This window comes from Bufo gargarizans, chromosome 6 (genome assembly GCF_014858855.1).
Source record: "Bufo gargarizans isolate SCDJY-AF-19 chromosome 6, ASM1485885v1, whole genome shotgun sequence".
NCBI lineage: Eukaryota > Metazoa > Chordata > Amphibia > Anura > Bufonidae > Bufo > Bufo gargarizans.
Window position 1 is genome coordinate 110,322,746 of NC_058085.1, and position 59,429 is coordinate 110,382,174.

General features: G+C 45.4%; 2 protein-coding genes across 2 annotated transcripts; one reads left to right on the plus strand and one right to left on the minus strand.

Moving 5' to 3' along the window:
- The first annotated feature begins 13,510 nt into the window (after positions 1–13,510).
- On the plus strand, positions 13,511–48,396 carry RAB5C (RAB5C, member RAS oncogene family). Its single transcript, XM_044297359.1, has 6 exons — positions 13,511–13,620; positions 28,108–28,369; positions 36,763–36,914; positions 41,493–41,615; positions 41,717–41,810; positions 48,121–48,396. The coding sequence occupies exons 2-6, from the start codon at positions 28,204–28,206 to the stop codon at positions 48,234–48,236; spliced, it is 651 nt and encodes a 216-aa protein (XP_044153294.1). The 5' UTR covers positions 13,511–13,620; positions 28,108–28,203; the 3' UTR covers positions 48,237–48,396.
- A 7,009-nt stretch (positions 48,397–55,405) lies between these two features.
- On the minus strand, positions 55,406–56,221 carry LOC122942158 (heat shock protein beta-11-like). Its single transcript, XM_044299659.1, has one exon. It carries the CDS (start codon positions 56,164–56,166, stop codon positions 55,561–55,563), a length of 606 nt encoding a protein of 201 aa, XP_044155594.1. The 5' UTR covers positions 56,167–56,221; the 3' UTR covers positions 55,406–55,560.
- Between the last annotated feature and the right edge of the window lie 3,208 nt (positions 56,222–59,429).

Consider the following 59,429-nt stretch of genomic DNA (forward strand, 5'->3'; position numbering starts at 1 on the left):
AAGGATAGCCTTATGCCTATCCCATGCATGCTTAAACTCCTTCACTGTATTTGCAGCTACCACTTCTGCAGGAAGGCTATTTCATGCATCCACTACTCTCTCAGTAAAGTAATACTTCCTTATATTACTTTTAAACCTTTGCCCCTCTAATTTAAAACTGTGTCCTCTTGTACTATAGCGTTTACAAACTATGGTACAAAAATGTGAATTTCTGCTTTTTGAAGCAACTCTGACTTTCTGAGCACCTGTCATGTTTCCTGAGGTTCTACAATGGCCAGACAGTACAAACACCCCACAAATGACCACATTTCTGAAAGTAGACACCCTAAGGTATTCACCGATGGGCATAGTGAGTTCATAGAACTTTTTATTTTTTGTCACAAGTTAGCGGAAAATTATGATTTTTTTTTTTTTCTTACAAAGTCTCATATTCCACTAACTTGTGACAAAAAATAAAAACTTCCATGAACTCACTATGCCCATCACGAAATACCTTGGGGTGTCTTCTTTCCAAAATGGGGTCACTTGTGGGGTAGTTATACTGCCCTGGCATTTTAGGGGCCCAAATGCGTGAGAAGTAGTTTGAAATCAAAATCTGTAAAAAATGACCGGTGATCTTTGGAATGTGTGCCCCTTTGCCCACCTAGGCTGCAAAAAAGTGTCACACATCTGGTATTGCCGTACTCAGGAGAAGTTGGGGAATGTGTTTTGGGGTGTCATTTTACATATACCCATGCTGGGTGAGAGAAATATCTTGGCAAAAGACAACTTTTCCAATTTTTTTATACAAAGTTGGCATTTGACCAAGATATTTATCTCACCCAGCATGGGTATATGTAAAATGACACCCCAAAACACATTCCCCAAATTCTCCTGAGTACGGCGATACCAGATGTGTGACACTTTTCTGCAGCCTAGGTGGGCAAAGGGGCACACATTCCAAAAAACACCTTTAGGATTTCACCAGCCATTTTTTACAGATTTTGATTTCAAACTACTTCGCACACATTAGGGCCCCTAAATTGCCAGGGCAGTATAACTACCCCACAAGTGACCCCATTTTGGAAAGAAGACACCCCAAGGTATTCCGTGAGGGGCATGGAGAGTTCCTAGAATTTTTTATTTTTTGTCACAAGTTAGTGGAATATGAGACTTTGTTAGAAAAAAAAAAAAAAATAAATCATCATTTTCCGCTAACTTGTGACAAAAAAAAAAAATTCTAGGAACTCGCCATGCCCCTCACGGAATACCTTGGGGTGTCTTCTTTCCAAAATGGGGTCACTTGTGGGGTAGTTATACTGCCCTGGCATTCTAGGGGCCCTAATGTGTGCAAAGTAGTTTGAAATCAAAATGTGTAAAAAATGACCTGTGAAATCCTAAAGGTGCTCTTTGGAATGTGTGCCCCTTTGCCCACCTAGGCGGCAAAAAAGTCTCACACATGTGGTATCGCCGTACTCAGGAGAACTTGGGGAATGTATTTTAGGGTGTCATTTTACATATACCCATGCTGGGTGAGAGAAATATCTTGGCAAAAGACAACTTTTCCCATTTTTTTTATACAAAGTTGGCATTTGACTGAGATATTTATCTAACCCAGCATGGGTATATGTAAAATGACACCCCAAAACACATTCCCCAACTTCTCCTGAGTACGGCAATACCACATGTGTGACACTTTTTTGCAGCCAAGGTGGGCAAAGGGGCACACATTCCAAAGAGCAACTTTCGGATTTCACAGGCCATTTTTTACAGATTTTGATTGCAAACTACTTCTCACGCATATGGGCCCCTAAAATTCCAGGGCAGTATAACTACCCCACAAGTGACCCCACTTTGGAAAGAAGACACCCCAAGGTATTCCGTGAGGGGCATGGCGAGTTCCTAGAATTTTTTATTTTTTGTCACAAGTTAGCGGAAAATGATGATTTTTATTTATTTTTATATTTTTTTTTTCCTTACAAAGTCTCATATTCCACTAACTTGCGACAAAAAATAAAAAATTCTAGGAACTCACCATGCCCCTCACAGAATACCTTGGGGTGTCTTCTTTCCAAACTGGGGTCACTTGTGGGGTAGTTATACTGCCCTGGCATTTTAGGGGCCCAGATGCGTGAGAAGTAGTTTGCAATCGAAATGTGTAAAAAATGGCCTGTGAAATCCGAAAGGTGCTCTTTGGAATGTGTGCCCCTTTGCCCACCTTGGCTGCAAAAAAGTGTCACACATCTGGTATCGCCGTACTCAGGAGAAGTTGGGGAATGTGTTTTGGGGTGTCATTTTACATATACCCATGCTGGGTGAGATAAATATCTTGGTCAAATGCCAACTTTGTATAAATAAATTGGAAAAGTTGTCTTTTGCCAAGATATTTCTCTCACCCAGCATGGGTATATGTAAAATGACACCCCAAAACACATTCCCCAACTTCTCCTGAGTATGGCGATACCAGATGTGTCACACTTTTTTGCAGCCTAGGTGGGCAAAGGGGCACATATTCCAAAGTGCACATTTCGGATTTCACCGGTCATTTTTTTTTACAGATTTTGATTGCAAACTACTTCTCACACATATGGGCCCCTAAATTGCCAGGGCAGTATAACTACGCCACAAGTGACCCCATTTTGGAAAGAAGACACCCCAAGGTATTCCGTGAGGGGCATGGCGAGTTCCTAGAATTTTTTATCGCAAGTTAGTGGAATATGAGACTTTGTAAGGAAAAAATAAAAATAAAAAAAAATCATCATTTTCCGCTAACTTGTGACAAAAAATAAAAAATTCTAGGAACTCGCCGTGCCCCTCACGGAATACCTTGGGGTGTCTTCTTTCCAAAATGGGGTCACTTGTGGGGTAGTTATACTGCCCTGGCAATTTAGGGGCCCATATGTGTGAGAAGTAGTTTGCAATCAAAATGTGTAAAAAATGGCCTGCGAAATCCGAAAGGTGCACTTTGGAATATGTGCCCCTTTGCCCACCTTGGCAGCAAAAAAGTGTGACACATCTGGTATCGCCGTACTCAGGAGAAGTTGGGGAATGTGTTTTGGGGTGTCATTTTACATATTCCCATGCTGGGTGAGAAAAATATCTTGGTCAAATGCCAACTTTGTATAACAAAAATTGAAAAGTTGTCTTTTGCCAAGATATTTCTCTCACCCAGCATGGTTATATGTAAAATGACACCCCAAAACACATTCCCCAACTTCTCCTGAGTACGGCGATACCAGATGTGTGACACTTTTTTGCAGCCTAGGTGGGCAAAGGAACCCACATTCCAAAGTGCACCTTTCGGATTTCACCAGTCATTTTTTACAGATTTTGATTGCAAAGTACTTCTCACACATATGGGCCCCTAAATTGCCAGGGCAGTATAACTACGCCACAAGTGACCCCATTTTGGAAAGAAGACACCCCAAGGTATTCTGTGAGGGGCATGGTGAGTTCCTAGAATTTTTTATTTTTTGTCGCAAGTTAGTGGAATATGAGACTTTGTAAGAAAAAAAAAAATCATCATTTTCCGCTAACTTGTGACAAAAAATAAAAAGTTCTATGAACTCACTATGCCCATCAGCGAATACCTTAGGGTGTCTACTTTCCGAAATGGGGTCATTTGTGGGGTTTTTCTACTGTTTGGGCATTGTAGAACCTCAGGAAACATGACAGGTGCTCAGAAAGTCAGAGCTGCTTCAAAAAGCGGAAATTCACATTTTTGTACCATAGTTTGTAAACGCTATAACTTTTACCCAAACCATTTTTTTTTTGCCCAAACATTTTTTTTTTATCAAAGACATGTAGAACTATAAATTTAGCAAAAAATTTATATATGGATGTAGTTTTTTTTGCAAAATTTTACAGCTGAAAGTGAAAAATGTCATTTTTTTGCAAAAAAATCGTTACATTTTGATTAATAACAAAAAAAGTAAAAATGTCAGCAGCAATAAAATACCACCAAATGAAAGCGCTATTCTTAGTGAGAAGAAAAGGAGGTAAAATTCATTTGGGTGGTAAGTTGCATGACCGAGCGATAAACGGTGAAAGTAGTGTAGTGCAGAAGTGTAAAAAGTGGCCTGGTAATGAAGGGTGTTTCAGCTAGGGGGGTTGAAGTGGTTAATGTACTTCATCCAGGCAGTCAATATTTAGTATACTCAGTACGTAAATCTATCATCTAAGAATAAGTTAACTAGTGTTTATTACAGATCTGACTTCTTTAGCTGAATGTACCGTGATTTGGGTAGTGGTGGACCGATTCTCCAAGATGGCGCACTTCGTTCCATTGCCTGGATTGCCCTCGGCTGCGGAACTTGGCAAGCTGTTCATAAAACATATGGTTTGCCTGGGCATATTGTTTCTGATCGAGGAGTGCAGTTTATAGCCAAGCGCTGGAGAGCCCTCTGTCGTCTGCTAGAAATAGACCTGGACTTCTCTTCCGGTTATCACCCCCAAACCAACTGGCAAGTAGAGCCGGTCAATCAGATTTGGAGAAATATCTTCGAAAAAAAATTTCTACGCAACACGACAACTGGGTATCACTGCTACCTTGGGCAGAATTCTCCTACAACAACCACACTAGTGAGTCTACTAGATCCTCGCCATTCTATGTCGTCTATGGTCAACACCCTCATACTCCTCTTCCTGTTCCTGCATCTTCTGGGGTACCAGCTGCAGACTCTTCCTTTAGACATTTTTTGAAGATTTGGAGTGACACCAAAGCCTGTATCGACAAAGCGGTGATCCGCATGAAGACCAATGGGGACAAGAGAAACAGTTCTCGTCTGGGGAAAAGGTATGGCTTTCCTCTAAAAACATCCACTTAAGAGTACCCAGTTTTAAAGGGGTTGTCCGGGTTCAGAGCTGAACCCAGACATACCCTTATTTTCACCCAGACAGCCCCCCTGAGGCTAGCATCAGAGCATCTCATGCTCTGATGCGCTCCATTGCCCTGCGCTAAATCGCGCAGGACACGGGCTCTTTTGCTTTCAATAACACACTGCTGGGCGGTAACTTCCGCCCGGCAGTGTGTTTGGTGACGTCACCGGCTCTGAGGGGCGGGCTTTAGCGCTGCCCTAGCCGTTTTACTGGCTAGGGCAGAGCTAAATCCCGCCCATCAGTGCCGGTGACGTCACCGGGGTTTCTGGCAGCCCCATGGAGAGCCCTGAAACGTCACCGGATCTCTAAAAACAAATGCTATTTCCCTGCACAATTTAGCGTTTACCGTTTCTCAAAGGCTCTTTCTACTCCAGTGTCTGAAAATACTGACAAGGTCTTTGAAGTCAAGGACATCCTGGAGGGGTCAGGGAGCCGCAGAACATTCATGCTCTGGATCTTATCAAGCGCTGTCTCGCCGTGGACTCAAGAAGAGGGAGCGTAAGGTGGGGGGTACTGTAACAGCATCCTCTGTGCGACACTGTCCCCCTGCTTACCGCCGCAGTTCCGGGCACGAGTGCTTATGGTCTGTGCTTCCATGCCTCTGCTGCAGCTTTGGATTCTGCCTGCGTGGTTAGTATTACCTTTGAAGATTCTGCTCCACAAATTCCATTCAACCTGAATACTGCTTGAACTCAGCTTCGGTTGTGGCAGTACGCATCACTCCCTGGGCGGGGCTGAGTTGTGTCAGGTGATCTTGTTAACCTATCCTGGCTCTCCTGCAGGTACTTTAGTAGCTCAGCCCTCTAGCCAGATGCCTAAGTGGCAAGGTCCTAATTCTGTGCTAAAGAGCTTGCTTACCACTCGTGTTCCTGACTTTGTGCTTCGTTACTGGACTTCGTTTATCTCCTATCCCAGCCTGCTTGCATCACCTCTCCTGTTGCCGACCTGGATTGTCTGACCTTGCTCTTGTGCAGCCTGCCTTGACCCTTTGCTTGTCCTGACTACGTCTCTGCATCATCCTCCAGTTCCTGTCTTGTTGCTCCTGGTCACGACCCTGCCTGTTTTACTACATCTGTACTGTCGGTACCTTCGCAGGTACCTCCTGGTCTGCCTGGACCAGCAGTCACTGACTGGTTTATGCTCCAGAGTAGCCCCTGGCAACTACCAACGGTCAAGGCTATCCTCACCATCTGAGGCTCTAGTGAAATCCGGGTCGTTTCTTAGTCACGGACCTCTGGAGTATTGCTAGTCAGTGGCATACTGGGTTCACATCCGCTGTTCCGTGATGAGGACAAGATAGAAATAAAAAAATAATCGATCCTAGCATCCAATTTACAGGCCAATTGGAACACAAATGAAATCTGATATGAAACAAATTTCAAAAAATTTGCTCATCTGTATTTGTTATGAACCATATTTATGAAGAATGTTCATCACTCCTTCACACACTTACAGTTTTGTAAGTTTCAGAAACGGGGGAGACACTAACCTGTTGCAGACATGCACTACAAAGGCTATAGAATATCCTTTTTTGTAAAAGCAGGCAGACATTTTAATGAATATGTGGTTTACTTTGAGAGCTCAGGTTCTAAGGTAAATCACACTCTATGCATACAAGACCCTGAGATGCCAATCCAATACCGGGGCCAACTTGAGGTGACTCCTTCCTATGGATTCAAAAGTCATTTAAGTCTGATAAACCAGGCACCATCCCTTGAAGGTGTAGCTCAGCTCAATGTAATGATACCTCTCACTTAGTGATCAATTGCTTTGTTCTGGAGAGAAAGTAGTAAATCCAATGGGAAATAAACAGTTAAGTGCCCCAAGGGCCGCACCCAAGCCACTCTGTGCACCCTTGCCCCTTCAACGTCCTTTCCAAGGACAGGCCGTACATCGTATAGTGGCAGTGCTTGGTATTGCAGCTCAATTCCATTGACTTAAAGGCTATGTACATCTGCGGAGACAATTTTTGTTTATGATTGCATTTACCCATTCTTGGCTAAAAATCATATTTTCATTTGGCCTTTATTAAAAATATTGAGCCGTTCTGTCACAATGGGTTGACCGTTAACTTTGTGCCAATCATCTAATGAACCTTATCTTTAATTTACTAAGCAAACATAAACACTTATTTAAGCCACATTCTTATCATAAGAACTGCGCTTTAATGAGTGTCAGAGAACAGATATAAGGAACCCGTCAGCTCCCCAACTGAAGGAAAAGACAGAAAATTCAGAGGCTGCTACTACAGCATCTCAGCTCTGTACCTGAAAAAGGACTCTATATTGTTAATGAAGACCAACTGAAAAAAAAATGATTTTTAGTTCAAAATAAGTACAATGCAATAACAAAAAAATTGCCCTCAAAAGTGTACATAGCCTTGAAATAGGGCTAAGCTGCAACTAGGCCATGTGACTGATTTACAATGATGTCACTGGTATGGGAAAAGGCTGCGGTGCTCAAGGCTCTTCCAACAGATGATCGGCGGTGGTCCAGGGTGTCACACCCCCTCAGATCTGACACTGATGACCTATCCAGAGTATAAGTCATAAATATATTTTCCTGGAAAACCCCTTTCAGTGCTCCAGACAAAAAAAAAAATAGTAGCCATTGGCTCCTGAACTGAAAAATGTAGGAGCCAAATTAAATTTTTAGTCGCCAAATCCAAACCGAATCAAAATTTTGGTATCGTGACAACCATAAAAAAGTATTGCGATACTCAATACCACGCGGAAAAAAAAAAACTCCAAAAAAGCAGCGTGCATTTCGCATTTTATGAAACGTACGGCCCATAATAGAACAGTCCTATCCTATTTTTTGGGGTGACAGGGTGACTAAAAAATAGCGAATCGCATGGTTTTTATTTATTTATTTCTGTTACGGCGCTCACCGCATAGGAGATATTTTTTAATAATTTAATAATTTGGACTTTTTGGACACAGCGCTATGTAATATGTTTATTTATTTTTTGTATATATATTTTATATGTAAAATTGGGAAAGGGGGGATTTAAACTTAATGTTTTAGGGTACTTTCACACTAGCGTTCTTTTTTTCCGGCATTGAGTTCCGTCCTAGGGGCTCAAATCCAGAAAAGAACTGATCAGTTTTATCCTAATGCATCCTGAATGGAGAGTAATCCGTTCAGGATGCATCAGGATGTCTTCAGTTCAGTCGTTTTGACTAATCAGGCAAAAGATAAAACCGCAGCATGCGCAGACCAGTAAAAATATGTAAAAAGATACAAGACGGATCCGTCTGTCCGCATGACAAGCGGAGAGACGGATTTGTTCTTGCAATGCATTTGTGAGACAGATCACAAATGCTTTCAGTCACATCCAGATCGGCTGATTCGGCGGGCAGTTCTGACGACGGAACTGCTTGCCTGATCACATTGACGCAAGTGTGAAAGTAGCCTTAGGCCTCTTTCAGACAGGCGTCACGTTTTGGCTCCGGATGCGTCCTGGGTGCATTGCGACAAACCCGCGCGAGTAGGTGCACAACTGCAGTCAGTTTTGACTGCGATTGCGTTCCGTTGTTTAGTTTTTATCCCGCGGGTGCAATGTGCTTTGCACGCACGTAATAAAAAACTGACTGTGGTACCCAGACCCGAACTTCTTCACTGAAGTTCAGATTTGGGTTCAAGGTTGTGTAGATGTAATTATTTTCCCTTATAACATGGGTATAAGGGAAAATAATAGCATTCTTAAAACAGAATGCTAAGTAAATAGGGCCGGAGGGGTTAAAAAAAATTAAAATAATTTAACTCACCTTAATCCACTTGTTCGCGCAGCCCGGCTTCTCTTTTGTCTTCATCTGTGAGGAAAAGGACCTGTGGTGACGTCACTGCGCTCATCACATGATCTATCACCATGGTAATGGACCGTGTGAAGAGCTCGGTGACGACACCACAGGTCCTGAAGAAAGAACAGGAGACAGGCAGCTACGCGATCAATTGGAGGAGGCGAGTTAATTTTTATTTATTTTTTAACCCTCATTGGCACTGCGCCACTAATGTTTATTATACTGTGCCGCACCTGAGGGGTTAACTGCAGCGGATCGCAGCTCCCTGTCATAGAGGTCGGGTGCCAGCTATTTGATTCCAGCACCCGCCTCCTGTATTTGTATTACAGGTCAGTTATCTTCATTGGTGGCGCAGTGGCCACAGCCCCTCCCCTCCTCCAGTCTCTCTTCTTATTGGCAGAGGCGGCGGCAGCAGCACAGAGGGGGGTGGGAAGACTCCTTCTCCACTGCGCTGCTGAGAAGAACATCGGCGGCGGGGCAGAGAACTATCATCTCCTGTGCCCCGCCGCTGTATTCAACTGCAGAGCTGCGGCAGCGGGTCTAGTCGCAAATGGCGACAAGACTAAAAACTCTTGTCGCTATTTGTAAATTCTAAGTCGCATTGGCGACCATTTTGATCGCCATCTGGAGCCCTGCCTTTAATACAAGGCACTTACTAATGTATTGTGATTGTCAATATTGTCTCCTTCACTGGCTTGATTCATTTTTCCATCACATTATACACTGCTTATTTCCATGGTTACGACCACCCTGCAATCCAGCAGCTTTTTCTCTATAGTGTGCAAGCAAGCCAACCACTGCTGGATTTTAGCGTGGTCGTAACCATGGAAATAAGAAGCTTATAAAGTGATAGAAAAATGAATCCAGCCAGCACAGGAGGCAATATGGATAATAATATATTAGTAAGTGCCTTATATTAACCTTCCCTGCATGACAAATGCCACTTGCTGAAGTGACACAACCCCTTTAAAGGGAACCTGTCATCAACTTTGTGCTGACCATACTAACAGCAGTATAAAGTAGAGACAGGCGAGTTGATTTCAGCGGTCTGTCATATATACAGTGCCTTGCAAAAGTATTCACCCCCCCCCCCCCCTTCCCTTTTCTCCCGGCCGGGCAATGTCCTGAATGCGCATGCGCCATGGGGACTTATTCCTGGCCTGTATAGTGAGGCGTGCAGGACATTGAGCGGCCCGGACGGGAGAGAATCTTCAGTCTTCTGCACAAGCGCGGCCCGGCGGGATCCGACAGGAGAGGTGGCCGTAACCAGGGGAGACCAAAGACAACATCAGGTAAGAGGGGACTTTATTTTCTAAAAAAAAGGGTGGGAATTAGGTAATAAAATGTATTTAGAAAAATGATCACTGTCAAATCATTAACAGATTTAACAGTGATCATTAAGATGAGAATACCCCTTTAAGTCTGACCACAGATTTTCTATTGGATTGAGATCTGGGCTTTGACTAGGCCATTCCAACACATTTACATGTTTCCACGTAAACCAGTCAAGTGTTGCTTTAGCCGTGTGTTTGGGGTCATTGTCCTGCTGGAAAGTGAACCTCCGTCCTAGCCTCAAATCACGCACAGAGTGGGACAGGTTTCGCTAAAGAATATCCCTGTATTTAGCACCATCTATCTTTCCCTCAACTCTGACCAGTTTCCCAGTCCCATCCCCACAGCATGATGCTGCCCCCACCATGTTTCACTGTTGGGATAGCATTCTTTGGGTGACGTGATGTGTTGGGTTTGCGCCAGACATAGCATTTTGTTTGATGGCAGAAAAGTTCATTCTTAGTCTCATCAGACCAGAGCACCTTTCTCCATACATTTTGGGGGTCTCCCACATGGCTTTTCCGCATACTCACAACGTGCCTTTTTGTTTTTTGAGGAAAGTAATGGGTTTCTTCTGACCACTCTTCCGTAAAGCCCAACTCTGTGGAGCGTACGGCTTATTGTCGTCCCAGGTACAGAAACTTCAGTCTCTGCTGTGGAACTCTGCGGCTCCTCCAGGGTTACCTTAGGTCTCTGTGCTGCCTCTCTGATTAATGCCCTCCTTGCCCGGTCTGTGAGTTTTGGTGGGCGGCTGTCTCTTGGCAGGTTTGCTGTTGTGCCATGTTCTTTCCATTTGGTTATGATAGATTTGATGGTGCTCCTGGGGATCATCAAAGATTTTGATTTTGATTTAATTTTTTTATAACCTAACCCCGATTTGTACTTCTCAACAACATTGTCCCTTACTTGTTTGGAGAGTTCCTTGGTCTTCGAGGCAGTGTTTGGTTAGTGATGCCTCTTGCTTAGGTGTTGAGGCCTCTGGGGCCTTTCAAAAAAGGTGTGTATATGTAATGGCAGATCATGTGACACTTAGATTCCACACAGGTGAACATCATTTCACTAATTATGTGACTTCTGAAGGTAATTGGTTGCACCAGAGCTTGTTATGGGCTTCCTAACAAAGAGGGTGAATACATACGCACATGCCAATTTTCTGTTTTCTATTTCTAAACAATACTTTTATTTATATATATTTCACGTCACCAACTTAGACTATTGTGTTCTGATCCATCACATAAAATTCAGATTAAAAAAACATTGAACTTAAGGCTGTAATGTAACAAAATACGAAAAAAAGTCAAGGGGGTGAATACTTTTGCAAGTATTAGTTAGGCTACTTTCACACTAGCGCTTGATCGGATCCGTTCTGAACGGATCCGATCATATTAATGCAGACGGAGGCTCCGTTCAGTACGGATCCGTCTGCATTAATAACTTAGAAAAATGTCTAAGTGCGCAAGATGCCTGAGCGGATCCGTTCAGACCTTCAATGTAAAGTCAATGGGGGACGGATCCGCTTGAAGATTGAGCCATATGGTGTCATCTTCAAGCGGATCCGTTCCCATTGACTTACATTGTAAGTCTGAACGGATCCGCTCGCCTCCGCATGGCCAGGCGGACAGCTGAACGCTGCAAGCAGCGTTCAGCTGTCCGCCTGGCCGTGCGGAGGCGAGCGGAGCGGAGGCTGAACGCCGCCAGACTGATGCAGTCTGAGCGGATCCGCTCCATTCAGACTGCATCAGGGCTGGACGGAGGCGTTCAGGTCCGCTCGTGAGCTCCTTCAAACGGAGCTCACGAGCGGACCGACGAGCGCAAGTGTGAAAGTAGCCTGAAAAGTAAAAGTAAGTGGTTGCTGAGAACCAACATCACAATCATTGCAGACTGGGCCTGGAAAAGAGTCCTGGACACCTGAGAAGAGTCATGGTTATTCATGAATTCCTGCTCTCCTGCCCCCCTGCTGATGACTGACAGGCTTCTACCTAGTTTTCTCCCTTTCTCTCTAGTAGAGAACTGCCAACCATCAGCAGATGGGTGAGAGAGCAGGAGATTATGGATAACCAGGACTCTTCTCGGGTAGATGTGACTCTTTTCCAGGCCTGGGCTGCAATGATTATGATGCCGGTTCTCAGCAACCACTTACTATTAGCTCATTAGTGACACACCTCTGATATCAGCATTTCTGTCACTATTTTATCCTGCCCTCAGTGAGGTCACCATAAAGTTGATTACAGGTTTCTTTTTAAAGGAAACCTGTCACCTGGAAAAGACTATTTACACTAACCACAGTACCTTAAAGTATCTCTCATAGTGTGCCCAAAGATGTATTCATATCTTCTTTCTGCCTTTTTATAAAATCGACTTCTAAAACTGTGTTTGGCACCTTTTTGAAGTCGTGCTGAAGTCACGGGGGCAGCGGCCTCCTTGACTCAACCGTCGGATAAGCCCGCCCCTATGCCGCATATTCATAGAAATTTTTCCCTGTAGCCGTGACCGCGCTTTTCTCGCGCATGCGCCGTGTGCGTCCTGCTACAGCGCGATCCCGGCTACGGCTCCCTCCCTGGCATCTGCATGTTCACTGCGCCTGAGCTGCAGTGCAAGCAAACAGTGATCACGCTCACGCCACAGGGGAGAAGCGATGGGCGCGAGCGCTCTGTATAGGAACGGCGCAGTGAACAAGAAGATGCCAGGGAGGGAGGGAGGGAGCCATAGCCGGGATCATGCTGTGGCAGGACACGCACGGCGCATGCACAAGAAGAGCGTGGTCCCGGCTACAGGGAAAAATGTCCATCAATATGGAGGAGCGGCATAGGGGCGGGCTTATCCGACGGTTGAGTCAAGGAGGCTGCTGCCCCCGTGACTTCAGCACGACTTCAAAAAGGTGCCAAACACAGTATTATAAGTCAATTTTATGAGACTGCACAACGCAGAAAGAAGATATGAATACGTCTTTGGGCACACTATGAGAGATACTTAGGTACTGTGGTTAGTGTAAGTTGTCTTTTCCAGGTGACAGGTCCCCTTTAAGGCCACTTTCCCAGAGCCAACACGCGGACTTTCATAGCCAGGGTGGCACGCTCCCACAATGCTTATACATATATACCTCCACCATTTGGCAACGCATGTGATTTATTTTAAATGAAGTTGCAATTCTTTTGCACTATCTTTCAGAAGCCATTAATTGTAAAGTTACACGGATGACAAGAGTCCTTACAAACGAACTGGTTCTCACCGGGGATGACAAACCCGAAGTAAACCCTAAACAAAGCCAAAAAGCTGAGAAACCGGAGCCCGCCAGCCCTGTCCGCTGCGCGCTGTTCTCCTCACACAGGCGCAAGCTCAATCACTAGGCTTCCTCTTCGAAAAACTACAACTCCCGTCATCCGTTCGGGCACCATTTCCGCATTCCACCACTCCCATGACATCACTTCCGGCGCCAATGGCGTGACTTTGACAAACTGAGGTTGTGATTGGCTGGCGCTGCTGTCCGTTCACTGAATACACAAATCAGAGCGGATGACAGTGGGGTGTACCCGGAAGTTGCCCAGGAAAGGCGGAAGTTGAGGCCGGAGGAGAAGGAAGAAGAGAAGGCTCTCCCGGCTAGCGTGAAGAGGCGGATACAAGCAGACAGGTGAGTCCGGGGCGTTAGCTGAGGCCTAGCGGGTGGAGAGGTTGTGCCTACTTACCGCGGAGTGTTGTGCCCGTCGTCCTGTCAAGCTGACGCCATAGGAAAGTGCTCTGGGTGGAAGAATAGGACTGACTGGGGCTGCCGGGAAAGTCCGGCGGTCCAGAGAGGAAGGGAGGCAGGGGCCGTCCATGGGGTTTATCAGCAGGCACGCGCTGGAGCTTCTGTGGCTCCACAAGTTCCAGCTTACTAAGCAGTAGTCGTTTTTGGCCATAGACGCAACAATTTGCCTCCATCCAACCAGAGTTCCTATAGATTTAACTCTTTTGATGTTGGTCACTAAAGGGCTCATATATTGCAATGTCACCTTCCATGCAACCTTTGGCACGTCCGGTGCGTCATGGCCGTGGGAATGGCGCGTCCGGTGCGTCATGGCCGTGGGAATGGCGCGTCCGGTGCGTCATGGCCGTGGGAATGGCGCGTCCGGTGCGTCATGGCCGTGGGAATGGCGCGTCCGGTGCGTCATGGCCGTGGGAATGGCGCGTCCGGTGCGTCATGGCCGTGGGAATGGCGCGTCCGGTGCGTCATGGCCGTGGGAATGGCGCGTCCGGTGCGTCATGGCCGTGGGAATGGCGCGTCCGGTGCGTCATGGCCGTGGGAACGGCGCATCTTGTGTGGTCCTCTGTAGATATACAGTGTAGTATACATTGCTCCTATGTACAAATCTTCCTGCTCGCTGAAGGTCTGCGCGGTCATGAGGTACAGACCTCATCATGGATGTACATCCGCAATATACACATACCGGCCGTGTGCTCTGCTCATTTCTCTCTCCTATCAATCGAAGTGCTTGTTTTGTGGACAAGAATAGGACATGTTGTCGGCATGGATGCAGGCAACACGTGGGTGACATCTATCTGCTGTCCGCGCATTATCCGTAAAAATAGCAAATCTTTGTGCAAGCCCCATTTTCTGCAGAAATCCGTTGTCCCCTTTCACCTCTTCCAAGGCAACATGGGGCTGAGTGCTGGCCCCAGTCGGACAGATTTATGGAAACAGCCGAGCGGCCATTGTAGTGGATTGGAGCTACGTGAACAGCGAGGCAGGACGCGCTTCTGGAGATATGGAAGCAGCGCAGCTTGTTCTATTACACTATTAGCTCCCATTCACTATAATGGGCGTTATGGGAACACCCGCCCACTCGGCTGTTTCCGTAAGCCTATCCACCTGGGGTCTGAGCATAGTCCCATGCCGCCATGGAAACGGTGAGATGGGACAACCACTTTAATATCGCACTCCACAGGAGAAGGCTACAAACGTAACGTATATGGTTTCCTGCACACAAACCTACCGAGGTGCGGCAAAATGATAAAAGGTGTTGTCCATGATAGGTGAAATTCTCTGAGCCCCTCCAACTGGCTAAAGTAAAGATGTTACATTCCCCTCTCTGTCGCCGCTGCGGTATGTGCCAGTGTACAGCACGTGAGCATGTCCTCCGGCTGTCACATGCCGTACACCTACCCACAGGTCACTGTTTTTAATTACATTGTGCATCCTCATTCAGACATATGCATTTTCTCCTATTTATGGTTTTATCCATACTTTATTTTACATTCATATATAGCATACATTATCCTTACTTGCTTTCTCCAGTGGAGCTCGCATTCTAAGTCTACTTTCACACTCGCGTTTTGGCTTTCCATTTGTGAGATCCGTTCAGGGCTCTCACTAGCGGTCCAAAACGGATCAGTTTTGCCCTAGTGCATTCTGAATGGAAAAGGATCCGCTCAGAATGCATCAGTTTGCCTCCGTTCCGTCTCCATTCCGCTTTGGTGTCTGTCTGACGAAACTGAGCCAAAGGGATACGTCCTGGCACACAATGTAAGTCAATGGAGACTAGGGCTGCAGCTAACGATTATTTGAATAATCGATTAGTTGCCGATTAATTTCTACGATTAATCGATTAATCGGGAAAAACGACAAAATTACAAAACAGAGGTTTATATGATCTTACTTGAAAAATTATGTTCAAAGGCCATATTAAAACAAATTGTGGACGACACTTATGGGGGATCTGTGGACGACACTTATGGGGGATCTGTGGACGACACTTATGGGGGATCTGTGGACGACACTTATGGGGGATCTGTGGACGACACTTATGGGGGATCTGTGGACGACACTTATGGGGGATCTGTGGACGACACTTATGGGGGATCTGTGGACGACACTTATGGGGGATCTGTGGACGACACTTATGGGGGATCTGTGGACGACACTTATGGGGGATCTGTGGACGACACTTATGGGGGATCTGTGGACGACACTTATGGGGGGATCTGTGGACGACACTTATGGGGGGATCTGTGGACGACACTTATGGGGGGATCTGTGGACGACACTTATGGGGGGATCTGTGGACGACACTTATGGGGGATCTGTGGACGGACGTTTATGGGGGATCTGTGGACGACACTATTATGGGGGATCTGTGGACGACACTATTATGGGGGATCTGTGGACGACACTATTATGGGGGATCTGTGGACGGCGTAGTTATGGAGAGGGGGATATGTGCACTGTTATGGGCATAACAGTGCACAGATCCCTTTCCTCATAACAGTGCACAGACCCCCCTTCCCATAGCAGTGCCATACACAGACCCCCCCTCCTCCCCATAGCAGTGCTATAGACAGATCCTCCCCCCTCCCCATAGCAGTGCTATACACAGACCCCCCTTCCCCCTAACAGCCCCGGCGCTTGCATCTTTATTTTACCTTTTTACAATGACGCTCCCGCTCCTGTAACAGCCAGGCAGAGCGGACGGCGGCGTAACGTCACTCAATCACGTGACTCGCCTGCTCCGCCCACTTCATGAATGAAGGAGGCGGAGCAGGCGCGTCACGTGATTGAGTGACGTTACGCCGCCGTCCGCTCTGCCTGGCTGTTACAGGAGCGGGAGCGTCATTGTAAAAAGGTAAAATAAAGATGCACCGCCCGAATAGCAACGAATCGGCGATTATTCGATAACTGGATTCGTCGACAACGAATCCAGTTATCGAATATAATCGATTACATCGATTAATCGTTGCAGCCCTAATGGAGACGGATCCGTTTTCTATGACACAATCTGGCACAATAGAAAACGGATCCGTCTTGGATATGTTAAAGATAATACAAACGGATCCATTCTGAACGGATGCAGACTGTTTTATTATCTGAACGAATCTGCACCAAACGCGAGTGTGAAAGTAGCCTTAGTTCTCCATCTTTGGAGTGTGGGAGGGAGCCGGAGGAAATCCACGCAAGCACGGGGAGAACATATGACCTCCATGCAGATGTCCATGGTAGGATTCAAACCTAGGACCTTAGAGACGCAAGACACCAGTGCTAACCACTTAGTCACCATGCTGTTAGACACTGTTCATACTTGCACTCCTTTGGCCTCAAACATTAGGTGAAACCTGAACACCTTCCTGTTTTTAGGGATCATGGTCTTACTCAGTTTTCTGGCTTCCACAGTGCTGTACAATCCCATTAGATTGTTAGTGTTAGGTTTCCTTCCTTGTTACTATAATGCTTCACCTGTCCGGTGTCAGGGGAACTTTTGAACATGGCTGCATGTGTTTGCTGCCGGCCAAGATTTTCCCATCAGCTGACGCAAGAATTTACTGAGGAGATGGATGACTCAGAACCCGGTGGAACGTCTAACCTCCAGATTTAGCTTAAAAACTGCAGGCTAACTAATAAGTGAACAGAATATGGCAGTGAGCGGCTTCCTTCTCTTCTGCCAATCACTGTTATGAAATATGGAAGGAGAAATGACCTCAGTGATTAGTTCTGCACACAGATTCCCAGATGTCCAGTAAGGTACAGAGCCGCTTTCTGGTCAGATATACTGTGTGGTTGTAGGACTTCACACGGACATGCTCTCATGTTGGGCTCAATTTCCCCATGAGGAAAGCATTTGCTTTCTCATGTTCTGTAAGACACTTGCCAAAAAGAACTTTCCAGTTGTGGGATATGCGAATGTGCTGTTGAACACTGGTCGGGGGTGCCACATCTACATTGTGGGATTCTATGGAGGAAGAGCGAGACTGATGAAGAAGAAATGAAAATGCCCTGGCAATCTGCATCCTGGAATTCACAATATTCCACTGACCATGTAATACATGGCCAGGGTCTCCACTCTGGCCAGTAGAGGGGGAACAGAGTAGTGAGCTTTGTTACAGAAGCAGATGTGTATCTGCCTCGGCATTAAACAGTTTTGATGTAGGACTACTCTTAAGGATGTTGTCTAACAGATCTTCAGACTTTGACACCTATACAGGGATCTGGACACCGCTGCAGGGGAACTACCAGGATGCTACCACTGGAAGTAGTCTCTGTTCAGTGGTTGCTAAACCATGAGGGCCAAGAGACACCAGTACAAAGCACCAATCGATCAGGCAAAACTGTAGTCAGTAAACATGCAGAGGGCAGGTAAGCAATCCAGTAACCAGCCCAAAGCTGAGGGTGGGCAGTATAAAGTCAAAATAAAATAAAAAACTGCCAGAGAGGTCTGGTCAGGCAGTAAAAGGTCAAATCCAGGAACAGGCAGAGATTGTACACGGCCAGGCAAACATCATTATGGCACACTTTTGCAGGAAGCTAGCTAACTAGAACCTATTGCTCAGGCACCCTCCCAAAGAGACAGGTGCCTTGAGATGCTGAGGAAGATTTGGGAAGGTGCGTGCGTTAGGCGGCGAGTACAGACCCTCAGTATAACAATATTGTACATGTAACAGGTAGAACTTAGTGTTAGGTTCCCATCTTACAGAGATTGCCTTGAAGTGCGGCAGACGGGCTCAAGTAATTTTGTACAAAATGTATTTGCCAAGCATCTCTGGTTTATTAGCATAGATTTGGCAATATAATATGTTTTTGTACTTTATTTGGTTTGCAGAGAGCTGTTGCATTATATGTTGTTTTGTTAAGTTTTCGGTCATAGCAGCGTGCACCTGCGCATTTGGATGGGATGTGCTGACCAACTCCTTTTTGTGTTAATATTGTAAATGTGCTTAGGAGTTTTGATGCAACAGCTTCTTCTTTTTTTTTTACTGTATATTGTCCCTTGTTCCATTTTTTAGATCTAGTGAGAACCTTCCTATATAAATGAGTATCTCTGCTTTTAGAAATTAATAATGGGATTGATTGGGTCTCGTTCTAGTGATCAGAACTGTGGTTGAACCAGGAGACACAGAAATGCGCTTGTCGTGCAGTGTCGCCTGAACAGCCTGATAATATCTCAGTGACTGTTAATGTAAATGTCATTGTTTTCTTCATGTGACCACCAAATCTTGATAAATTGTCCCACTGGAACACAGCTTTATGCTAGGCCTAGACCGAGACTGTCCTTCAGGGTAGGACAATCCTATCAGATAACGGTGGTCTGACTTTACACACCCCCACTGGTAAGTGGACTGAAGAGGCCTTGGTGCTCCAGTGATCACTGCCTGCCCGTCATTGATTACCATCCACAGCTCTGCCACCAATCTGATGCTGATAAGCCTGGAAAATCCCTCTAATAACTTTAGATCTTGTGGCTCTTGCATGTTTACTAGGCATAAGAGGTAAGATGCCTGCAGCTTGTTGGCTTAGAAGTGACTTGGGTAATTTTGCTTAACTTCACTTCCTTACGGGCAGAGGAAGTAGTGACTGCTTTCTGTCCCCAATCCCAAGGAGACTGCTCACCATCTGTGCTCTCATAGTGAAACTTCACGCTTATGTAAGATGGGGCTGGACAGTCTTACGATGCACTTTCTTTTTGTAATTATGTGCATGTGTCTTCCCGCCTATTCCCAACCATCTGTCTCATGCAATTTTTATAATCATGTCCTGGCACAGGGGGCGGTTTAGGGTGGGTCAGTTATGTTTAGGCTCTGGCTGAGAAAGATTTGACATAGCGAGACTGAAAAGATGTTCGATTTTGAAGCGTGGTTCATTGAGAGAGTGGCATGGATAGCAGGCCGTAGAAAGGTCTGATCGGATGTCCTTACTAGTAAAGCTTCTGCCATAACTGCACTTTGCATATCGCCTTGTCTGTGTGAGGCCCCAGTTGGGTCTAGGGCATGTGCCCACACATTGGGTACAGTAAATTGATTTAAATGGGTTGTACGACAGTACATCTTTCAGTATGCCATATTAAGACAAGTGGTTCTTATAGGGGAGTACAGGGGTTGTCATAGTAGCACTGTCGCTTTAATTGGGATTTTCTTTCATTTTTTTTTTTATTTTTTTTTTTGAGTACATACGAATTAGAATAGTTCCTCACTGCCTCTGAGAGTTTGCTATTGGACATTACAGATAGGAGGTATATTAAGAGGACAGGACTACAATAGCCAGCATGTTCAGGGCATGTTTATGTGATATCAGAGGATGTTACAGGGAGGGAGGTATAAGAACAAAACTACAACTCCCAGAATTTCCCTGGCTCTCACACTTCAACCATCGATTCTCCGACCTATTTATTTATTTATTTTTATTTATTTTTTCTCCTCCACACAGTTTCTTCGCGTCACATGATGTCATCACAGGTCCTTCCCCCACCACTTCTCCTGTACGCTGCTGAGCTCCGCCCCCTCCTGCACTGATTAAATAATGGAGACATTATCACAGGTCCTTTCCCCTCCGCTGCTGAGCTCCGCACCCTCCTGCACTCGTCACTTAAAGGGGTTATCCCATCTGAGACAATGGGGGCATATCGCTAGGATATGCCCCCATTGTCTGAAAGGTGCGGGTCCCACCGCTGGGACCCGCACATACAAGGAGAGCGGAGCCGAGGAGAGTTGTGGCTGGAGGACCCCGGGTTTCACGGGGTCCGTCCACCACCAGGCGCAGCTCCCCGCCTGTCCCATTGAAGTGAATGGGAGCGCACTGCGCATGCGCGGCCACCGCTCCCATTCATTTGTATGGGGCCGGTGGAAATAGCCGAGCCAGTGCTCGGCTATTTTCGGCGGCTCCATAGAAATGAATGGAGGGCGGCTGCGCATGCGCAGTGCGCCCTCCTCAAGTTTCTCCGCTCCGTTCTGCTTGTAGGTGCGGGTCCCAGCGGTGGGACCTGGGCATATCCTAGCGATAGGCCCCCATTGTCTATGATGGGATAACCCCTTTAATGGTGACATTATCACAGGTCCTTCACCTCTTGTGCAGCACTATACTAGCACAGCCTGTGCGAGATCTCTTCAGTCCCTACCGCCCGCACCAGGGTTAATGGCACAGGCAGCAGGGACTGCAGAGACTACACAGCCTGTGCTGATGCAGCCTGATTGCGATAAAAAGCCCTTCACAAACGTCGATTACAGTCAGGGTCGTGATGGAGAGAGTAAAGAGTGGAATGGGAAGCGCAGAGAAATAGTGGTGGACCATTGGTAGCTACAAACAGAGCAGGAGCTTAGAATGAGGTAGAATTCGCTTAAAGAGGACCTAAGTATACAGACATGTAGAGCGGCGCCCGGGGATCTCACTGCACTTACTATTATCCCTGGGCGCTGCTCCGTTCTCCTGTTATGCCCTCCGGTACCTTTTGCTCTGTAAGTTATAGTAGGCGGAGTCTGCCCTTGTCCTGTGGGCGTCTCCTTCTCCTAGGCTGCAGCGCTGGCCAATCTCAGCGCACAGCCTGGGAGGTTTTTTTCAAGTTTGGCGTACAAGGTTCAGGTTATTTATGGATTCCTGTACCAGAGATCATGACTTATTGTCTGTGGTAGTGGAATCCATAACTGAATTCTTAGATAACCCGAACCTTGTACGCCAAACTTGAAAACACAAATTCGCTCATCCCTAGCTGCTACTACAAAGCCCAGGTGAACCTTAGCAGGATATGTAAAGCTTCATTGGAAGCAGAGAGTCCATGGATCCTGATAAGATAGAGACAGCTACTTCTCATTTGGTGTGGGTCCAAGTTTCAGTGGCATTGGTTATATTATGAAGATCTCAAGGTAGTTGACTCCAAGGGAGGAGAAGACAGTTGCTGTGTGTAAGCCAAAGACCACAACAAGACAGCTGGGAGGAAATGATGGCGTTGCTGACACTGAACTAGCTTGAAGGGTTTAGTAGAACCATCATTAGATGGTCCACGTTCAGTAGGATTAAAGCAAATTGGTCTACAGGCAAAAAGAATTATGTGGTCCGTCACCCAGTGTGGAACCATCATCCTGGTCATGTAGCAGAGGCTCCAGCACTGTGAGATGTTGACTGCTATATGCTTTGATGTTGCTTGCAGAAACCTGGGCACCAAGGACCACCGCTAAGATGGTAGGGCCAGTCAAGTGATGGACCAAAAGGCTTTGGAAAGGAAGAGTTGGGTTTTGGTTGGAAGCATTATGTTACAAACCATAACACTTCCACACAAGAATGAGCTTCCTGTGGGTTTGAGCAGGTCCTGGCCTAGACCCTAGTGCAGTAAAGCATGGCAAAGCCCTGCGCTCAAGTTGGGCGGATTGATTGTAGTTCAATAACACATTTTCTTTTTTTTTTCTAATCTGTTTTTATATTCCGATTGAAGATATCTTTTTTTCCTCACTATGATTATGGGGGGTGGCCATCTTGCCTGAGCTGTACTTAACAGCATTTACACAGCATTAAAAAATTGCTTTACCGCAGCCCCATGGTCCTTAGACACAATGGTCAGAAGGGGACCTCATTGACTTCTATTGGAGTGTTTTCTGGGCATGCTCTGTGACCTCTGGATAGATCATCAGCATCTGATCGGCGGGGTCCGACACCCGGGACCCCCGTCGGTCAGCTGTTTGACAAGGCAGCTGCACTCCAGCAGCGCCGCGGCCTTCTCACTGTTTACCGCTGGCCCAGTGACGTTATGACTAGTATCAACTAGCGTGGGTGGGGCTAAGCTCTGTTCACTTGGATGGAGCTTAGTCCCCCCCCCACGCTAGATGATACTAGTCGCAACATCACTGGGCCAGCAGTAAACAGTGAGAAGGCTGGAGCGCCGCTGCCTTCTCAAACAGCTGATCGGTGGGGGTCCCGGGTGTCGAAACCCCCGCCGATCAGATGCTGATGATCTATCTAGTGGATAGATTATCAGTTAAAACAAAGTGTAGAACCCCTTTAACCATCAATTGGCAGAAGTCTGTTCTTTATCCTGTTGGATCCGCCCTATGGATTGCATTTAGATATCTCGGGTATCTAGTAGCGATGAAGATTATATTGACCTGAATTGTTCTCCTCTTATCCAGAAATTAAGATCCAGGATAAAAGTTTGGGTGAGGTTGCCAACTAGGGTAGCTCTTGTTTAGATGATGCTACTACCATAGATAATATTTCTTCTCACAGTCCATTGTGGATCCCACGGAAAGTATTAAAAGCGTTTCTCCCAGAACTGAGGAGGAGGGTAGACCCAGGATGAGACTCACAAATCTGCAGCTTCCAAAGGTAAAGAGAGAACTAGCGGTTCCAAATCTTTTTTGCTAGTTTTTGGTGAGTCAGATGAAATATTTTGCTTTTGAGAGCTATCCAAGATTAATTGGCATATTCAAAGGCTATGTATTTTTGGGGTTGACTTAAATCGTTTAGCATTTTTGGAGGATGAATTAGTGGGAAATGCAAGGTTTAATTTCCAATTTGCGTTATGCAGCAAAAGGCGTGGGGTAGTTGTGGGTGACATGCAGGATATATAGAGTGGGGCAGCTTATGGACCGGTGGTTAGGTAGTATGTCAAGTGATAAAGATGGTAAATGGTTTTATCACTTTTTTTTAGATATTTTCCTGCTTTGGAAGCAGAAATTAAGAGCTTCACTTTCTGTTTTCATTGGTTTCCTATGTTGAATGAGTATTAGTAATATTAGGCACAAGTTTCCTGGAATACTTCACACTGATTTGTTGTGCATATTCTACGTAGGATTGGGAGGAGAGGCTCGGACACGTGCCTGAAGTGCTACAGCAAACCGGCTGACTCCATTCATCTGTTAGGCCTCCTGCACACGACCGTATGTCTTTTTCAGTGTTCTGCGGTCCGGATCCATTCGTTTTTTTTTTTATTTCAGTATTGTTTCCAGTTACGTTATTCCATTCTGCTTTTCCGCATGGCATATACAGTACTAATTACATTAAAAAGATTGGGCTGGAGATAACATTTTCAATAGATTGTATTATGTGTTCAGTTTTTTTTTTTTTTTTTGTTTTTTTTGCGGACCCATTGACTTGAATGGAGCCACGGAATTTGATCTGCAGGAAATAGGAAATGTATAAAAAAGACTGGGCACACCTGTGGAGATTGGTCGCTCTATTTATTGGTTAGGATAAAAACATATGGCTAGTTAGAAGAAAATAGTGTGCTCGGTGGCACTGGGGTGGGCAGATATATGGAAGCAATAAATAGAATACAATATATACCACCACTGGGCTACACGTGGAACAAGTATAAACTAAAATAAAATAAAATCGATCTGGTGACCTCCTATAAATAAGATAAAATACAAACCATCAATATACTGAAATAATTATAGCAGTATACCGCAGCATTAGTGTAGAAATCCAGATAGCAGTATATGTGGCTAGAAGGCCGCTTGAAGTAATGTCTCCAATGGGGAGGAATCGGATAATACAAAATGTATCAGTAGCGGTTAATTATTAGTTATTATCTCTCCATTGCAATCATCAATTCATATGTCCAATTCAACAAACGTGCTCCGTTGTGTCCACCATACAATAATGCAGTCAGTGCGATAGGTCAGTGCCCAAATCGCAAGTGCATCTAAAGTCACAATACTTGAGCTGAACGCAGCGGCGTCCCGCTGACTGGCCCTAGCGGCGTCCCGCTAGAGATAGATAATAGTTGTTAATCGCTCCAAGTACAGAGCGGTCTTACCAGTTGCTGAAGACCTCTGCTGTCCTGTAGACTCTGATGGGATATTGTCACCTTGTCTTTCAGGCTGTTCCTTGACCGCGTCGGTGGGTTGTCACAAGTGGGCCAGCCAGTTCAAGTCCAGGAACCGGCTCACTTCCACCTTCTCCCGCGGAATTCCAAAGTCAGATTTTTCGGCACTTGGTCTGATATGGATTATCTGTGGTGCACTCACATTTACATGGGGGGGTCTGACCAGATGCGTTTCGGGGTTTGCTCATCCCCTTCCTCAGTGGCTCAAGTATTGTGACTTTAGATGCACTTGCGATTTGGGCACTGACCTATCGCACTGACTGCATTATTGTATGGTGGACACAACGGAGCACGTTTGTTGAATTGGACATATGAATTGATGATTGCAATGGAGAGATAATAACGAACTCACTTGCGATCCTTTCACAGCAATTAACCGCTACTGATACATTTTGTATTATCTGATTCCTCCCCATTGGAGACATTACTTCAAGCTGCCTTCTAGCCACATATATACTGCTATCTGGATTTCTACACTAATACTAATTATTTCAGTATATTGATGGTTTGTATTTTATCTTATTTATAGGAGGTCACCAGATCTATTTTATTTTACTTTAGTTTATACTTGTTCCACGTGTAGCCCAGTGGTGGTATATATTGTATTCTATTTATTGCTTCCATATATCTGCCCACCCCAGTGCCACCGAGCACACTATTTTCTTCTAACTAGCCATATGTTTTTATCCTAACCAATAAATAGAGCGACCAATCTCCACAGGTGTGCCCAGTCTTTTTATATATTTATTCGTCTTTCAATTAGTAGTAGGTTTATACTACTTGACTGAGAGCACCCTGGTTGGTGACTAGCAGCCCTGTGCGTCCTACTATTTCACTATCTTTCAACGGAAATACGGAAACGGAATGCATTTATTGAAATAAATGGTTACGCAAACTGTCTTTAAACGAAAAAATAAATAAACGTTTGTGTGCAAAAGGCCTAATGCAGATGCCCAAAGCTCCATCGGTATTGGAAGGGAGTTTCGGGTATACTTGGGGTGGGGGGGGGGGGGCTCAATTTAAGGTATCCTATCTCCTCTAGTGTGTAACATAAAAGGGACCTGGGATAATGATCCCACGTGCTGGAATGTCCGGATTAAAGCTGTGTCTTTAGAAGATGGCAATACCTGATTGGAAAAAAAAAGTCTTCTTCATTTTAGGATGTATTCTGGTTTTAGTCCATTTTAGTCCAGTTTTCCCTGCAATTGGGGAACTACAAAACGCCCCAATGGTTCTTGATCACAAGCTTATTGATTCCCCCTAGGCTGGGATTGCGGCTGGCCCATAAAATTCCCTGTAGCTCTGCTTTGCACCGCTGTGAAACTCTGCTGAAGTTAAGGACGTGTTTTCTGGTAATCGCACTGTATTGGAGAAATGAAAGTCGCTCCGAACTAGAGCGGCACTTCACTTTTCACACTGATTGTTTACACTCATCTAGTTTACCAGGCTAGGCGGACAGCCTGCACTTTCTGTTAGGATCTCTGCGGTGGTATGAATGATCTTCTCTGGCTGATGAGCTCTGCATAGTTGTCAGGATGATGGACACTCAGCAGGTTTCCTATGAGGTGACCTGAGCCACAGGCAACCACACTGGGGCAAGTTACGCAACGTCGGTGAAATGACGTATTTAGCATTTCTCTTCCAGTAGCATTATCAGTTTTTATGTAATGTTTGCTGTTTCCATTGGTGCTGAAGCTGGATTTTGGTGACCATAAAATCCCAGTCTTATTCACTGGTGTCACAAAACAGAGTTCTATAGCGTGTCCAAAAAAGTCCCATTGGTGAGATCAGGACTAGCATTTTTCCACAGTGGCTCACATCTACTGATGTGGTAGTGCATAGATCTGGAATCTGATAGTGATCCACCTGCTTGCTGGCATAAGAGCCTACTTTTTGTCCAGCCGAAGATGCCACTTATGCCAGAAAGCTGCCGGATCCCATCATAGTCAGCAGGGTCCAGCGGTGCACGGTTGTGTTCGGCTATTCCCAGTTTAGGCCCTTGTCCTCTGCTCATTGTCTCCCTTCTAGGAGCCAGAGCATAGAGCTGTGGTAGACTCGACTAGTCCAGCCATTAAATAATCATAAGCTTCAGGATACAAGCAGGAAAATATGCAGGAACAAGAGATTGTTTGCTTTGTGTGTAGTGAGCAGTGTATTCACTATGTGTATTTAAAGGGGTTTTCTGAAACTTATACACTTGTGACCTATCCTCTGGATAGGTCATCTGTATCTGATCGGTGGGGCCTGACACCTAGAACCCCCACCCATCAGCTGTTTGAAAAGGCACTGGTGCTCCTGTGAGCTCCACAGACTTCTCCATGCGTACCAAGGACAGCTCAGTACATTGTATATCGGCGGTGCTTGGTATCACAGCTCAACCACACTCACTCCTATGGGCTGAGCTGCTCCGATGCCATGTAAATGATGAACGTGTCGTCACTTGGCCTAGGAAAAGCTGAGAAGGCCTCAGCGCTAATGCAAGCAGTTGCCTTCTCAAAGAGCTGATTGGTGGGGTCCGGCACACCCACAGATCAAATAGGATAGGTCATCAGCATTTAAGTCTCGGAAAATTCCTTCAACTGAATAAGAATTTCTTGACTTCACATTGTCAGTGATTGTGGGCCAAAACCTGGCACAGGTCTAAACCCAGTACAGGTGCAGATCTTTTCCCTTATACCTTGTGTCTGTGGAGGCTCCACTCCTGGTTTTGGCTCACAATCGCTGATGGAAATCGCTGACTAAAACATGGACATGTGAATGAGGTGAATTTAGACGAGCAGAAAATTGTTTAAGCCGGGGATGGGCAATCTGCGGCCCTCCAGCTTTTGCAAAACTACAACTCCCAGCATGCCAACTGCCTACAGCTGTCAGCCTACAGCAGAGCATGGTGGGAATTGTAGTTTTACAACAGCTGGAGAGCCGCAGATTGCCCATCCCTGGCTTAAGCGATCACAGTCACGAGCGACGACCGACCGACCATTCTAGCAGACAACTAGCATTTAAATGAAAGGATTATCTTGTAAAAAAAATAAAACATTTTTGATCATATAATGGTTGATACACCTGCCTACACCGGGCACTCTATCTGCACATTTATATAACGCAATTCGTTAACGACAAACGATGATTGCACTTGTTTGCATCAACAATTTCACCGACGTTGAACAGCATTTTTGGTCAGATCGCTCAAGCGTTAGAAACATTTACGTGCCACAATTCTCGTCCATCTTCTATCGCTTGCTTTCAAATCGCACGCATTATCTGCACGTCTTTAGAGCGGAAAGATGTATTGGGCTGTTTGTCGTGTTTTAGTATAATGATTATAGCCGTTTATAGGCGGCTTCATTTGGGATGTAAATGTTCCATACTTTGGATAATTGTTTCCTGAAAGTGAATGCGTTAGTGACTGAGGAACACTCCTGGTAAAACGGGTACATTAGGCATAAGGTAGTAGATCTGCTTAACCAGTCGTGTTCCTTTAGTGCGTACTGGAGTTATCTGCTGCTTTTATGTTGTATGATTACAATGTTGCATTACAATTTTTCCCTGTTTTTCCTCCTTAGGGCCCTACGTGCCTTTCCCACAACGGTCATCCATCTGAAAGGCTCATTCACCATCGCCTCTGCTCTTCTGTTTCCGCCTTGTAACATCCCAGGGAAATGGCCGGTCGAGGCGGGAATGCTCGACCAAACGGTCCGGCTGCCGGCAATAAAATCTGCCAGTTCAAGCTGGTTTTGCTAGGGGAGTCTGCAGTGGGGAAGTCTAGTCTTGTCCTGCGTTTCGTCAAGGGCCAGTTTCATGAATACCAGGAGAGCACTATTGGAGGTTGGTTAATCTGTAAACCTGTCGTGTCTTACAAGTTGTATTATTAATCAGGAGCAGCGAATGTACTTTAGTCACATGCATTTTAATTGTGCTTGCTTGCTTCTTTCTGCTTACCATTCAGCGGCACGGCCCTCTAATGTGCTGTATGCCTAAGAGCCAGATAACCAGGCATGTCAATTTCACATTAGTATCAATAATGTGGACAAGGTACAAGAGCCCAAGTAAGGCTGGCCGTCCTCCTGAGATACCTGTCGGCCAACTGCACACACCCCACATACATACACGTCTTCTGTATAGGGAGCAAGCTGCTGAAAAAAACTTTTCTGGTGGTGGCTTGTCTCCTCAAGATAACATCCATACATATTAGATGGACAGCTCTTCCCATTAAAATCTGTGGGATCATCCGACGTTACGTGTATGGCTAGCTTAATAGAAAGCTAAACAAACAAAATGCACAAAAGATATCTCACGCTTCATGTGCTTGGTCCTATTTTGTCCTATATTGCAATTAAAACAATGAAATATTGAATGCGATCTTCACCCTGTGTCTGTTCTCCTTCTCACTGTTGTGTGAGGCTGTAGGACAACTGGCTGGAGCTAAGCCGCCCCCCCTCTGCCCTGTTTACAGTAGCATACAATATTGTTAGGCTACTTTCACACTAGCGTTTTTACTGGATCTGGCATGGTTCAGCAAAAACACTTCTTCTGTTACTGATAATGCAACCGTCTGCATCCGTTATGAACGGATCCGGTTGTATTACCTTTAACATAGCATGCTGCAGTTTGCTCTCTAGTATGAGAACGGAACTCAATGCATTTTGGAGCGTTCAGTTACGTTTTGTCCCCATTGACAATGAATGGGGACAAAAAGGTATGGGTGTTTTTCGGGTATTGAGATCCTATTAGGGATCTCAATACCGGAAAATATTAATGCTAGTGTGAAAGTTGCCTTAGAGGACCTGTAACCTCTCCTTACATGTCTGTTTCAGTAACTACTTGAATTCCCCTTTTTAATAACTCTGCATCTTTTCTTATGACTGTTGCGCCGTACCTCTATTATTCCAACTGGAGGTAATTAAAGAATTGCCAACAGTCTGCAGAGAAGGTTTATCTGTGTGTCGCTGTGCGGTCTGATGCTATCCAGTCAGTGCTGCCAGTGTCAGACTGTGCAGGGACGCACCCCTGACTGGTAACCAGCTGCCAGTGGTCACATAGCATTATATTGATTTATGATGCTATGTAACAGCTCTGGAATATATTGGATAACATAGGCATAATGCTGAACTGTATAGTATCCTAAAATCAATATAATGCTATGTGAATCCTGTCAGTGCTGGGAGGCCGGGAGCTGCGATGCAGACTTGCTGTGGGAGGAACGCGGAACGCTTGTCTGCAAGGGGCCTTACTCCTAGAGGCTCTGCTTTATCTGAAAGTGCAGATGGCAGTTGCAGAGAGAGCAGAGCCTCTAGATGTAATGGCAACACCCTTATTGCTCCTTATTGCATATATTTTTCTCAGCAATGCGGGCACATATGAACATGGGACCAACACAGATGTATTCAGCTGCCAAGCGCACATGTAACAGGTCAGCCAGTGTCATAGGTGTAATCTGCTGCCAGATGCCCTTTAAGTCCTCACCAATCAAAAATGAGGAGATAAACCCTGTGTTTTCTGCAGGATTTCTACAATGCTGTTCATTTCAGGATCATGCTAAGGCTGCATGCACATGAATGTTGTTTGTTGGGCAGACTAGATGGGCCAAATGGTTCTTATCTGCCGACACATTCTATGTTTCCGTGTCTGTTCTGTTTTTTTTTTTTTTTTTTGTGGATCCGCCATTTGCGGACCGCAAAAAAACACATACGGTCATGTGCATATAGCCTAACTGAAACAGTGGCGGCAAGATTATCTTCTGCTTCCTTTTAGCGATCCTTTACCCTAAGTTCAGACCTGAGCGTTTTACAGCGCGTTCCTACGCGCTGTAAAACGCTCAACACGGAGAAACCAATGATTCCCTATGGTACGATCGCGCTGTAAAACGCCTGACGCTCAAACAAGTTCTTGAGCTTTTTTTGGAGCGTTTGTCGCGCGTTCCCGCACATAGATATTCGGGAACGCGTGACAATGTGTGCACGCCTGTCTCTGTATGCGCGATTGTAAACGCCCGTACAATCGCGCATACAGAGCGCTCGTTTCAGAACGCTCAGGTCCGAACCCCCTGTTAAGGAACTGTGGCAGGACCCTCCTTCATGGATGTATATGAAGAGCTGTGAGCGATCGCCTTCCCTCGGCATTTTCAGACACTGCGTTTGGCGCATGTTAAGTGGAGTCCACTGCAGAGCCTCATTTAATTGTAAATGAAGGACTCTGCTTATTTCTAGGATCCGGTTTTGCTGGTTCTGAGTTTTGGTTACTTAAGTCTCTTACGTGTTTTCTCAGATCTGCTATTGGAATATACAAGGCACTCGGCTCTTTCCTCCTCAGAGGATTCAGTGAAAGCAGCAATTAGAAGCTCATTAAATTTACACATGAACACTTAGCTTCCAGTGTAGTCAGAGCCGAACTCTGTATTCATCGTGTGGAAAAGGCTGCGTTATGTGCCTATTAAATATGCATGGGGGGATCCAGTGGAGCCCCCTCCCCATCCCTCTGTTCCTATGGAGTTGGCGGCAGGAAACGCTCCTTGCGGAGTAGGACAGGAAGGGAGAGTCAGCAGGTTTTCAGTCTATCTGGTTGTGTCAGCTGATTAGACCAGAAGTGCCATCAGTGCCAGGTCAGTTCACTTTAACCCTTACTGGGCCAGATACTTTGAGAGATCGGCGGTGAACGCACTTTTAATGTGTAACATTATGCTTGGCGTGCGGTTGTATTTTCAGGAAATTTAAAGTGCGTCCATCCCCCCAACACGCACACATTACGTCTGTACCTGAACCTTACCCCCTATTCTGTGCCCTCTGCTCCTTGTGCCAGGAAGTTTACTTTAAAGGGATATTAACCCTAGAGGGGATTGAAGGGTTTCTCTCCTGAAAGAAGTGGCTTACAGCGAGAACGGGTCATTTTTTTGTTGTTGCTGTTGAGACCTTTCCTGGAACCTTCTTAAGCTGTGATGTCACTCTAAGGCTACTTTCACATCAGCGTTTTGGCATTCTGGTTTTGAGATCCAGCTGAGGACCTCAAAACCTGGCCAGAATGGTTCAGTTTAGGGCCAGTGTATTGTGAATGAGGTATGGCAGCGATGGTTGACCTCCGGCACTCCATCTGTGGTGAAAATACAACTTGCAGCATTCTCAATTAAATTCTGTGGAGTTCTGAGAACAGCCAAGCAAGTGTGTATCTTGGGAGTTGGATTTTTACCCCAGCTGGCGTGCCGGAGTTTAGCTATCACAGGGGTATGTTCCGTTCCGGTAACATTCCTTTTTGTGACCGGATACCAAGCCACTGCAAGCTGTGGTTTTGTGTCTGGTCATCGATCCATCCCTAAAAACAATGTAAATCTACAGTGCCAGATCTGTCACCCATTGACTTGCATTGTTTTTAGTGACCCGGTTTGTTCCATTTTGATTTAACACGAGCGCATCCTAACGAATCGGATGCATTAAACACAACAGAACAGTTTTTTGTTCCGGTTTTGATATTCTCTGCCGGATCTCAAAACTGGAAACCAAAGCGCAAATGTAAAAGCAGCCTAACAAGACTTGTACTCCTTTTTTGATATCTTATGCAGTGAAACCCCTCTAGAAGATCACCTCTTAGAGAAGACCACCCCATCAGCTATTCAGTTCTGACATTGCCAAACATTTGTAATGCGCGTTCCTCACAGGGACTCGAAGCAGGGATAGTTGTCTGGCTGGGACGACTCCCTGGGAAGTCGGTGGCTGCCATATGGGTGCTCAACCCCAACGCACAACCGCACTAGAGTCAATTTTGTAAGAAGCCAAATTCCATATTTTTGGCAGTGTGGGAGGAAACGAGTACCCGTAGAAAACCTATGCAAACACCAGGAGGACGTACAAACTCCATACAGTGCTGTCCCTGATCGAATTCAAATTCAGGATGTTCTTTGAGAAAACCCCCATTCCCCCAGAAGACCTTTTTATTTACCGCAATTTTTGGTGGGTCGTCTTGACCTTTCACTATATTGCAAAATTCCTTTAATCTGTCATTTTACCATACAGAAAGTCTGATACTCCGGCACTTCTTTCCAGGACAGAGCTGTAATGTAATGTGGAATTGAACAAGACAGATAGATAGAAGTCTGATGAAAATCTCTAGTGCCATATTTTTGTGCTTGTTAAGATTTTTTGGGCTGATCAGTTTTATGTAATTTTCTGTCATTGTTTAGTATTCTCGAAGATGCTGGGTTATGAAATATATTTGGTCGGATTGAAATAATTTACTGTATTTATAGCTTGCGTCTATGGATGGTAACACAGCTTTCTTCATATTCCCTATAGGAATTGAAAGCCCCAGCCTGTACTGCAATTACTGGTCCTGATCCTTGCCCTTTACATGCATTGTGGCCAGCTACAGGGGTGTTCCCATCTCAGAATGGCATCACTTTATAACTAGAGATGATCAGACCTCTGAGACCCCCTGATCCGTAGCATGAAGGGGATGTAGTGCAGATTCAGAGCTATGGCACTTCCACTGCTGTCTCCCTGCAGTGCAGCGCTCCCAGCCATACAGGGGACTGCAGCTCGGCCCCATTTGTCAGGGCTCGACCATGAGGGGCAGTAACACTGACTCGGCGCTATATTCCCCTAATTCTCTGAATCAGTGGGGTTCCCAGAGATCAGACCCTTACCAATAATATAGTGATGGCTTATTGTAGCTTTGTGTCATTACTTTGAGATGGGAAAAACTTTTTAACTGGTCCCTTTAACCTCTTCAGGACTAGGCAATTTTTATTTTTTTATATATTTATTTTTATTTTTTCTTCCATGTTTTTGTTTTTTACTCCCGGGCTTTCTAAAGCTCGAAATTTTATTTTTCCATTCACATAGCCATATGAGGGCTTGTTTTTTGTGGGACAAGTTGCACTTTGTATGCAACGATAAATGGTGCTATTACAATGTAGTGGGAAGCCGGAATTTTTTTCCCAAATGGAGTGGATTTATAAAAAAACAAACAAAACAAAAAATTCTGCCACAGTTTTATGGATTTTGTTTTTACAGCGTTCCTATGCAGGAAAACTGGCCTGTTACCTTAAAGGGGTTATCCAATCCCTATAATGGCCCGGGCATGCTGGGGGTCATTATGGGGATTGGTTAACCCCTTTAATTCTTTGGGTCAGTACGATTTCAATGGTATCATGGATGTATATTTTTTTTTTCTTGCAGTTTAATACTGAAAAAAAAAAAAAAACTTTGGCAAAAACTTTTTTCTTTGCATCTCCATATTCTGACCTCCATTACTTTAAGTTTTACGGTACAGTGCTGTCATTAGCATTGGAGTGAGGATCTCACTGTGTTGTATGAAGCCCTGCCGCAGGTAGGCCTTGAATAGGAACCTATGTTCATTTATAAAAAAAAATGAAAAAAAAAGCATACCAGTACATATCCTCGCTGCTGCCGTTCTGATGCCACTCTTGTCCCTACTGCTTCCTGTCCTGATTAAAAACACACAATAATTGGAAATGCCTGCTATTGGGTCACTGCTGCTGCCAGTGATTGGTGGAGCGGGCAGTTAGGCTATTTCTTGTGTGTAGAGCCCGGACCAGGAAGAGGAGAGCAAAGACTATTGGAAAAACGTAGCACTGGATCAGTAAATTTGTGTAGTGGTGATGCTTTTATATTAACCCATTCAACTTTTTTTTTATCCCTTACCTGAAAACTCATTTAGCTTCCTCTGTCACTAAGTTCAGCACACCAAGAATGTAAAGAGTTCTCTAGGAGTTTTATATTATCCTGACGAAATTCCATCACTAAAATCCAGGAGAACTCCTTTAAAAAAAAAAAAAAAAGTTTGCATAATGGCTGTGCTTCTTTGTACAATCATAACTGTGAAGAAACAGTTATGTTTAGGCTTTCCTAAAGTCTTTCAGCCATATTATTCCTTGTTTCAGCTGCACCGCTAGATGCATTTCTCTCACAAGCAGTGGGTGCCTCCCATCTCTTGAATGTGCCAGCACTGTATGCAGTGACCTCATTTCCCTTATTTCCCTCTGGTTCCCTGTGTTATTTTTTTTTTATTTTTTTCTTGGGAGTTCAGAAAGATTTTAACGAGGGATAAATTACACTTGCAGAAAGACAGAGTTCTCCTGTGATGATCGGACATAGTTCTTTTATTAGGCTCACAATCTCAGCCGCCTTTGACACCCCCCCCCCCCCCCTCACTTAGTGTGAGCCGTGTTCTGAGTCTGTTACCAGGGACTGATCTTGCCTGACAATAGGCAGTGGGGCAGTGGACTGCAAATTAGGTGGAAGTGAGACCCCTAGTGGCCATGACATTGCAGCTTTTTCAGGTGGATGCAGGCATGTTTTTTTATATGAAATGATCTAGAAATTTGTTAGTTGCGTCATTGTGTATTACGGTAAATGAAATGAAACTATGCCAAAGCCGAACCTACGCTGAGGTTGTCAGTTTGGAATTCTTGTGATTGTTGGGTCAGTGTAGCAGCATCTTTAGTGTGACATTGTGACCCCTTTCACTTTCATTATGTTGCTGTGTGCAGTACAGTCACATCACGATGCTGCCATCTTTGTCTGCATGATGTTTTTACAGCCAAAGTCACCTTGTAGCCTCAGCCCAAGCTTCTGCAGTTACATTTATTTGGTATCTAGCAGCATTTTTATCAGTGTTCCAGTATAGAGTTGTTTGTTTTTTTGCAATATATTTAGGTTTTAAATATTCCAAAATTTTGATTTCACTTACTCTGTACTGTTCGTTGTACACTTATGTATCATAAGTGCATTGAATCCTGCCTTTCATATTTTGCACCTGCTAATTTGTTTTAATGTGCTTATTTTTGTATGTTTTATGATTGTGTATAGCTTGCACATTAAGAAACGGATCCGTTTTGGTAAAATATTGCGGTTACTGCAGTTTTTTTTATTGTCCTTTTAAATTGCTGGTTTGGGATTAATATTCATTTTGTGGTCCTTGTTGGTGTACTGCATGTTTCTCTAGGCCAATCAATAGAACAATAGAGCTGTCAGTCATTGCAGTCCTCAACCCACTATTTGAATGAGACTACCTTAGAGATAATCTCTTTCCTGTACAGCAGTGCTGTAAACATGGCTCACATTCAGAACTTTTTTTTTTTCTTCTCCAAGATCAGTGCTAGGGTTGAGCGAGTTGGGTTCGGATTGCTGTTTCTGAACCTGATTCTTTTGAATCACCAATGACTTTAATACTGGGGGTGTTGGGAGGGTCACACTGCGCAGCCGATGATTTTAACCTCCCTGGCGGTATGATTATGTCTGGAATTTTGTACCAAAAGTGGTACAATTTTTTGCATGAAATTTGGTGTTATGTTATAAATTTATTTTATGGGCACAAATTACAGTAAAATTGCAGGCAAGGGGCACTGTACAGTAATAAAATGTCAGATCTGAGGTTATACAGTGTAATCCTCTCAGATTACAATGTATAACCTATTTTATGTGTGTGTGTCACTTTTACTGTTTATATTTTTTTGAATTTCCCGCCCAGTTCCGCCCCCATGCGCAGCTGCTGCTCGCAGGGAACGGAACCAGGAAGTAATATGCCAGCCGGCGCTCACAGCAGAGGACATCGCCGGCAGAAGGTGAGGGAGGACTGCAATGTTACCCCGAGCGTGACTCGGGGTTACCGCTCCTGGCAGCGAAAATTAACCCCGAGTCACGCTCGGGAACACCGCCAGGGAGGTTAATACTGGGGTTGGGGTGGCATCTAAGGGGTTAATTGCCACGGATCGCAGCACCTGGTCATAGAGGTCGGGTGCTGGCTATGTGATTCTGCTGCCGGCACCCGCCGCCTATATTTTGTATTAAAGATTAGTTATCTTCATTGGTGGCCACAGTCCATCTCCTCTCACTGGTGACAGCGGCACATGAGGGAGTGACTCCTTCTCTGCTGTGCTGCTGGGGAGAACATGCTGAGAGCAGCGTGCGCCATGTTTTCTGATGCTAGGCTGCGCATTATTGGTAAAAGGCAAATCCCGGTATCGAATCGACACAAAAGTATCGATAATTCGATACCCGATGCAACCCTAGTATAGACAGTATATGGTGGTCTCCTGAATTCTACATTCAGACCAATGCATCTTCATCTATGATATGATGAAGTTTTCCTTTTGCACGGCTTCATTTTCTCCTATAATCGGCGTTTTATAAATGTATTATGCTGTGTGCTAGCTTGCAGTGTTTGTACCTTGGTCTCTTAAAGTAACTTTATGCCTTTTTTGTTTTCAGCTGCTTTCCTCACACAGACAGTATGCCTGGACGACACAACAGTGAAGTTTGAGATTTGGGACACAGCAGGGCAGGAGAGGTACCACAGCTTGGCCCCTATGTACTACAGAGGAGCCCAGGCAGCCATTGTGGTCTATGACATCACTAACACAGTACGTATTTTGCTCTGATTGTCCATCCCTGGACAAACCCCATGTGGCTAGTGCACCTAGAAGTTTTGATGATGCTGCCTACCTGTTTGGGTTTTTCTTTTGCTCGCTATGGAAGTTTTTATTGTCTGGCTTCTAAAAATGTTATTCTCTTCTAAAGATCCCTGTACACATTAGTGTGTTTTTAGGCTTAACCCGCAGAGAACGGCACATTCAGCCAACAGTGTAATGTGTATGGGGAGCTCCCGACTGATGTCAGGGAGAGAAAGATCTGGCAGAATGAATATATGGGAGATGTGCTTCCACCAGAAGTGTGTGGGCCGAGCCGTGCCTTTATGGTAGAGTTGTGAGAGTCAGGAGAGATGGCTGACAGCCAAACAATACTTCAGCTGGCAGCTAGTGCCTGTGTGTGGCTGCTTTAAAGGGGTTTTCCTGGCTCCTGACTTTGATTTTAGGATATTTCATAATATTCTATCAGTGAGGGTCCGACACGCTGCGCCCCCACCAATCGGCTGTTCTTGCAGCTGCCGGCACTGAAACTAGTGTTTTGAATGGAGCAGGAAGCACAGCTCTGTTCAGTGTAGTGACCGTGTTGGGTTACTGCAGCTCAGCTCCCACTGAAGAGACTAGGAGCTGAGCTGATGAGTGAGGGTAGGTCATCAATACCAGGAGCCTGGAAAACCCTTTTTAAAGAGGACGTGTCATCCAAAAATGCAGTACAATATGACAGCACCATGTTATAGCGCACGAGAAGCTGAGCAGATAGAAATTTACATCTTTCCTTTTTATTTTTTATTTCTGTGAACCGCTATCAGTACAGGAGGGAGAGGTTATGAGTGACTGACACCGTTGTTTGTATAAGGCTCCATTCACACATCCGCAAGTGTGGTCCTCATCCGTTCCGCACGGGTGCGGACCCATTCATTCTCTATGGGGACAGAATGGATGCAGAGAGCACACTATGTTCTCTCCGCATCCGCATTTCCGGAGTGCATCCCCGATCTTCCGGTCCGCAGCTCCGCAAGAAAATAGAGCATGACCTATTCTTGTCCACAATTGCGGACAAGAATAGGCATTTCTGTGGGGGTGCTGGCCGGATGTATTGCGGATCCGCAATGCACTATGGACGTCTGAATGGAGCCTAAGTGAGCATACAGAGATAGTTGTCAGTCACTGATAACCCCTCCCTACTGCAGCTATAGTGCTTAGATAAAAGCAGGAATATATATGTATAAATTATAGAGAATTACAGAAGGTTATACAGAATCTTTTTCCACAAAACTATACAGGTCCTTCTCAGAAAATTAGCATATTGTGATAAAGTTCATTATTTTCTGTAATGTACTGATAAACATTAGACTTTCATATATTTTAGATTCATTACACACCAACTGAAGTAGTTCAAGCCTTTTATTGTTTTAATATTGATGATTTTGGCATACAGCTCATGAAAACCCAAATTTCCTATCTAAAAAAATTAGCATATTTCATCCGACCAATAAAAGAAAAGTGTTTTTAATACAAAAAAAGTCAACCTTCAAATAATTATGTTCATTTATGCACTCAATACTTGGTCGGGAATCCTTTTGCAGAAATGACTGCTTCAATGCGGCGTGGCATGGAGGCAATCAGCCTGTGGCACTGCTGAGGTGTTATGGAGGCCCAGGATGCTTCGATAGCGGCCTTAGGCTGGGTTCACACCTGAGCGTTTTACAGCGCGTTCCTACGCGCTGTAAAACGCTCAACAAGGAGAAACCAATGATTCCCTATGGGAATGGTTCACACTTGGGCGTTTTACAGCGCGTACGATCGCGCTGTAAAACGCCCGACGCTCCAAAAAGTACATGAGCGACTTTTGGGGCGTTTGTGGCCATAGGACACTGTAGTGAATCACACAAACGCGCGTCAAACGCGCGTTTACTATTACAAAAATGCGCATAATAACGCGCGTAAAACGCGCGTTTGCGCAACGCTCAAGTGTGAACCCAGCCTTAAGCTCATCCAGAGTGTTGGGTCTTGTGTCTCTCAACTTTCTCTTCCCAATATCCCACACATTCTCTATGGGGTTCAGGTCAGGAGAGTTGGCAGGCCAATTGAGCACAGTAATACCATGGTCAGTAAAGCATTTACCAGTGGTTTTGGCACTGTGAGCAGGTGCCAGGTCGTGCTGAAAAATGAAATCTTCATCTCCATAAAGCTTTTCAGCAGATTGAAGCATGAAGTGCTCCAAAATCTCCTGATAGCTAGCTGCATTGACCCTACCCTTGATAAAACACAGTGGACCAACACCAGCAGCTGACATGGCACCCCAGACCATCACTGACTGTGGGTACTTGACACTGGACATCAGGCATTTTGGCATTTCCCTCTCCCCAGTCTTCCTCCAGACTCTGGCACCTTGATTTCCGAATGACATGCAACAGTCCAGTGCTGCTTCTCTGTAGCCCAGGTCAGGCGCTTCTGCCGCTGTTTCTGGTTCAAAAGTGGCTTGACCTGGGGAATGCGGCACCTGTAGCCCATTTCCTGCACACGCCTGTACACGGTGGCTCTGGATGTTTCTACTCCAGACTCAGTCCACTGCTTCCGCAGGTCCCCCAAGGTCTGGAATCGGTCCTTCTCCACAATCTTCCTCAGGGTCTGGTCACCTCTTCTCGTTGTGCAGCGTTTTCTGCCACACTTTTTCCTTCCCACGGACTTCCCACGGACTTCCCACTGAGGTGCCTTGATACAGCACTCTGGGAACAGCCTATTCGTTCAGAAATTTCTTTCTGTGTCTTACCCTCTTGCTTGAGGGTGTCAATGATGGCCTTCTGGACAGCGGTCAGGTCGGCAGTCTTACCCATGATTGCGGTTTTGAGTAATGAACCAGGCTGGGAGTTTTTAAAAGCCTCAGGAATCTTTTGCAGGTGTTTAGAGTTAATTAGTTGATTCAGATGATTAGGTTAATAGCTCGTTTAGAGAACCTTTTCATGATATGCTAATTTTTAGAGATAGGAAATTTGGGTTTTCATGAGCTGTATGCCAAAATCATCAATATTAAAACAATAAAAGGCTTGAACTACTTCAGTTGGTGTGTAATGAATCTAAAATATATGAAAGTCTGTTTATCAGTACATTACAGAAAATAATGAACTTTATCACAATATGCTAATATTTTGAGAAGGACCTGTATATCAGTCTGCTCAGCTCCTCCTTCTCTATAAGACGGTGCCTGCAGATGGCACTGCATTTTTTTTGGTGACTGGTCCTCTTTAAGGTCCACTGTAATATTGTCCTCTACTGCGGTATGGTGAATGTGTCCAGTGTCTGCATATGAGATTTTTGTTTAACCCTTGTTTAACCCACTGCTGTACATGTATAGCAGAAGGAGAGGTTTTAAATATAGCGCCTGCTTCAGAGGCCCGGGGTTAATGTCTGGGACTGGCAATAACTGCGATTGCAGACATTGTAGCTCTTTAGATGCAGTGGAATGAAAAAAAAAAGTTATTACTCGAAAACAAAAAATCCTCCGTGTTAAACCCATTATTGGCGTTTGCGGCATTGCAAGTGTTGAGAGACTTTAAAGTCCTAGAGTGGCCTGCCCTGCACTTCCTATTCTGTTGAGATTCTTAGTCTTGTTCACATTCTGCAGTTATTTTCTGGCATAAAATGTGCAAACTAAAGAGCTGCTTTAATAAAGAGGAATATATGACACTAAAGTGGTGGGTTTGAACCACTAAGGTAAAAAGGGTTGGCCCTCTGTAATAATTTATCATCTATACATAGGCATGGTGGTAAGTGTCTGGTCTGTGGGGTCTGACTGCTAGGGGTCCCTGAGTTAATGGAGTGACAGTGCTGCTCTAGTCAGATCTATGGGACTGCAGGAAATTGGCGTGGAGTACAGTGCTTGGCTGCAGCAGTCCTATTGAGATGGAGTGGCAGCGCACATATATGTACACAAGTTGCTCCATTCTCTTGTGGGACCCCTGGTCTCATGATTGGCTAGGAATCCCACTGGTTGGACACTCGCCAATCAGATTCTTGTCACCTTTCCTGTGGATGAGAAGTAATGGGATACTACACCTTTAAATCCACACTTTTTTCTTACTTTGATTACCATTTATAATGCACAATAAAATAAAGTAAAATAAAGCCTCTCGGTTGGCCGCACGCTGTATGAAAAGGCACCTCATGCACATGGCAGAGCCTTGTGAACATAGCTTATATGGAGGCATACAGTCCCTGCCTCTCCTTACTGTGAATCTATAGGCAGTCCCTGTGCTCCGTATGATTCCGCCATATTACTGAGCCATTCTCTTTACAAACATTGCCTTTAGGAGAGCAGAGTTTTGGGATACAGTGTCTAATGTGTCACAGAACAACATTAATTTATTAATTTTTTTTAACAGTAAAGCCTTTTTATCCTTGCTTATAAAATCAGAGGCCTGCAGGAGCACAGTAGGGCCCACGTAGAGGTCTTTGATGCCTTGGAACTGTAATATGATGTTTTGTGCGAACGTTACTGAAAAGACATAGAGAACAAGGTACCTTGAGCCCACTTAATTACTGTCGATTGATCGAATTCTGTTTGTCCTCACTCAGGAAACATTCACCAGAGCAAAGAACTGGGTTAAGGAACTTCAGAGACAGGCCAGCCCTAATATAGTAATCGCCTTGTCTGGAAATAAGGCTGACCTTTCCAGTAAAAGAGCCGTAGACTTCCAGGTGAGAACGTGCCTCTAGTATTTGTATTTCAAGTAATGATGCATCAGCGCCTACCAAGAAACTCAAAAACTTTTATCCATATTCTTATTATGCAATTGCAGGAAGCGCAAGCATATGCCGAAGACAACAGTCTGCTCTTCATGGAGACATCCGCTAAAACAGCCATGAATGTGAATGAAATCTTTATGGCCATAGGTATGGTTTATTCCGAAGTGCTGAAATATGGGGTGTCCTTCACAAGCACCCCTAGCTGCTTCCCTTCCCCTGTAGCAGCATGGTTGGTTGGTGATTGCATGGTTGTAAAGGCACATTTACTTTAGGCAGCGTTCACATCTCCGTTTTGGAGATCCGGCGCAAATGCCGGCTGTTAGCCAGATGAAAAACCGTGCATGCAACGGTTTTTGTCCAGGCGAAACCTGGTATTCGTGCCGAATCTCCTCCGGACCCCATTGCATTGAAGTAGACTATCCAGCAAATGAAGATGTGAACGAAGCCTAAATGTTTTCTGGTTAAAGGGTCGATTAAAAGCAAACCCCTCTTTAGTTGATGTTGGGAAGTGTCCACTGGCCACATACTATATTTGTCCATTAGAGGACTATCGTATCACACGTTTGCCATTCTAATGAAGGATCAACCAAGTAGTACATGGGATGTGGCAGGGATGCAAGAGTGAAAAGTGCTCTTTACTAGTGGCTCTCTTCAGTTACATAACCGTCCGTAGTGGGACATCAAAGTGCCCTAATAGAGAAAATCCTGCATCGAAAATGGGGCATGTAGGTCTTCTGAGAACTACAAAAAGGATTCATATGATAACAAAGGCCAAAAATCTGTACTAAATATGATGCAAAGGCCAGCGTGCTGCTCTTTCAGCACAGGGCAGAAGCAGAATACATTTCTGCTTAATGAGAACCTGTCACCAAAAAATGCTATGCAATCTGAAATCACCTTGTTATAGAGCAGGAGAAGCTGAGCGGATTCATGTATATATTTGTGGGAAAAGAGTCAGGAAAACTTGTAATTTTTACACTTACACTTGCACCTGCAGCCCTGTGAATAACCATTGGTACTGGAGGAGGTGTTATCAGTGACTGATATATACACGAATATACAATGCTATCCATCACTGATAACCCCTCCCTCCTCAACTGAAGGTAGAAAAAGCAGAGATGTAAATGTATAAATGACAGATTTTACTGAATCTTTTCCCACAAATATATACATGAATCCACCCGGCTTCTCCTGCTCTATAACATGGTGCTTTCAGATTGCATTTTCTCGGCCAATTCCTTGGACACAGGAGACCTTGGGTATAGCTCAGCTCCCTAGGAGGCGTGACACTAAGTGAAAACTGTTAAGCCCCTCCTCCATCAGCTATACCCTCAGCCCGGAGAGAGAGACTACCAGTTTTTGCTTAGTATCCAAGGAGGCAAGACGCTCCCTGCTCATGCAGGGTTCACTCTTTCTCCTTTATTTTTATTTTTAAATTTATTTTATTTTTCTGATTTGTTCGCAGGGATAACAGAGACGCCCGGACCTCTCTGTTCTCCCGGGGTCGAGCTGCGCCAGTGCCGGCAATCCGCACTGCTGCCTCCTCCACAGAAGAAAAGGAGGACCAGGGCAGCCAAGCTCCTCTGCATCCCGCCAGCGTAAGGGTCGCCCAAAAAAGCCCCTCTCCAGCTTCTGCCACTGCGGTGCCAGTCGCTGAAGGGGTGACCCTTCTGGAATCGACAGAGGGCGAAGACATCAGAAGGGTGAGTGGCTGCTCCAGCCCTATTCCAGCAGCCCCCCCCCTCCCCTTCTGCCGCAGGATACCTCACATGCCGCAGACCTCCACTTTGACCCACAAGCGTCCACTGCACTTCTCTAAGATTTATCTGCCCCCCCCCCTTCATCATGAGGCAGGGACCTCATTTTGCCCCCCTAGCTCTGCAGTATTATGGACAGTAGCCGGCACACCCTTTCACTGCCGGCCGACTTCGTGACCACTCAGTGCGGCGGCCGTTACACATGTTACTTCCTCTTACCCTGCGGCGGTGGTGCAGCGTTTTTTTTTCTTGGATTCCCCCATTGTCAGAGGGCCTCTTGAATCCGGCCTTTCTGATTCGGCACCGGCCGCGGCACTTCAGGCCTGACGCCACCACTGCTGTCTCTTGCCATACTCCTGCTGCATCTGGATCTGCAGGATCTTCTGGCCGTCATTGCTGCTTCCGCTGTTACTGCTCACTCCTGTGATCTCTGGGTCTGGTAGGACTGTTAACCCCTTCCCAGTTTCCAGCGGCCCTAGCCTGCCTTTAGGCCCCCATTAAAGGATCTGCCGCCTGCCGTGCCGCCTCCTGTTTCCTCTGGTCCACCCGACTGGGCTAGGTGTCTATCCCAGGCCGTGGAAAGTCTCACCCAGGTTGTAGGCCGCCTAGTAGACAATCAGCTGGCTCTGCAACCCACCACACCCCCTGCCGTGCCCTCCGGGTCCGCTGCTTCTGCCGCCCCGTCTGGGTCTCCTGGTCCCAGTGTAGCTTCCAGGGCCAGGCACTCCCAGAAGCGATCCAGGGTAGATTGTGCGTCTTCCTCAGATGCGTCCCTATCTCCTCCGTGCGTGCGCACTCAGTTGGGCCATTCCTCCACTCAGGACATACCCTCTGAGGGAGAATTGGCGGATTCGGATTGGGACATGGACTCAGCACTGCCGGCCAAACTAGCCTCTGCAGTGGGTCATCTTATCGCAAGTATTCGCGATACCTTTAAATCGCAAGATGACCCTCCCAGCGTGGGCCAAGCTGGTGTCCATTTTCCGCCCCAAACAGGCGCCCAAGGTCTTTCCTCTCCACGCTTACTTCTCCTCAGTGGTATCTAAGGCTTGGGCTCGACCTGAGGCCCGTTTTAACCCTCCGGGTCTCTGGCCCCATTGATGGTCCAGGCGGGAAAATTTGTTTGCAAAGCCTCCCTCGACGCGGGTGCCCTCATAGCCCTTTGGCTAAAAGTTTAGTCAGCGGACGCCGCTTCCAAGCGCACCCATGCCGGTCTGCCCTTTGCGGGCTCCCGTCTATTCGGGAATCGCCTAGACAAAATCATTTCGGAAGTCACGGGTGGCAAGAGCACCCATCTTCCACAATCCAGACCTAAGGGTGTCATCAGAGGTCGCTCTGGGTACTCTCGCTTTCGCTCTTCACGAAGAAGCCTTTTTTTTCGTCCGCAGCCCACCTGGCGTAAATCCGCAGGGCCGCATCCTGCACATCCCTCCACGGCCAAGCAGCCCTCCGCCTGAAGGTGCGCCCCCCACCCGCCCGTCTCCTCCTTTTCAGGGACGCCTGGCAGGCACACATCCCTCCCTCCGGAACGCTTCTTTCGGTCCCGTTGTCCGCAGGACCCCTAGCGTGCGGCTGCCTCCTCTGCAGCCTCTCGCTCCCTTCTGGACAAGGGGGTTATCGTTCCCGTTCCTCAGACGGAACATTTCAAGGGGTTCTACTCGAACCTCTTTGTGGTCCCCAAAAAGGAAGGTTTGGTGAGACCGATTTTAGACCACAAAAGGTTAAACCGGTCAGGATGGAGTACCTTCGGTCCGCGGTAGCTTCTCTGGAAAAAGGGTATTTCCTGGCTTCTATCGACATCCAGGATGCCTACCTTCACGTTCCGATTGCTCAATGTCACCATCGCTTCCTTCGCTTTGCGGTGGGGAGCGATCACTTTCAATTTGTCGCCCTTCCCTTTTGGCCTGGCGACGGCTTCGCGGGTCTTTACCAAGATACTAGCCCCTGTTCTGGCCTTACTCCGTTCCAGGGGTGTCTTTCTGCTGCCTTACTTGGACGAGGTCCTCATCAAGGTGTCCTCCCTCTCCCAGGCATCCACAAGTGTGGAGCTCACGCTGCAGACCTTGGATCGGTTCGGTTGGATTATCAACCTTTCCAAGTCCTTCCTTACCCCGTCCAGACAGCTCGTCTTCCTGGGGATGTTGCTGGATTCGGAAGCGTCTGGCCCTCCACTGCTCGGTTCGGACCCTTCACTGCCGTCAGTCTTTCCGGTCCTGCATGCGGGTGTTTGCTGCCTGGGACAAGTCCCCGGAGAGTCTGGACCAGTCCTTACTTCTACCTTCCCACGTTCGGACCTCCCTCCTCTGGTGGTTATGGACCCCTCTCCATGGAAAATCCTTTCTGCTGATGACCTGGTTGGTGATCACCACCGACGCCGAACGGTACAGGGCACTTGGTCCCTAGCGGAGTCCAAGTTGCTGATTAAACCTACTGGAACTGAGGGCGATTTCTCCTATCGCTCCGCCACTGGACTCCCCTGCTTCAGGGTCATCCCGTCCGTGTCCAATCGGACAAACGGCGTACGTAAACCACCAAGGGGGCACTCGCAGTGCTGCGGCTATGCGAGAAGTGTCCCACATCCTCCTCTGGGCGGAAGCTCCTGTTCCGGCCCTGTCCGCGATTTACATCCCGGGAGTGGAGAACTGGACTGCGGACTTCCTCAGCCAGACCACCATCGACCCGGGCGAGTGGTCTCTGCACCCTGACGTGTTCGAGTTCATTTGCCTCCGTTGGGGTCATCCGGACGTGGATCTCATGGCCTCCAGGTTCAACCACACACTCCCCACCTTCCTGTCCAGGACCAGGGACCCGAGGGCGTACGGCACCGGCGCTCTCGTTCTTCCGTGGACGGAATTTTCCCTTCTGTATGTGTTCCACCCCTCCCCCTTCTGCCTCGGGTTCTCCGGAAGATCGCGTCAGAGGGCGTTCCCACGATCCTGGTGGCTCCGGATTGGCATCGCCAGTCTTGGCACACCGACCTGATTCTGCTCCTGGGAAACGCGCCCTGGCCGCTGCCTCCAAGAGAGGACCTTCTTTCTCAAGGGCCGATCTTCCACCAGCATTTACAGTCGCTGCGTTTAACAGCGTGGCTGTTGAGACCGCAGTCTTGACGCAACAGGGTTTTTCTACGGATGTGGTCCGCACCATGATCCGCGAGCGGAAGCCGGTCTTGTCCAGGAATTATTACTGGACTTGGCGATCTTACCTAGGATTCTGTGAGAATCTAGATGTTCATCCTCTTCGTTTTTCCCTGCCCACGGTCCTGTCTTTTTTACAGACTGGCCTGGACCTGGGTCTGGGACTCAGCTCCTTAAAGGGTCAGGTGTCGGCGCTGTCCATCCTCTTCCAGCGTCCTTTGGCCCCCCCTCGGGCCTGTCAAAACCTTCATTCAGGGAGTTGCTCACTCTGTGACTCTGTATCGCTCTCCCGTTCCGCCCTGGGACCTTAATGTTGGTGCTCGCGGCGCTCCAGGCGTCCCCCTTCGAGCCATTACGGAGGATCCCTGTTCGCCTTTTGTCCTGCAAAGTCATGTTCCTTGTGGCCATCACGTCTCTCCGACAGGTGTCTGAATTGGCGGCGCTCTCTTGTGCTGAGCCCTTTTTGGTTTTCCACCAGGATAAGGCTTTTCTCCGTTCCTTCCTTCCGAAGGTGGTCCCGGCCTTTCATCTTAATGAGGACATCGTCCTCCCTTCCCTTTGTCAGTCTCCTTCTCACCCTCGAGAACGGGAGCTGCAGCGCTTGGATGTCGTTAGGGCCCTGAAGATATACCTGGAGGTCACCAGTCCCTTTCGGCGCACAGACCTTTTTTTTTTTTTTTTTTGTGGTTCCGGAGGGTCGGCGCAGGGGGTTGGCGGCGTCCAGGGTGTCTATTGCCCGCTTCATCAAGATGGCTATTGCTGAGGCTTACCGCGCCAAGGGCAGGGAGTCGCCTCTTGGTGTTATCGCTCATTCTACCAGAGTGGTCGGTGCCTCTTGGGCTCAGAGGAATCGGGCTTTGGCTGAACAACTGTGCAAGGCAGCCACCTGGTCTTCCTTGCACATCTTCACCAAGTTCTACAGGGTGAACACTTATGCATCGGCGGATGCTGCTTTGGGCCGTCTGGTTTTACAAGCGGCGGGCTCTTAATACCTCCGGTGGTTTCATCTTGGGCTGTGGTCCCTCCCCTATTGGACTGCTCTCGAACGTCCCAAGGTTTCTTGTGTCCCCCAAGGAATTGGGCAAGAAAACGAGATTTTTGTATAACTTGCCAGTAAAATCTCTTTCTCGCTCTTCCTTGGGGGACACAGCACCCACCCATTATTCTGGTTCTACAGGTTACGGTTTAGTTGACCCTGTTGGGTAGTTGACTTGTTGGTTTTACATGGTTGGTCATTGCCTTTCTTTCACTACTTGGACATGCAACTGGTAGTCTCTCTCTCCGGGCTGAGGGTATAGCTGATGGAGGAGGGGCTTAACAGTTTTTTACTTAGTGTCACGCCTCCTAGGGAGTTGCGCTATACACAAGGTTTTCTGTGTGTCCCCCCCCCCCCCCCCCCAAGGAAGAGCGAGAAAGAGATTTTACTGGTAAGTTATACAAAAATCTTGTTTTTTGGTGACAGGTCCTCTAAGTATAATGAAGCACCTTATATGACTGTGCAGTTACAACGGGCTATTTTCTTTCTTTCTTTCTTTAATGTTTGGTTTGTTTGTTTTTCTCCAGCCAAGAAACTGCCGAAGAACGAGCCACAAAGTGCACAAGGTGCACCTGGAAGAAATAGGGGTGTGGACCTCCAAGAAAATACCCCCCCTGCTAGGAGCCAGTGCTGCAGCAACTGAGTTATGTGTATTAGTTTCCACCACTGTGTACTTCCTCATCGCTCATCACTTGGTGGTGGGCAGAGAGGAACCAGAATAAAGAGATTCACAATAAAAAAAAATGTCAAATTAAAAAGAAAAATTACCAACAATAAAACCAACAAAGAGATGAGACTGGAAATCCACTTTAAGCCTAATCAATGCTTAACCCCCTGCAGAATCAGAATGCCCACCCTGCTTCTGGAGGGGCTAAGAAGGGCGCTGTGACTTTGTATCTTATCATCTATACTACCACTCCAGCTTCTGATTGATCAGCGTCCTGATGGATATCTCATTCCACCTGCACTTTTTTTCCTTGTATAAATACTAATTCAATTTTTAAGTCTTAAGTCACTTTTAATATATATATTATAAATATATAAATATGAACTATGATCCGATTAACCTCCTCCGATTTCCCTCCTCTTCTCCCTCCTCCGGTTTCGGGGCCTGGTGGCGCCTGTGAGAAGGGAAGTGGACGCTTCAGTTCTGAAGCCTTGGGAAACGTGTGATGCTTCTTATCAAATTCTGATGAGCTCCTTGTTCATGAAATCATTCTTTAAGCATATATTGTAAGGCCAGAGCGCTGTGTACATTGACATGCATATATGTATGGAGTGTATATGAATATATATATATTTTAATTTTTTTTCTTCAAAGGTTTAATCCCCTTAATACAGGAGGCCTTTAAATTATGTGTTAATCCAAAGGCCATTGTGGGGGGGATTGATCAAAAGGACTCCTCCTACTGGAATAACATGGAGAGTTCCCTCAGCAGCCCCTTCCATCCATCACTAGTCCTTCAATGGACAGTTCGCTTGTATTCCTCTCTTACCAGTAGATGACCCTGATCTCCATATATTAGTAAACCCAAAGTAGTATGGTTATGTTCACATTTCTCCTCGGCTTCTGTTCTGAGCCATGACTGCTTCATTTTCAAACCGATTACAACTGATGCCATTGACTTCATCGTATTTTTTGTTTTGTTTTATTAAGTTACTGGAATTCCTTGTCCAAAGTGGGAAATTCTTTTTTTAATTTTTTTTTTTAATCCCGCGTAGATGTTGGCTTTTATTATCTACATGGTTACGGCAGCCAGTTTTTTTTTTTTTTTTTTACTTATGTCATTTTTTTCGTACTTGAAATTGTTGAAATTTCTGCATTAGCATAATGGAAGTTATGAACAGTACATGACAAAGAAGAATGCCTTTATCCTGACAGCACAAAGAAGGTAAAAGATTGTCACCGAGGCTTTGCTGTCCCATATCTCTTTTACTAATATGTGACAGTTTTTGTCGTGTGCTCCGTGGGTACGCTTTTGAAAGCCTGATTTTGTGACTCCTCAAAAGGAGACTCTCTCACTTTAAATCACTTTGCCAGAGCTGAGGGCTTATGATCTACTACGAGTGGATGTCATTTTTGCCACGGTCACGATCTTGTAACTTTTCAATATATGAAGACTTTTTTTTATACCATACTTATCTGCTGTCGTACACCTTTTAAGGCTGCTTGAAGTGAGCTTCTTCCCTTGCATAATCACTGTCACGCATTACAACGCAATCCCCCCTCCTTAGTTTTAGCGGCCAAAGCTGAACTGTGCATACATGGACGCAACTATATGTAAAAAAAAAAACACACAACCACTTAACCCAGTCCTCTTGTGTTCAGTCTATAGAGCCTTATGTGATCAATCCTGAGACCACATATCATAAAATGGGGTGATTCTGTACCCATATACCCGAGAGGGTTTAAATTATGCGGGCGTAATTTGCACAAGGGCAGGAAGATGTCCAGCTTTGGTCAGACTCTGTTACTACACGTGATGTTTATCTGCAGAAATCTCCCAGTGCGCTAGAGATGAAGTGTTCGATTCCCCTGCCTAAGCACTGATCCGTAAGACAACGCTCAGAGCTAGCTCAGCGTTGTGCAGTTTAGGGGCACCCATTAAATTTTAATAATTTTATTGGGGGAGCTGTGAAACAGATTTGTGAAGTAATAAGGTGACCCGAGAGGTCTCTGTGTCTCTCAGCCCAGTCACTTGACCAAATAGCAGTTATGAGTATTAAGGGGATGATGGGAACTTTCTGATTTTTGTTTATTTTATTTTTTTTTTTCTGTATTTTGTATTGTATGTTCTCTGCAATATGTACTCAATCAGTATATCTTGATAATACAGTACGTACCCAACATGTAAATGGTTTCCTCCTTTTCTTTATGAAAATAGACTCTCAATTTATATGGACGCAGCTTTTCAAACAATAAGTGTTAAGGGAAGAGAGAACAACTGTGTTGTATAGAATAAACCACCATTTAGTATTTTGAGAAACTGTTTTAAATGGAAAAATGCTCTAGGCTGGCCGCTGAAGTAATCAAGATCGGCCAATAATTATCTATAATTCTAACAGTGTACAGTTAGCTTAAAGCGGCTGTCTCACTTCAGCAAATGGCATTTATTATATAAAGAAAGTCAATACAAAACACTAATGTAATGTGATTGTCCGTATTGCCTTCATTGCCTTATACACAGATTTGTTTCCATGGTTACGACCACCTTGAAATTCAGCAGCGGTGGTCGTGCTTGTACACAATAGGAAAATTGCCGGCCTGCGCCTGCTCCTGAGAGGCCGGTGCTTTTTCCCCATAGTGTGCAAGCATGACCACCGCTGCTGGATTGCAGGGTGGCTGTAACCATGGAAACAAGCAGTGTATAATGTGATGGAAAAATGAATCCAGCCAGCACAGGCAGTAATATGGACAATCACAATACATTGGTAAGTGGCTTGTATTAGCTTTGTCTACATGATAAATGCCATTTGCTGACGTGAGACAACCCCTTTAAGGGTGCCTTCACACGCTGCAGAAAATCTGCAGGATTGTTGTGGATTTCTTGGTGTGAAGTATGGTGCACGGTTTGTTTCAGAATCCCTGTATGAGAATATCTCCAATTCAATGGCAAACTGATTCTGCAGTAGAAAACGTGGAAAAATCTGCAACAAAATGTTCATGGATTTTTCTGCAGTGTGTTCCACTGCAGAATCAGTTTGCCATAAAATAACTTGGTGGTTGGTCTTGATGTTGCCGATTTTCTGGCAGAATTTTCGGTTTGTGAAGCCATCCTAAAGGGGTTGTCTCTTTAGAAACAACCCCCTTTTAAAAAGCAGCTGATGGGGCTATCTACTTTTTCAAGAGCCTAGAGCAGCCATGGCCCGACCAGGTGTTTTTCCTGTAGTATTTCATGGCAGCGGTTCAGATGAATGGCTGCCCTTGTAATACAAGGATGGCTTGATTTTCCATATGCTCTAATAGGTCATGTGGACTGGTGTCCTCTTCATGTGACAACTCCTTCAACTCGCAACATTTCCTTTATCTGGGCATGTTCAGGGTTTTCTGCATAAGACTGCCTACGGGCTGCCGTGTTACAAAACGCACACTGCATGGTATAAGTTGTTTTTACTGGATGCTTCTTTATTGAATAGCAAAGTAAACTGCAATCCAAATTGTAATTTTAAAGGGGCTTTCTGAGGTTTTTTTTTTTCTCCTCTAATAACCTATCCTCTGGTCATCAGTATCATATTTGGGTGGGGTCTGACACCTGTGCCCAAAACCCCCCCCCCCCCCCCCCTCGCCGATCAGCTGTTTGAGAAGGCAATGGCACTCTTATTAGCGTTGCGTCCTTCTCTCTGCTTTCCCTAGGCCATGTGACGTTGCTTTCGTTGGTCATGTGGCCTAGGCGCAGCTCAGCACCATTTTAATGAATGGGACTGAGCTGTGATACCAAGCACAGCTGCTATACAATGTGCTGTGCTGTGGGTGGGAAGGAGGAAGGGGGTCCTGGGTCTTGGACCCTCGCTGATCAGATACTGATGCCCTTTCCACAGAATAAGCGAAAAACAAGAGGCTTGACAAAGGCTGAGTATCAGCCGAAACGTTGCTGCATTTTTTGTACTATGTCTTGAGGTCGCAATAAAATTCGGATGATGTGAGATGCTGCCGGTGCCAATCTTGTTTTTCGCTTATCTCATGGCCTGCTGGATCGTGGGTCACTGGTGAGGCTGTTGCATCATGTGTTACATCGACCAAGGACCGTGTGGTGCTGCTTCTACCTATGTTCTACTGCTATCCACAGAATAAGTCATCAATAAAAAAAAAACTCAGAAATCTTCTTTAAGGGAGAGTTCACGTCACTATATTATCTTTTCGTTCTTCTGATCAGTCAGAAGAACCAGGAAACAAAAAACGAATTCTGCGCATTAGTTATGCACCCTTGGCATCTGTTTAAGCCACTTTTGATCCTGCAAGCAGTACTTTATTTATTTTTCCCATCTAAAAACTGATGCTAAATGTACATAACTGATGTACATGATTTTTTTTTCCTTCTGTTCTGACGGATCAGAAAAATAACGGTGCTGTGAACTCTTCCTAACAATGAGTGATCGTTCATGAGATGGCTGCCTGCATTTCCAGGACTAAACACCGCTCCTCTGACCGGAATCTGCACTGACTTTATTATCCTGTCAGTTCCAACCCGCCTACACCTCTTTAGGGTGCATTCACAGACCGTAAGTGTTTTGTGGTCCGCAAAACACGCATACCAGCTGTGTGCTGCAGTAGACCTGTGGTCAGGCAGGAGCTCACAGCATCAGAAGTCATTATCGGAGATTAGCTGTAAAGGAGCAGTGTTCAGTCCAGGAAATTACACTTTTTTTTTTTTTTTTGGATAAGTTAAATTTTTATGACTTTGTTTTAATTCCTCTCCCCTGACAAGATCGTTGCTTGCGGTCAGTGAATTTAAGCAATCTAGTCTATTCCTATAGACTGACGATCCCAATACCTCTCAGTGCCGAGGATTTTCTATAAGGATGTTTACACATTGAGAATTTAGTTGCAGAAAATTCTGCAACTGAACATCAGTTTCATTCTTTAGAAGGGCAGCACATGCCTCTCTCCTGTCCGAAATTGTAGAAGTGAACATGGCTCAGTCTGTCTAGCTCACATTTCTTGCCAAAACTGGATATTACTGTGGAAAAGTCTCTGAGGTTGGATGTCCCCAGCTGGTGCTATGCGTCCAATGTCTTTATTAATTATTGATCTAGCCTCCAACACTATTCTCTCCACAGCAGAAATCGCTTCATTGTAATGACCACTGGGGCTTTTTGTGGAATAAAACCCACAACATTCAGCTTCCTAAGAATAATCATGATCTGAGTGCTGACGGAGGGGCAGCTGGTGTGTTATAAATAACAGCCGGTCAGGGGTTCACACTTTGGATCTCAAGCCTCATTACAGCAAGCGTCAGAGCCTGGCAATCAATTCAGCGACAGGCACTCTGCCGCTCGTATTGAGACTCTTCTGCTGTCAATATGGTTTATTTATTACGCCATTAGCAATGAAAGGGCTTTTTAGAGTTTTGCTTAATTGCAGATTGTAGAGATGAAAAGCCGTACATGTAAGTTTTTCATCGAGAGCCAGTGCCTGGCAGAGCATGGTCCAGTGGAACGTCCCGATCAAGTCTAATGGTTGTCATTATGATGAGGAGCTCCAGAGGAGTCTCATGTCTTCCAGCACAGTAGAATTAGGTTTCTTCCAGATGGTTGAGCTACAGCTCAATATGAGACACCAAAACTTACATTTGTTCCCGTCTTAGGAAACATTTTTCAGCTTACCAATGATGAAGTGCTAATCCTATGCTTGGCACTAAAGTTACCCCTTTTGCATTGCTACACAAGGCCTTCAGGGCTTCTTGAGAGAGAGAGAGAGATAGATAGATATTTTTATTTATTTTTTGAGTAGCCGCAGAGCCAGCATCCTGGTTCTTCTACTGATGCGTGCTGAGTGGATCTGCCATACAGCGGCTGGTATTGTGAACTGCTATCCATGGAAGCGCTTCCGTGCGCTTTGGGGGTCTGTGCCCTATCTTTTGCTGTATATTGCGGATCGTAAACCCATTCAAATAAATGGGGGAGATTCACACAGCTGGTGACTGCTATTTGAGGCCTTAGTGATACCTAAGTGTGGGAACCTGGTGTACTAACTGCATGCGCTCCAAGCACACAGCACTTTGTAATGCCTTGAACGGTCATCCTGATTTTGGTAAAAAAAAAATCTTTCATGACCAGTTTGTGTATTCCCCGGTTTGAAATTCTATGTATTAAAACTGCCCAGATCCACGAGGTACCATTATTTTCTGGTTAGTATTATTGTGACCCAAAACTTAATGAGGGTTTTCTTGGACTTTAATATTGCTAACCTGTCATTAGCATAAGTCATCAATATCCTATTGGTAGGGGTCTGACACCCATCACCTCTTCCAGTCAGTTATAACCAGAAACAGCTCAGTACTCTAGTGGTCATGCCTGGTTACTGCAGCTCAGTCTCATTTTAAAGGGGTTATACAATGCTTGATGTAAAACATGAAAATCATCATTCATGACACTCTTTTTCTAACAAAGCTAGAACCAGTCCTGTACCTTACATGGAACCAGAGATTTCCCCATTCATTGCGCCAATTGTTTTCTAGGTTTATTACAGGCTGGCATCTCTTTGGCATGTCCTCTCTGCTTCAGCTCTCTTCCTGTCACTGCTCAGGGGGTGCTCCCTTTCTGCTGCAGCTCTCCCTATTGCACCTTAGGGGGAATGTCCTTTCTGCTGCTGCTCTTTCCCCGTAAGGCTGGTTTCACATGAGCAAGTTCAATGCATTGGACGCGCAGCGTGTTTTGGCAGAAGTGTTGTACAATACATTCCAGAACTCTATAAGGTTTACATAGCATCAAAAAGCAATATAATGCTATGCGACCCCGTCAGTACAGGAGCTTCTGCAGATGCACGCTGCGAGTTCAATGCGTTGAACTTGCTCATGTGAAACCAGCCTAACTGCCACATCTTCCCACACTTCATGAAGTGACAAGGTCATTATGATGCAAATTACTTGTGAGTTAGTCAGAGGTCATAATTAGGATTTTCTTTTTATCAAATGTTATACTACACCATATATTTTTTTATTATATTCTTGGCATCTTCTAATGTAAAATGCTGCCAGATATTTAATAACTTCATTCATTTAATGCAGAATGAAGGTTCATTAGATGTATTTTCCCCAGAAACCAGGATTCTTAGAAATAAAAAGAAATGCCTTCAAGTGACTAAAAGACACACACAATCTCATAATAATTTATTAACATAACAAAAATAAATATTCTATATATCAAACAGTTTGGTATACTTAACAGCAATCCATTTGGCTGCAGTCCTTTGTAAAATGCCACAGATACATCTAGGAGAATATACAAAAAAGTGACTAAGCTAAGGGTTAAGGTTTAGAATCTTGGTTGTCCTTTGTTTCATTGCCATCTGCAAGCTTTTGGTCTGGTGTTTGTACTGTTGAAGTAAGTTGGATTGGCACGTTCCTCTCCTTCAGAGCTGGAGCAGCTTGCCATGGAGCCTCTATTTTCAGTTGACCACCTGAGGTTAAAATGCAGCTGATATCTTCTGCGCGAACATCCTGGGGAAGATCTGCCTCCTTCCTGAAGATCTGACACTTGTAGGAATAGGAACCGTTCCCGTCATTATTTTTTGTTTCCTTGGTTCCAGTCACGAGCAGCTTCCTCCCATATAGTTTAACTGTGAGCTCATTGGGAGAAAAGTCTTGAACTCCCAAGCAAAGCGTAAAACCACCCTCACTGGATTTTATGTCACCAGAAGGCATCAGTGGGAGAAACTTGCTGTCTTCAAAGACCATCTCCTTCATCAACTGCTGGTGGAACAGATCCATACGTCTTATGTTGGCTTTTAGGTCCTCAATTGTTCTAATCATGTCCTGTTCCATCCTAGTAAAGAGGTCTCCAGAAGCTGGCCACAGAGGCTGTATAAAGGACCTCCATGGATCGTTGTTCCTCTGTAGATGAAGGCACAACATTGTTTTTATCAGACAGGTCTGCTTGTAGTGTTAGCTCCCAGACTAGTTGTGGGTCTTAGATTTCTAAGGACTCTTTTTATACCTCCCTTTAAACTTCCTCGCGTGTCTAGGATTCCTAGCTGATGGGTCACGTTACTTTATTGGTAAATATTGCTCTGCATATCCTAATGACTCAGCCTCCTGGTTTCATGCTCTGAAATAACACTTCTGATGTAACACTGAGTCTTAAATTTCAGTCATGTACTGACCAGCTGTATGGAGGATTCTTCCAGCATTTACTCATTGCTTCATTCTCAGCTTCCAGTCTGCATGGATGGAACTCAAGTAGACCCGAATATCTATTTTAATCATGTTGCCGTATATGCCAATCTGTAGAAAAAAAAAGCCATGCATTGATCTATTGCTTCTCAGCATAATTTATAGATATCTCCATTGAGGCACTTAGTATATGTTTTAAGGGGACTCATGCCATTGGGTATGGACAGCACCCATACCTATTGATTTGAATGTTTCTGTTCACACGTCAGTAGGTTTTTTTTTTTTTTTACTGGGTCAGTAAAAAAAAAAATCTGAGACATACACTACTTTGGTCTGTGAAGCGGACCAAACACGCCCATTAAAGTTTATTGTATCCATGTTGTGTCCATTTTTCACTGAAAACTGGTAGGGGATGCTTTGGAAATTAATTTTCACCTGAGCAGCCTCCGTGGATGACACATGGAGGGTAAAAATGGACACACGGATCCTTCACGGATAAAACATCGACCATTTTATTCACAGACAATGTGGGGATGAGGCCTTAGGCTGACAGCAGGGCTGTTGCTGGGCCTCCCCATCTGCAGGTTTTGTGTTGTGGAGGTGGTGGTCGTCACTATGTGGCGCTGCACCAGATTAGAGTAGGAACCCATCTTGACATGGTTGGCCTATGCATTTTGATAAGTGCCTCAATGCTTGAGAAGCTATAGATCAATGCATGACATGTGGATGTACAATCCATGTCCTTTTTTCTACAGACTGGTATATTTCCATATATTGCAACTTTTGTTGGTGCTCTATAGCCAAGGTTTACTTAATTTTTTATTCATATTTTAGTTGGTCAATGTCTATTCATGTGTAGTAGGAAATGAATGTAGGAGCACCAAATGCTCACGTCAGTTGGCAGAATTTGTTTGGGTAATGGCTGTTATAAAATAGCTAGTGGAGCCATTGACATCAATGTCAAATTCAGTGGCAACAAAAAGAAATTGAGCATCAATCTCAAAAGTAGCATAGGGGCGTTCTTGCCTCAGTGTTGGCGTGCCCTTCTCTTGTGGGCTAACACAAGTAGATCCAGAAGATTCTTCGACATGACCATGGCAGAACATAAAAGGGGGTATAGAAAAACACCCCCAACATGTTTTGCAGAAGCTCCGGTGCCTTCAGAGGTAACGGGGTTTTTACATTCTCTCCTAATCTGGAGGGTTTCCTCTGGACCAGTTCCATACGTCCGTTCTAGTCACACCTCTATCCAAGGTGCTTGTGCTTCACTGTTGCTGGAATATACAGATGTTGCCTATAATAATTATTAGATCACTGATGTGAAAAGGAGTTTCATAAAATATGTAGCTAAGTAACCCATTAATGACCACCAAAACACCTTTTTTAAAGCCTAGTTGAACAGCTGCCCAGATCTCCCGTGCAACGGAGATCAGGGCTTTTGCTCTAATGGCCCAGAGCAGCTGGGGTGCTGTTTAACCCTTTAGATGTCGCAGTCAGTATTGACTGCATTTAAGCGGTTTAAAGCAGGGATGGGCAAACTGCGGCTCTCCACCTGTTTTAAAACTACAACTCCCAGTATGCCCAGTCTGCATACAGCTATCAGCTTATAGTAGGGCATGTTGGAATTTGTAGTTTTATAACAGCTGGAGAGCTGCAGTGTACCCATCCCTGGTTTAAAGGGAAGGAACTTTCTGTCTCCATCAGCATCCTCCAAATGAATTCATGGGGTGCCAATGTCTTTGCATGGCAGCCTGGGGCCTAATGAAGGCCCTCGATCTGCCTGCAGTATATCTGTATTAGGGTCCATTCACACGTCCGCATCTGTTCCGCAATTTTGTGGAACAGGTGCGGACCCATTCACTTTCAATGGGGCCGGAATGTGCTTTCCGCATTTGCAGACAAGAAAAGGCATTTTCTATAAGAGTGTCGGCGATGTGCGGTCCGCAAAATGGGAAACGCACATTGCCGGTGTCTGTGTTTTGCGGATCCGCAAAACACATATTGGCGTGTGAATGGACCCCTAGGCGTGCAGCCTGCTGGTGAATGTCAGCATAACACTGAAAGTATAGTAATAAGAAATACAGAGTATTATGGAAGGAATCAAAAGATTGCCTGTTAAAGTCCCCCTGTGGGACTAGTAAATGGTTAAAAAATGTTTTATTAAATAAATAAAAACCAAGTTAAAAAAAATACATCTACTTTTAATGGAAAAAAATTGCTAAATTAAAATCCCCGCCACATGTTTGGTATTGCCGCAGCCATATCAATCCGCACTAATTATTATCATGCAATTTATCCCATATGGGTGAATGTAAAAAAATAAATTGCTGTTTTTTCTTATTCGCCACCAAAAACAAAATGAAAAAGTGTTACCAAGAATAAATCGTCACGCAAAAACCATGCCTTCATACAGCTCTGTAGAAAGAAAAACTAAATGTTATGGGTCTTGGGAAGTGGTGAAGCAAAAATATAAAAATAACTAATGTATTGGGATTGTCAATATTGCCTCCTTTGCTGGCTGGATTCATTATTCCATCACATTATGCACTGCTAGTATCCTTGGTTATGACCACCCTGAAATCCATCAGTGGTGGTCGTGCTAATCTGGAATCCTGACCCACTTTTAACTCCACTTCGAAAAGTGGCAAGGCTTACCAAATGTCTCACGCAGGCATCACTTGCAACATTTTTATGCCACAAAACTAATGTAGCAAACTTGATATATGTCCCCCATAGTATTTTACACAAGCACTTATGTACAGAGGCTTTGGGCCATGGTCTAAGCACATGAAAAACAAGTCAGCAGGGTATGTATTGCGGTAATAGCACTGGTAACATAATGCAGTGTCTATATAAATGAGACTGAGGAACAGCCTGTGGAAAAGGAGATGAAGAAAGTCCTGCAGCAGACATGTATAATAGAATAAGATACCTGATCCGGTGAGGATATTGCGGCCAATAATAGGATAAAGGCACTGAGGTCCGTATGTAAGTGGTGTCTGTAA

Bases quoted from the DNA above. Each gene is read 5' to 3' on its own strand.
- RAB5C (XM_044297359.1), top strand. From the start codon at position 28,204: ATGGCCGGTCGAGGCGGGAATGCTCGACCAAACGGTCCGGCTGCCGGC. The intron at 28,370-36,762 runs GTTGGTTAATCT...TTTTGTTTTCAG, and splicing joins CCAGGAGAGCACTATTGGAG to CTGCTTTCCTCACACAGACA. The intron at 36,915-41,492 runs GTACGTATTTTG...GTCCTCACTCAG, and splicing joins TCTATGACATCACTAACACA to GAAACATTCACCAGAGCAAA.
- LOC122942158 (XM_044299659.1), bottom strand. From the start codon at position 56,166: ATGTTGTGCCTTCATCTACAGAGGAACAACGATCCATGGAGGTCCTTT.